The 66309-nt window shown below is 49.7% G+C and overlaps 4 protein-coding genes and 1 non-coding gene across 18 annotated transcripts; 4 read left to right on the top strand and 1 right to left on the bottom strand.

The window, feature by feature from the left end:
- Positions 1 to 6308: 6308 nt before the first annotated feature.
- CHD4 (chromodomain helicase DNA binding protein 4) lies at positions 6309 to 36322 on the top strand. Of its 9 annotated transcripts, none has more exons than XM_074326128.2 (40): positions 6309 to 6539; positions 7431 to 7613; positions 11135 to 11256; positions 11479 to 11673; positions 11890 to 12008; positions 12139 to 12380; positions 12636 to 12763; positions 13008 to 13143; positions 13324 to 13463; positions 13663 to 13902; positions 14537 to 14740; positions 14869 to 15074; positions 15447 to 15578; positions 15659 to 15755; positions 16503 to 16694; positions 17171 to 17371; positions 17561 to 17698; positions 17966 to 18087; positions 18211 to 18384; positions 18731 to 18872; positions 18964 to 19095; positions 19210 to 19327; positions 20439 to 20563; positions 20909 to 21146; positions 21311 to 21486; positions 25414 to 25594; positions 25679 to 25765; positions 25854 to 25942; positions 26042 to 26175; positions 26711 to 26855; positions 26969 to 27134; positions 27394 to 27491; positions 27599 to 27728; positions 30047 to 30118; positions 30424 to 30561; positions 30815 to 30923; positions 31035 to 31167; positions 34702 to 34900; positions 35627 to 35790; positions 35960 to 36322. In XM_074326128.2, the coding sequence occupies exons 2-40, from the start codon at positions 7514 to 7516 to the stop codon at positions 35975 to 35977; spliced, it is 5682 nt and encodes a 1893-aa protein (XP_074182229.1). In that variant the 5' UTR covers positions 6309 to 6539; positions 7431 to 7513; the 3' UTR covers positions 35978 to 36322. The 9 variants fall into 9 exon arrangements, with proteins under 9 accessions (XP_074182229.1, XP_019609965.1, XP_019609964.1 ...); XM_019754406.3 differs by having other exon boundaries at positions 6357 to 6539; positions 13285 to 13463; positions 34702 to 34897; XM_019754405.3 differs by having other exon boundaries at positions 6357 to 6539; positions 13285 to 13463.
- On the top strand, positions 27173 to 27312 carry LOC141570291 (small Cajal body-specific RNA 11). Its single transcript, XR_012494296.1, has one exon.
- Positions 36323 to 37296: 974 nt separating the features above from the next.
- Positions 37297 to 46218, top strand: NOP2 (NOP2 nucleolar protein). 2 transcript variants are annotated; one of them, XM_019754471.3, is made up of 16 exons: positions 37297 to 37592; positions 37863 to 37972; positions 38992 to 39037; positions 39167 to 39255; positions 39442 to 39677; positions 40740 to 40795; positions 40915 to 41075; positions 41173 to 41372; positions 41521 to 41610; positions 42444 to 42531; positions 42608 to 42748; positions 43349 to 43488; positions 43619 to 43708; positions 43866 to 43988; positions 44101 to 44329; positions 45434 to 46218. In XM_019754471.3, exons 2-16 carry the CDS (start codon positions 37867 to 37869, stop codon positions 46093 to 46095), a joined length of 2457 nt encoding a protein of 818 aa, XP_019610030.3. In that variant the 5' UTR covers positions 37297 to 37592; positions 37863 to 37866; the 3' UTR covers positions 46096 to 46218. The 2 variants fall into 2 exon arrangements, with proteins under 2 accessions (XP_019610030.3, XP_019610029.3); XM_019754470.3 differs by having other exon boundaries at positions 37301 to 37592; positions 39430 to 39677.
- Positions 46219 to 46735: 517 nt separating this feature from the next.
- IFFO1 (intermediate filament family orphan 1) lies at positions 46736 to 59799 on the top strand. 5 transcript variants are annotated; one of them, XM_074326142.2, is made up of 9 exons: positions 46736 to 47550; positions 51602 to 51662; positions 51804 to 51899; positions 52700 to 52840; positions 53763 to 53941; positions 54057 to 54177; positions 54480 to 54575; positions 57909 to 58039; positions 58770 to 59799. In XM_074326142.2, exons 1-9 carry the CDS (start codon positions 46778 to 46780, stop codon positions 58864 to 58866), a joined length of 1695 nt encoding a protein of 564 aa, XP_074182243.1. In that variant the 5' UTR covers positions 46736 to 46777; the 3' UTR covers positions 58867 to 59799. The 5 variants fall into 5 exon arrangements, with proteins under 5 accessions (XP_074182243.1, XP_074182242.1, XP_019609947.2 ...); XM_074326141.2 differs by having other exon boundaries at positions 46737 to 47550; positions 54483 to 54575; positions 58766 to 59799; XM_019754388.3 differs by having other exon boundaries at positions 46738 to 47550; positions 53787 to 53941; positions 54483 to 54575; positions 58766 to 59799.
- Positions 59800 to 60383: 584 nt separating this feature from the next.
- Positions 60384 to 64627, bottom strand: GAPDH (glyceraldehyde-3-phosphate dehydrogenase). The gene is made up of 12 exons (XM_019754389.3): positions 64508 to 64627; positions 64217 to 64256; positions 62482 to 62581; positions 62293 to 62399; positions 62085 to 62175; positions 61858 to 61973; positions 61691 to 61772; positions 61309 to 61460; positions 61151 to 61229; positions 60966 to 61049; positions 60780 to 60877; positions 60384 to 60647 (listed from the first exon to the last, which is right to left on the bottom strand). The coding sequence occupies exons 2-12, from the start codon at positions 64237 to 64239 to the stop codon at positions 60578 to 60580; spliced, it is 1002 nt and encodes a 333-aa protein (XP_019609948.1). The 5' UTR covers positions 64240 to 64256; positions 64508 to 64627; the 3' UTR covers positions 60384 to 60577.
- Positions 64628 to 66309: the final 1682 nt, after the last annotated feature.

The following is a 66309-nucleotide window of genomic DNA, read 5'->3' as shown; positions in this document are numbered from 1 at the left end:
GTAACTCTTAGTGTGCGGTCCTTTCCAGAGGAGCACTGAAAGTACTAAGACGTATCTCACATGGGTCTTGGGGGTATCCCAAAGGCTCTCTGAACTTTGGAATCTGACAAGCCTGGGTACTCATTTCATCTGATACTTGAAAATGTGACTTTAGAAAGTTAACCTCTCTGAGCCTCTGTTTTCTCCTCTGTGAAATGGGGATCATAATACCTATTTATTGGATTGTTGTGAGGGTGAATGAGCTCACCTTTGAAAGGCACCTGAGAATCGTCCCTTAAAGGGAGCTTTCTTTCCCATAAGAATGTGGGGAGGATGTGCTATTGGTAAAATCTGTTTGTGATGCCCAAGGGGAGGGTTTCTGGAAGATAGCAAAGTTCTCAGGTGAATCCTCAACCAGACAGAGCTCTGCCAGCAATCAGAACTAGGGCCACGGGATGGGTGAGCAAGGCAGGCTGGGTGAGTTTCCATAATGCTAGGTCAAGTCAACAGTTTTCAGGGGCAGTGACTGGCCTGTTGCCCTCTGGGGGCACTCTCTTCCCACTGGACCTGAAGTCCACCCACAAACAGAGGAGTGGGTGGAAAGCGCATGAAAGGCAGAGGAGAGGGGCCATGGGATGAAGAACCAAGCAAAGGAGAAGGGCAAGAGAAGAGGCTGGAGGGGAAGTCAGGGCCCAAGCAGGCACAGGGTGGGGCCAGGAGAGGGGCCCAGGGCAGGAGGGCGGGAGAGAGCTTGGGAGGGAGAGCGCCATGGAGGGCGGAGGGAGGGGACAGGGAGGGAGACCGGCGGCGCTGACACAGCCTTGATGTGTGGAACGGGCTGGGGTTTGGCCCACAGGTCAGGCGTCTGGCAGTATTATGGGATGGAGAGGCCTTAGGAGACAGGGAGAGTATTATGGGCTGGAACAGCCTTAGGAGACTGGGGAATATTATGGGCTGGTGAGGCCCGGCTCCAACTGGAGGCGGGAGGAAGGGGTGCGGGGCGGGAAGGGGGGGTGGTGGTGGAAGGGAATATTATGGGCTGGAGGCCTCCTGCGACCAGAGGCAAGAGTATTATGGGCTGGCAAGGCCTTCGGTGGCCAGAGGGGGGAGCAGCGGGGGATGGCACCGGCTGCATGTGACTGAGGGGGGGGCCAAGTTGGGGGGGTGGCGTGGGGGTGGGGGAGCATATTATGGGATAGCTCTTTGTACCTACTGCAGGGACTGCTTCTCCAGAAGATATTATGGGATGTCGTGTGTGGGAGGGGGAGTGGGGCTAGGGGGATTATTATGGGATGGTGGTGCAGAATGGGGAGGGCTGGGGAAGCTCTTTTCCAACCCCCCTGATCCCTTACTCTCTTGCCATCCTCTCTAAGGTCTGCCTTCTCCTTCAAACAGCCCAAGGGGAACACCTGACATCCAGCCCAACACCCCCAACGACACACACACTTTGGCCACCTCAACCCATCGTAGGCATATACCCTAACTCTAGCAGCCACCTCCGGAGCGCTGAAGGGAAAAGGCAGGCCCTAGGGATGGGGAGAAAGACCCAAAGCAGGGTTGTGATAGCTGGTGGACCACACCTCCCACCTGCGCACGGTCCCCGTGGCTCCCTATTCCCTTGGGCCACTCTCCTTCCCCTTCTCCCTCCCTTCCCCAAAGTGGGGTCCTGGGTCCTCCTCCCCTCCCCCTCCCCTCTATTTCCTTTCCAGCTCCCTCCACAGCCATAACCAGTAAAACAGGCGGCCAGCTATTATGGGATGGCTGCTCCCGGCAGCTCTGCAGGGAGGGGGCGGTCACCGCGGAATGTCTCTTGTGGGTGGCTATTATGGGATGGCCGCCTCTCTTTTTTTTGGGGGGGTGGGGGATAGCAAGGAGAAGGATTATTATGGGATGTGCCCTGAACAGCTGGGTGGGGCTGTCCTGGGTAGGTGAAGCTCTGGGGAGGGAGGGGGGGGAGAAGGACAGGAAGGAAGAAGGAGGGAAGGAGCTGGAGAGGGTGGGTGAGCCCTGGAGCCAGACCTGAGGCCTGGCAAGAGTAACTGGCTGGAGAGGTTCTTCGGTGATAGCTGTTTGAAGCGGCCCCTGGGGCAGACTAGAGTTAGCCAACTCTGAACCCTGGACACCTGGGTCCTTGTAGCTCATACTGTAGCTTGTGAGCTGCAGACTTGCTGGGTCCAGGACTTGCAGTGCTGGGCTGGCAGTGAGAACGCCTGTGTGGCACACCAAAGGGAGCAGTGCTCCTGGGTGAGCACAGTACCCAAATACTTCCCTCCCTCTTTACCTTCCTGGATTTGACCCTTGGGACCATATCAGGTGTGGGGGTGGGGCCAGGGGAGCTTTGCGGCCTTGCATTCACAACCACGGAATAGAGACTAAGTTGGCTCCTGAAGGACAAACGCCTGGCCCATCACCCCCCAAGCCCTGCACTACCTGCATCCTGTCTAGCCATCAGAGTGCACTGTCACTGTGGCTTTTCTTTCCTATGTTGGCTTCCCCAAACCCCTTATTCTAACAGATCAGGATAACACTGGTCATTTAGACCTCTTACAGAGTTTCTAGGGCTCACACAGAACAGAGATGTAGAGAGAGGAATTACAGAACATGTGCTGAAAACTCCAAGGACAACCACTCTGAGTGTTATTCTAGGTTCTTATGTACCATGGGATGGAAACAGAATTCTAAGGTAACCGGCTAGAGAGGCTGCCCCCCTGGGTGCATTAATCAGGAGATTATCCCACCCTTAGTCTCTGTGGACCAATCATGCTAGTGGTTTATTTATAATTTATCTGGGAGGATAGCATGGGGCCAGGGTAGGGAAAGGGGACATGGATACATAAAGACCACAAAAGCAACACACAAACACACACGTTCTAGCCCTCTCTGGAACTCAAGAAGAGAGGAAGGGACTTTAGCCTTCTCCTTGTGGTATTAGGGAGAGGTGAAGAGTAAGAGAGGCAAGAGGGTAAGTGGGTAGAACCTGCAGGGATGAGGCAGAGGGCTGTGGTGCACAACAGGTATCAGTGTTTGCCATTATAGGCAAGAGGCTGTGACTACCCAGTTATAAAACTCTTCCTGGTTTATATTACGAATCATTGTAGTAATGTGGTAATATATATGAGAAGAAAAGGAGCCGACAGAGATATTACAGAAGGGAATATGAGGCCCAGAGGCAGGCTACATCCCCTAGAGAAATGGGGAGGGAGGACAGAATTGGTGTCTGACGGCTCTATAAAGGGGAAACTTCTTGAAAGGAGGTATGCCCACATTATGGTATCTTAAAAGAGCTGCCTCATCTCCTCCCAGTGAAGAACACAAGGCTCATCCTTGGTATGCAGAAAAATCGTGGGGGAGGGTTTGCATAAATAAATGGGGCCCAATCTTGAAGTCAAGAGAATTTAATGAGGAAGACCGCAGCTTTGCAAAGTAGGAGCTACAGCCTGCACACCACAATGGATGTGGCAAAAGCGTGGACCAGGGAGTTAAGCTGGGCAGGAGCTGTTGGGAAGACTCAAAAGCATCACTCATCTGCTTGAAAGCAAAGGGATACTGATTTCCTGAAGCAAGCTTTGCCTCTCCTGAACTCCTCCTTCCTTGCCAGTTCTCCAGTTCTGTGGCTCCTAGAGGAGGGGAGAATCATCTGGTCAGGCTCTTTCTCTAGAGAAGTGAGATCAGAAGGGCAATGCAGAGATGGTATGAGGTTCGCCCCACTCACTTCTGGTCAGGAAGGGCCCCTCCTAGGAGGAAGTTCCGGTTTCTCTTCAACCTGTCCCACTGCCATAGGTCTTGGACTTGTGTGAAAAAGGCACATGAGAGCAGAGGAAGACATTACCTCTGGCTTGGGGGCCAGGGGGCAGCAAGGCAATGGTGCTGGGACGTTAGTTTTCACTCAGGGAAAGGGAAAAGTGATAGGCCTATGGGCTCAGGTTCTCTGAGGGCCAAAGAGTTTTAAGATTGCATTCTCTGGCTTTCTCAGGCTCAGTCCCCGTGTGGCTGCAGGGTAGGCACAGTTAGGGAAGGAAATGGATATGTTGGGAGGCTACCTTGTGGCATAATTGAATGATGAAGGCATCCTAGAATGTTGACTTGTACACGGGGAGGGGAAGATGGTAAATATTATACAACAAAGGTTTTTTTGGAGGGGAGTGGGGAATAAGGCCTCAATGAGATGAGGATGGGAGCAGTTGAAAGTATTATGAGACTTCAGGACGCAAAATGAGAAACTAGCTGAAACATATGGGACATTGAGGGTAAGCAGAATTTGGTGTTCAAGAATGAGGATAATAATTCTGGCATGCTGATACATCTCTCAAGAAAGAAGCACATGATGATACAGAATTTCAGTATTAGAAATGCTGTATGCATGAACATTGCTTTCCAATCAAAATCCTTTATTATGTAGGGAACAGATAGATTATTTTGACTATCCATCTGTTTTGGAATACCTTCTAGCCTCTGGAAGGACCACCAAGAACCTCTACTGGAGTGCGATCTCTCCTGGGATTTGTTTCATTCTCTGTAACAGGAAATTGGGAACTAGCACTTAGTTCTTCTCACTTGACACCAGACATTCTATCTGGCCTCATAGTTTGATTTATGCTCCTTGTAAGGAGGAACTTATGGTCCTTGCATTCCCCATGGTGCCCAGCTCTGTGCCTTGCTAGGTATTCTGTCAACATCTATTGAATGAATGTGAGTAGCAGTGAGCAGAGGGAGAGCAGCTATTGGCTGTTGGTATGTATATAGCAGGGTCCTCATCTCATCACGATGGGATGTTCGTGCATGGGAGTGCAATAGGGGTGTTGATGAATGCAGCACCTAACTCAGGAGATGGGGTGGGTGGGGAGAGGGCTTCTGGAATTTTGAGAAATAGTCTTTAGATGGGAATTTGTAATTATTATGGGATGCTTGGGGTGAATTAAACTATGTAAATGGCTCAGCCAGCCAGCATGGTATTTGGTTGGTCTTACTCAAAACTTAAGAGCTGGAGGTAAGTGTCCGGAGATATCTGAAGTTTGGTGGACTTTAGTAGGGACGTAGGTTGACTTGCAATTCCTGAGTATCTAGAAAGGTATGGTCTCTCATAGACATCATGAGGCTTTATGCTAGGATACTGCTTTGGTCCAGAAAGGGATGAAGGTGTGTACAAGTTGAGGCAGGGACAGGGCAGTGTAGAGAGCTTGTTTTCACCCTGGCTGCTCTAAGTGTTAGAATACATTGACAGCATCTGGAGATGGGGGAGGTATGAATAGTATGGGATGCCTGGCTGGAAAGGTATAGAGGTGGTGGAGTGGAGATGAAGCATTATGGGATGTGGTGGTGGGTTGTGCTGGGAATATTATGGTATGTTTGGTTGACTATGGACTCCTTGAAGTTATTATGGGATGTCAGGTTATGGGTGGGGAGTAAAAATTATGGGATACCTTTCCAGTATTAGAGAAAGGAGATTAGATGTCTGTAGGGTGACAAAACTGCAGATCATTATGGAATATCTCTTTGATGGAGAGGAGTGCTTACCGTGTTTCCCTGAAAATAAGACTGGTTCTTATATTAATTTTTGCTCCAAAAGACGTATCAGGGCTTATGTTCAGGGGATGTCATCCTGAAAAATCATGGTAGGGCTTATCTTCTGGTTAGGTCTTATTTTCGGGGAAACACGGTACTATGGGCTGTGGAGCTATAATGAGTGTGTAAAGGCTGAGGGTGGTGGTAAGAGGATCTAGACCCTAGCCTGCAGGGGTTGAGGGCAGCTCCAGGGGGTTGATTATTATGGGATGTCAGTATAGAAAGTGGGAGACTGATTATTACGGGATGTGTGTGGGAGGAGGCCCAAGTGTCCGTTGTTGCAGTGTGTGTGTGTGTGTGTGTGTGTGGTGGGGGTGAGTTTCTGACTATTATGGGATATCAAACTGGGGGTGGATGCAGTGGTTATTATGGGATGTCTGTGGGGGATGGGGATGAGTATTATGGGATGTGAGGCTGAAGTGCTGGGTGGGGTGCTTATTATGGGATGGCCACGGGGAGGGAGAGGTGACGAATTATTATGGGATGTTAGCATTAGGGCCAAGAGTGAAGAAGTTGGCAAAGGATGGCTATTATGGGATGTGGGGTGGGAAGGGTTAGTTGCAGAAGGTCTGCAATATTATAAGATGTCAACAGCTCTGGCATATATATGTGTGTGTGTGAGTGTGAGTGTGTGTTGGGGGGGGGGTGTCCATGTGTATTATGGGATGGCCAGGAGGTGGGTGGTTGCCCGGGTGACGCGCGCGCGCGCTCGAAGGGGCGTGGCCAATGGTTGCCAGAGCGACGAGGGGGCGGGGGTTGCCCGGGAGACCTAGGGAGGAGGGTGGCGGTAGTGGAGGGGGGTTGGAGTTGGTTGAGGTTATTATGGGCTGTCCGTGGGGGGCGGGGCCTGTGCGGTGGGATTTCCCGGCCGGTGTTTCGGGCCCTTTAAGAGGCGACGCCGGAGCCGGAGCCATTTTCCCCCCTTCGGCCGCGACGAGGAGGAGCCGAAGCGGGAGTGACACCGGGCCGGACCCTGCGCGACCTGCGGCAGCTCCGGGGTGAGGAGAACGCGGGGTTCCCAAAGAGACGCCCCTCTCAGCCCGGCCAGCCCCGAGGGTCATGCTTCCACCCGCCCCTATCTCAGGCGTCCTCCGACCCGCGGACCGCCCCCTGCCCGGAGGAGCCGACCTTTCCTCTCTCTTCCCTGCTGGGTGTCTAGCCCCCTTCCTCCCACCCCAACCCAGCCAGAGTCTGGCTCCCCGCGACTCCCACCTCGGGCTTGGTCTCCCACAATGCCCGGCGCCCGCCCCCACACCCTCTGCTCACTTGCCCCCCGGGACACGTGGCCCGACCCCCTGCCGGGTGGGAGCCCTGTGGCCCGTAAGTTCCTGCCTGCAGCCCCCCGGAGCGCCCGAACCTCCACGCCCCCTCGTCCCTGCGGCTCCTTGGGAGAACCTGAGTTGTCCCAGAGGACAGCGTTTGGAGAGCTGCCCTGTCTGGGCACTGGCCCCTCCCCAGGCGCAGGGAGGTGCCCCCCCACCCCCAAGTGACCTTGTGTCCCCGAGCGCCTCGCCGCCGGCCGCCTCCCCTGGCCCCCCCCCCCCCGCGCTGCGGCCACTCGGACCCTCCTCCCCCCAGTCACACCCCGCTCGGTCCAGCTGGGCTTCCCCCCCCCCTCGCTCCCCACGCCTGCACCAGCCTGCCCTCGGGGGCGTCGTTGCCTCTCATCTGGGGGGCTCCAGTGGGGTAACCAGCTTCCGGGCTGTCCCCGAGGAGTGTGGAACTAAGTTCAGCCTGAGTGGTTCGGGTGCCCCACTAGGATGGCTGTGGTGGGGGGGCCGGTGGTGGTGGTGGTGGTGGTGGTGGTGGTGGGCGGAAAGAGCGGGTGGGGTGGGGGAGGGGGACTGCGCGTCACTGACTGTTCTCTCTTCCCCCCCTCCCCCGCACAGTGACTCGGGCCAGTGTTGAGGGCCCCAGGCCGCAGGCAGGAGCAGCTGGGCCAATTCCCTGGCCGTGAGCGGAGCGGAAGGGGATGGCGTCGGGCCTGGGCTCCCCGTCCCCCTGCTCGGCTGGCAGCGAGGAGGAGGATATGGATGCACTTTTGAACAACAGCCTGCCCCCACCCCACCCAGGTAACATCTTCCCCCAAGGCTCAGTGCAGGAAGGAGGCTTTTGGGCCCTCACGAGTGACTCTAGTGAGGCAGGGCTGAGTTTCTCTCTCTCTGCAGAGTCTGAAGTGGAGGGCATCCGAAGGGAGTGGTTCCCCTCTGCAGAGCTCTTGTGGGAGGGGGGTGGAAGCCATGTGCCTTCTGTGCTCCGAGGACCCAAATGCAAGCTTGCTGCACTGTCTTAAGGAATGCTATGCAGTTCCCAGTTGAGGGAGCTCTTTGGGCTGGCAGGCCTTACCTTGTGTGGGTCCTTGGAGGAATGCAGGTAGCTGGGACCCCTGGAGGCTGTGTGGTGGTGGAAGGTAGGGGGTTGAGGATTGCTGTTTTAAAGAGACCAGCTCCGCATCTGTGCTAGTTAGGATTCTGTGGTTACTGCTGTGGAAAGGAAAGAGGGAGTGCTGGTTACTCTCTATCTGATTATTTTTAGCTTCTGATCAGTTACCGGTTTTCTTTGCTGTTTCAACTGTGTGAAGTTTGAATTGCGCTCCTTAGCTGGGATCTAGAGAGCTTTTAGCCAGGCAGGTTGCTGCAATGTTTTGAGCGGGGAAGTGATGGGGCTTAGGGGTAGGATGTAATAACCTGAACGAAATACTAGGAGGGGTAAAAGAAGGGAGGTGACACCCTGGGCACCCTCCTCCCTTGGCAAGTGGACAGAATCCTCGCTTTTTTTTCCTAGAGGCTTCTCTTCCGCTGTGCAGGTAGCCTGGGGTTTGGGCTGGTGGTGTAAAGTGTTTGTGTAGGTGTTGTTGGGGGTTGTACTGTCTGTTTTGGGGTGGCTCCTTGAACTGGCCAAACCCGTATGGTTATAACCATTCTGTCTGATTGGAGTAGCCCTTGTTTACCCCCAAATGATAATTGAGGTCATGCTTGTAAGTAGATGTCTCTTTCATTTATCTGTCCTTCAGAGACCCCGGCTAAGTCACCTACTTGTTTCCTTGACCTTTTTTTCCTAGCTTCATTTTGTCTACGTGCCATTTTTTTATTCCCTTTACTTTATATCTTTCTTTTCATTCTGGAGACTGCTGGTCCTGTTTTTGTTTCCCATGGAACATCTTTTACTTCTGCCTTCTCTCTCAGCTCTAGTGGCAAGTTGAGGGGGTCTAGGAGAGAAGTGTTTCCACATTTGGCATTTTCTAGGTTGGAAGTCTTTATTTCAACCTTGAGGCCACTTAGGAGAGGGTTCAGTGTTTTTACTGAGTCTTCAGCTGTTGGGATAAGAAACTTAGGCTTGAGTTTCCTCAGTGTGCAGGGTAGGGTAGCCGGTTTGTGTAATGTTGCCCAGGGTGGTTGTGGGGTGGTGGTGATCCTGTCCTTTCTGAGGGGCATGAGAAGTAGTAGTGCCACCCAGCCAATGTTGGTTGCACATCTTGGCTTCCCACTGGCCCCTTGGTCTGGGGCTGCCCCTGTGTGGATTAGGAGCTGTGTGGGTTCCACAGGTGAACTCTGTCCCAAGTTGTAATATGACCCAGTTTTTCCACTTGCCACACCCCATTCTTATCCCTTTCCCAAATCCTCTATCCTATTTTAGCCAGTTTGCCGCTTACCTGAGAAGTTTGGGGGGTCTTAAGTGGACGGGTGGGTGTCTCCTCTGCCAACAGGGGTTTGTCCTCGTCTCCACTTCCAGCATTTGTGGAGGTGGTGAAGAGGAAGAACCCAGAGATGTAGCTGACTGCGGAGGGGGGCAACATGGGATTGTTGGGGAGAAGCCCTTAAAGAAAATGATTCTTTCTGGTGAGATCCAGGCTGGTGTTCCATTCCCAAGGGAATGGGAGGGGCTTTCTTGTGCCTGGCCTGATCCTGGGCTGAGTGGGGGGAGGCCGATGGTGCTTTGTCTAGCCTAATGTCTCATGTTCCCTAGTATCTGCTTTGCTCAGGAAGGGCGGAGCCAGAGGCATTTTAGAGCTAGTTCTGAGGGTCAGGATCTAAGAGCATGGGTAGGATTCAAGGAAGCATATTGTTCTCCACCATTTCTTTTTTTTTTGGTGTGGACATGACTCCCATATGTCAGGTAGGTGGCAAAAGATGGTTTAGGATATGTGGCCTGGACTCTGGGTAGGGGTGATAAAGAAACTGAGTTTCAGAGACTTCTTGTGGGCTCCCATTTCCCAAGGTAAAACAGTTGAGTATCAGAAATTTCAGGAGAAGGTTGTATGCTCTGACCACGGCTCCACTGAGCCTTTGTTAAATCTTAGCTCTGATGATTGAAAAAATAATTACGATTGAGGGAATAACCTAGTCCCTCTCATAGTATTACCTTCATGTTTGTCTTGGGTTTTCTTGCCTTGGATGTTAGGGTGGCCTCTTGAGAACTGTGTCTTCCCAGAGGAGGTGTTAGGAGAGGTGGCATTTGGACCTGGGGCCAGGTAATAATTTGGGAAGTCTTCTTTGAGGGTAGTCTTTCCCCGGCTACCTCTCTCAGCCTCACCTCCCTCCCCTGCCACTTCCTGTCTGTCCTATGTTGGCAGCTGGGTGCCCTGGGCTGGCTTCTGCGGTCAGGAGCCATTTTCCCTCTCCTCAGTGGGTGAGACACTCCCTCCTTCTCTCCACTCCCTTCTCTACTCCCCCCCTCCTTGGGCGGGGGTGGCTTGGGAAGAAGGAAAGAGAGGAGGGAGGAGGGAGCTGGTGTGCTGGTGTGAATGTCTCTTACAAAGGAAGCTGCCTCCTGGCCTTCTCCTCCCCCTCTGTGCCCCTTCCCACCTATCCCTGCCCAAGAGCTCTCAGTATTACCCCAGGCTTTGTGTGTGCTCCCAGGCAGTGGAGGAGGTGGAGCCAGATGGGAGGAGGATGGGGGGGGTGGAGGAGATGGTGACAGCTGGGCTGATTTGGGCCCCTGGGGAGAAGAGGCTACTGACCCAGGAGAAGCTGGAGAGGAGCAGTAGAGCTGGAGATGGGAAAAGAAATTGTGTTTGGGAGTGGGCGTGAGGTTGGGCTGATAGCTGAACCTGGGGCTTGCAGGTTCTGGTTGTTTTGAGCTGGGATGACCCAAAGGGGTGGGTGAAAGGTGTGGTTTCTGGGTCCCTTCAACTGATCATTGTTCTGGGAATGTGGTGAGGTATATGCTGTGATTTTCACCATCTGAGTAGGACCTTTCATTCTCATTCCCTGATTGATGGACTACTTGGTGGCCAGCTATAGGCGGACTAGACCTGTTTCTATTATTTGGTTAACTCAAGCAGCTTGATTAGCTGCACTGGAGATGAGCATATAGAAGATTCCTGTTAGGGATGAGGGAGAGGAGGCAGGGGTCTGGACAGCTGCCTGCAGTGGGCCTAGTCTGGCCTGGCAGGCCTATTTTGGGTCTATACAGCTCTCTTTTTGTCTGTTTTTGTCCCGAGTCTCAGCTTCCTTCTGTGGAGAGTATAGCAGTCTCTTCAGTGGAATCTGGGACAAGAGGTGGGGGAATACGTCTAAAGCTTCTGGATTAGGCTCTAACCTTTTGCTATTGATCTTTTCCCTGGCTACCTCCCTTTGCCAAATAAATGTAGAAAACGAAGAGGACCCAGAAGAAGATTTGTCAGAGGCGGAGACTCCAAAGCTCAAGAAGAAGAAAAAGCCTAAGAAACCTCGGGACCCTAAAATCCCTAAGAGCAAGCGCCAAAAAAAAGAGGTGAGTGGGTGACTGGATGTTATTGGGAGTAAGAGGAAGAAGGGGAGGAGCTCTGAGAAGGATGGAAGGGGCTGGGGGCGTGTGTTTCTTCCTCTGGAGTGGCAGGCCAGGTCCTGGGGGCGAGCCGCAGGGCTGTCCTGAGGCCAGCATGTGTGTAGCATGTGTGTGTCTGTCTCCCTCTCCCCCCCTTCCCTGCTCCAGCGTATGCTCTTATGCCGGCAGCTGGGGGACAGCTCTGGGGAGGGGCCGGAGTTTGTGGAGGAGGAGGAAGAGGTGGCTCTGCGCTCAGACAGTGAGGGCAGCGACTATACCCCTGGCAAGAAGAAGAAGAAGAAGCTCGGACCTAAGAAAGAAAAGAAGAGCAAATCCAAGCGGAAGGAGGAGGAGGAAGAGGATGACGACGATGATGATTCAAAGGTACCTGGACTTCCCTCCTCTTCTCTGGACTGTTTGTTAACTTCTGTCTTTTGTTTCCCAGACACTACTGCCCCTTAGAACGTTTTATCCCCGTCTATTTCTAATGATTTCCTCTCCATTGTCCTCCTCTGGTCTTACAAGCGTTAGTTTCAACTGAAATTCCTTTAGCAAGTGTGGGCACTGGGAGTCAGGTCTTTGACCTTGGTCTCTCTGCAGGAACCTAAATCATCTGCTCAGCTGCTGGAAGACTGGGGCATGGAAGACATTGACCATGTGTTCTCAGAGGAGGATTATCGCACCCTCACCAATTACAAGGCCTTCAGCCAGTTTGTCCGGTAAACAGGAGGGTCTTGGTGGCAGGGGAAGGAGAGTGCTTCTATAATCTCTTCTCACTTTTCTTTCCCTTTCTTATTCTTAAACTTTTTCTTTTTTTTTTTTTTCTGTTCTCGTCCATTTTTCCACCAGACCCCTCATTGCTGCCAAAAACCCCAAGATTGCTGTCTCCAAGATGATGATGGTTTTGGGTGCGAAGTGGCGGGAGTTCAGCACCAACAATCCCTTCAAAGGCAGTTCTGGAGCTTCAGTGGCAGCAGCGGCAGCAGCAGCAGTGGCCGTGGTGGAGAGCATGGTGACAGCCACTGAAGTTGCACCACCTCCTCCCCCTGTGGAGGTGCCTATCCGCAAGGCCAAGACCAAGGAGGGCAAAGGTGAAGTGGGACTCGATGGGAACAGGGACTGGTGTGGGCTTAGGATGGTGCAGACAGAGAAAGCATGGAAATGCTGTTCTGTCAGCCCAAAGACAGGAGAGAGGCGGGAGGAACGAATCTTTGATTTAGGAGGGAAATTTGAGAAGCTGAACATGGGGAAGCCAGCTTAGGTGGAACAAATTTTATTCTTTTCCCCATCTTCTGCCCTATGTGTATTTGGATTGTGTGATCTTACTTGCTTTCTCCTGATTTTAGGTCCCAATGCTCGGAGGAAGCCCAAGGGTAGTCCTCGTGTACCTGATGCCAAGAAGCCTAAACCCAAGAAAGTGGCTCCCCTGAAAATCAAGCTGGGGGGTTTCGGTTCTAAGCGTAAGAGATCTTCGGTAAGAGCCCAGCCCAGCCCTTTGGTGAGGATGCCATATCTAGTAGTGAGCATGTCACATTATGTCAGGACTTAGCCTTCACAGTAGGTGCATAGGATGTGGGGAGTTGGCCACAGAACAAAGTGACTAAGCTCCATGTACGACAGTCCTTGCGATCCTTGTACCCTTAGAAAGGGATTCCTTATCTACCTCTCTTTGTCCTTGGTTTGAACCTCTAATCTTTTCTGCCTGTTCGTTCTTCCAGAGTGAGGATGACGACTTAGATGTGGAGTCTGACTTCGATGATGCCAGTATCAACAGCTATTCTGTTTCTGATGGTTCCACCAGCCGTAGTAGCCGCAGCCGCAAGAAGCTCCGAACCACTAAAAAGAAGAAGAAAGGTGTGTTTCTTTTCTGTATCTATGTGATTGAATGGGGTGAAACGGGGGCAGAATCTCCCTAAGTAGGTAGGGGGCGGGGGGAGGGGGGAGGGGGGAGGTAGGTTTTTTCTAATAACTGGGCTTTCCCTCTTCCTTGCCCAGGCGAGGAGGAGGTGACTGCTGTGGATGGTTATGAGACAGACCACCAGGACTATTGCGAGGTGTGCCAGCAAGGCGGGGAGATCATCCTGTGTGATACCTGTCCCCGAGCTTACCACATGGTCTGCCTGGATCCGGATATGGAGAAGGCTCCTGAGGGCAAGTGGAGCTGTCCACACTGCGTGAGTATCCGGCCACTGTGGCCCGATGGGGCCCCTCGAGAGGTAGGGTGGCGTAATAAATCTCTTGGGCCTGTGTGGGAGGAGAAGCGATGGTGTTGCTGGTGGGCTTTGGGAAGCATGCAAAGGAGTGATGAGCATGGTTCAGACTTGGGGGGGTGGGGGGGTGGTAGTAATCTGACTCTGTGGTCCTTTACTGCAGGAGAAGGAAGGCATCCAGTGGGAGGCTAAAGAAGACAATTCGGAGGGTGAGGAGATCCTGGAAGAGGTTGGGGGAGACCCTGAAGAGGAGGATGACCACCATATGGAATTTTGTCGGGTCTGCAAGGATGGTGGGGAGCTGCTCTGCTGTGACACCTGTCCTTCTTCCTACCACATTCACTGCCTAAACCCCCCACTTCCAGAGATTCCCAATGGCGAGTGGCTCTGTCCCCGTTGTACGGTGAGTGACTGATCCCAGCCAGGGTGGGCATGTGGGAAGGGTTTACCCCTTTCATATGTAGGCATTGTCAGGCGGAGGTGCAGGAGAGGTCGTTGGAGAACTGGAGACCTTTTAGCCCTGAGACAGGCATTTTCCTTCCTCATGTAGTCGTGGGAACCTTTGTCCTGGAAAAATGTAGGACTAACTTTGAACAGATGAGCTGATGCTTCCCCAGCTCTCTTAAGGGGGCTGGAGCAGTGTTACTCTAGCGCAGATCGTCCATCTCTGTCTTGACACACAACCTCGGGGGCTTGGTAGTTTAGAATGGCTTAGAAGGGCCACTTATGCTTTTAGATTGCTTAAGAGAGGAATTCTGGGCTTCAGGTGCATGGGTTTTCTATGCTTCCTTGTTCTGGGTTATTGTGGAAGTCTAGCTTCTGGCTCTGTTAAGGCGGTAGGAGTGATCGTGTCACCCAAGTCCTGGATGGAGTCCAGAAATGGAGAGGGAATTCTATTATTCCTTCCTAGAAGGGTCCTGGGATTAGATGTTACTTGAAATGGTATTTTAACAATCCTTGGATAAGGTTGATGTTGGGCTGTACCATTTCTTCCCCATGGTAATGATTTGGTGTTGGATCGACTCTTTTTCTCACAGTGTCCAGCTCTTAAGGGCAAAGTCCAGAAGATCCTAATCTGGAAGTGGGGTCAGCCACCATCTCCCACACCAGTGCCTCGGCCTCCAGATGCTGATCCCAATACTCCCTCCCCCAAGCCCTTGGAGGGGCGGCCAGAGCGGCAGTTCTTTGTGAAATGGCAAGGCATGTCTTACTGGCACTGCTCCTGGGTGTCTGAACTGCAGGTAAACCTGGACAGGCTGGAGATATGGGGGCTACAACAAAGAGGGTAATGAGAACACAGTCTCGTGGGTGCAAGGAGTGACTGCAGAGCTGTCACTCCTTGGTGACTTATTTCTCTTTCTGCTTGCAGTTGGAGCTACATTGTCAAGTGATGTTCCGAAATTATCAGCGGAAGAATGATATGGATGAGCCGCCTTCAGGGGACTTCGGTGGTGATGAAGAGAAAAGCCGGAAGAGAAAGAACAAGGACCCGAAATTTGCAGAGATGGAGGAACGTTTCTATCGCTACGGGATAAAACCTGAGTGGATGATGATCCACCGAATTCTCAACCACAGGTACTGGTGGAGCGGGGCCACAGTGTGTTTGTCTTGGACATACTGGCGTAGGCAGCATATCCACTGGGATTCTCCTGCCAGAGGGATTAGGAAAATGGACGTCACCAGTAACTTAACACTTGGAAGAGACACACCTTCAGTATATTGTTATTAACTGACCGAATCATGGTGTTTGAGCCCTAAGAGACTAGATTAAAGATAATTTTTGGTCCGAAGACTGGTATAGTAAGTGGCTCTGAATACATGTGGTGTCTGGCAGACCTAGAGCTCTCATTTGGAAAATACATTATTGGCAGTTTTTGAGAGCAGGGCTGACTCAGGCGGAGAGGAAGGTGGCCTTCTGGCTCAGAGTTTTCTCTCTTGACCTTGCAGCGTGGACAAGAAGGGCCATGTCCACTACTTGATCAAGTGGAGGGACTTGCCCTATGATCAGGCATCCTGGGAGAGTGAGGACGTGGAGATACAGGACTATGACCTTTTCAAGCAGAGCTATTGGAATCACAGGTGAGTGACTTTGGTAAAGAGTGGAATCATTTCTCATTGAAAAGGACCCTAGACAGTAGTGTGATGTCTGTCTTCTTTAGGGAATTAATGAGGGGTGAGGAAGGACGACCAGGCAAGAAGCTCAAGAAGGTGAAGCTGAGGAAGTTGGAGAGGCCTCCTGAAACTCCAACAGTTGATGTGAGTTGGAGCAGTAGAGGGAGGACCCAGGTTGTTGGGTAGGACATTCGAATGATGGTGCAAGTAATAACTTCATAGCTGAGAATACCTCAGGAAGTCTGCTTGCCCACTTGTCCACATCTCTGTACATCAGAGAAAATACTAGGTTTACTTTCTCTTTTCATCATCAGAAAAGTGAAAACATAGGAGGGTGGTATCTTACATGATTGAGGAATTATTATCTAGGGAGGGAGGGTCATACAACCAAGCTTTTATGAAACTTATATTGGAACTTGGGTCTTCCGACCCATAATTCATGGCTCAATTCCTGTGTGTGTGTGTGTGTGTGTGTGTGTGAGAGAGAGAGAGAGAGTGTGTGTGTATGCGCACGCACACACACACATACGCGTGCACAATATGAGGATGGTTAAGGTTAAAAAGATGAATCTCGGGGGTTCGGAACATATGATTTTTTACCTGGTAGACCCTGACCAGCACAGTTAATGTATTGCTAGGGAGGCTATGATGTGTCTTTCCTCAGAGTTCTGTGAGACCAACACCTCAGTCCTGATAGGTTAGTTGCCTTGCTTCCTGAAGGATTCTAAATCAAACATCAAGTTACAAAAACCAGTGAGGATCCTTTCCCCACAATTTTTTGGGGTGCTCTCAAGGAGGATCTGGTGAAGATGTGTGAGGAGGAGGCAGCTGCTGTCTTAGGAAAGGAAGGGAATTCCTTGCCAGCTCTTGACTTCTTTATTTCATTCTTAGCCGACAGTGAAGTATGAGCGACAGCCAGAATACCTGGATGCCACAGGTGGAACCCTGCACCCCTATCAAATGGAGGGCTTGAATTGGTTGCGCTTCTCCTGGGCTCAGGGCACGGACACCATCTTGGCTGATGAGATGGGTCTTGGGAAGACTGTCCAGACAGCAGTCTTCCTCTATTCCCTCTACAAGGAGGTAGGAAAGCTGGGTCTGTTAGTTTCTTGTGTGGGTATTTTGTGTTCATGGTCGTTTACACTGTGGAGAGAGAAAAAGGGAGAAAAAATTGATCACTGACCTTGAATTGAAAGTAAGATAGACACACATAGACAGAGAAAGATTTGAGGGATTGGAGCCATGGGTAGAATTAGTGGTGGGTGCATAGAGCCTTAGTACTGGGGGATGAATGTGTGTTGAGATCAGCAGAACTGTGGGTGGAATTAATTAGTAGGGAAAGATTGGACAGAAGAAGTAAGGTTTTGAGCTCTCTGTAATGGTGGGCATGGCGTTTTGGAAAGGAGTGGGTCAGGCATTTTCATATGTAGAGAAAAGTGAGAGTAGGAGCAGCGGTGCACACACCAGTCAGTTATCTCTTGGGGCAAGGGAGAGTGGGCGCTGGGCTGTAGTGGGACGGGCCTTCACTCCTACTTTGCTTTTGCTCTTTTTCCTCACAGGGTCATTCCAAAGGCCCCTTCCTCGTGAGTGCTCCTCTTTCTACCATCATCAACTGGGAGCGGGAGTTTGAAATGTGGGCTCCAGACATGTATGTGGTGACTTACGTGGGTGACAAAGACAGCCGGGCCATCATCCGAGAGAATGAGTTCTCCTTTGAAGACAACGCCATTCGTGGGGGCAAGAAGGCCTCTCGCATGAAGGTATCTCAGTGAGAGGGAGACCACCTCGAGGGGGAGTTGTTGTTATGGGCTTAGTCTGCCTCCTTGTGACCTGCTCCCTGGGGTAAGCCAAAACGATGACTGCTGGGAGGAGGGAAAAACCCTGAAGTCCCTTGGGTTTGCTGACACTAGGGGAGTTAAAGATTAGTGACCAGGTTGCCATCTGTGTAGAAAGAGGCATCTGTGAAGTTCCACGTGCTGCTGACATCCTATGAGTTGATCACCATTGACATGGCTATCTTGGGTTCTATTGACTGGGCCTGCCTCATCGTGGATGAAGCCCATCGGCTCAAGAACAATCAGTCTAAGGTGAGGGGGAAGGAGGGAGGTTATGGCCTCCAGTGTTAGTGTTTAGTACCAACTACTTAGTAGGAGGACACCTAGGAGTAGAGGAAAGGAGAAAGTAGCCTCTGCTTTTCTTCCTCACTGATACCTCTTGGTGGCCCTGCCTTAAAAGAGGGATAGAGTTGGGGATGGGGGACTTACTATTGGGCAGTGAAACAGCTCAGAGTTCTGCAGAGATGTACTGGAGCCCTCTTTTCATTGAATTTTACCTCTCTCCATGTGCCTCCCTAGTTCTTCCGGGTCTTAAATGGTTACTCACTCCAGCACAAGCTGTTACTGACTGGGACACCATTACAAAACAATCTAGAAGAGCTGTTTCATCTGCTCAACTTTCTCACCCCTGAGAGGTTCCAGTAAGTGTTTATGCACAATCGGCTCATCGTTCTGCTTCTGATCTTCCTGTTGCCCATTTCCTATATTACTTTCCTATCTTTCTTGCTCCCTCTCCAACAACTTTTTCCTTTCTCTTTCTGCAGCAATTTGGAAGGCTTCCTGGAGGAGTTTGCTGACATTGCCAAGGAGGACCAGATTAAAAAGCTGCACGACATGCTGGGGCCTCACATGTTGCGGCGGCTCAAAGCCGATGTGTTCAAGAACATGCCATCCAAGACAGAGCTGATTGTACGCGTGGAGCTGAGCCCTATGCAGAAGTGAGTCGGAGGGACAGGATAATTGACTCCATTTTGCAGATACTGTTAGACATCTGCTAGTCTGCAAAGTATTTTTTATTATTCCCCACACTCTGCTTCAAGGCATCTGGTGATAGGAGCAAGCAAGGCCTAAAGACACCTGATGCCAGGGAGCTGGAGCCAGCCTTTGGTTCTTATGTAGTTAGCCTTATCTTGTTTAAAATGATGGTGGTGGTGCACGTTGGGTTTCCTTAGTCCCAAAGTGCGACACTCATGTGTTGGAAGAAAGATCTCAGATCTTGAGACTGCATTATGAGTCATGTGAAAATTCTTGAGACTGACTTAGCTTTCTCTCTTGCCCATATAGGAAATACTACAAGTATATCCTTACTCGAAATTTTGAAGCACTCAATGCTCGAGGTGGTGGCAACCAGGTTTCTCTGCTGAATGTGGTGATGGATCTTAAGAAGTGCTGCAACCACCCATATCTCTTCCCTGTGGCTGCAATGGTATACTGTGCCACCTGTTGTTCACCTCGGGTTGGAACTGCTCTGTTGGGCTTTCCTTCAACATTTTTTTCTTCTTTGCTTCTTTCCTCAGGAAGCGCCTAAGATGCCTAATGGCATGTATGATGGCAGTGCTCTAATTAGAGCATCTGGGAAATTATTGCTGCTACAGAAGATGCTCAAAAACCTTAAGGAGGGTGGGCACCGTGTACTCATCTTCTCCCAGGTATTTTGTGGACTGGGATGGGAGCTTTAGTGGACAGCAGTAGACAACCCTCAGTGACGTGACGGAAGGGATTGTCATCTGACTTTCCCATAATTAAACTTGCTCCTTTTTCAGATGACCAAGATGCTGGACCTGCTAGAGGATTTCTTGGAACATGAAGGTTATAAATATGAACGTATTGATGGTGGAATCACTGGGAACATGCGTCAAGAGGCCATTGACCGCTTTAATGGTATGAGGGAAGGCGTGGCATCGCTCCAGGCAGTGTGTCTTTCACTGTGTCTTTGGACCAATCACTTTTTCTTGTGCATCTGCTTTTCTGGATAGTTCTTTTGATACGGAAGTTCAGTTGATATGGAAGAGTAAATCTTTTGAATGTCTTGGTTGGAAGAATGTATTGGACTTTGCTAGGAGATTTTTTTCCCTTTGGAGTCTTCTTTTTTTTTTTTTTGCTATAAAGAACAGCATTTTATTTAACCCTCCTCATTGTATCTTGGGGCCTGGGAGGGACCAGGTCTTATCCAAGCTCAAATCGCAAGTTTTCAGTAGCCACTATCTCTTTTTTAGAAAATAATTTTGGACTTAAAAGTTGCAAAAAATAGTAGTGAGAGTTCATGTATACTCTTCGCCCAGCTTCTCTTAATAATAATTTATATAGCCACAATACAATTAGCAAAACAAGGAAATTAACACTGATGTCATACTGTTAACTATAGCTCTTAATTAAATGTCACCAGTTTTTCCTCTAATGTCCTTTCCCTATTTTAGGATCTAGTCCCAGACCCCACATTGCATTAAGTTGTTGAGTCTCTTCCTATCTGTGACAGTTCTTCATTCTTTTCTTTTGTTTATGACTTTGATACTTTTGACGACTACTGGTCAGTTATTTGTAGAATGTCCTTAAGTTTAAGTTTGTCTGTTTTCTCATGATTAGATTGAGGTTAGATATTTTGGGCAAGAATGCAACAGAATCGATGCAGTGTCCTTTTCAGTGCATCACATGTCGGGAGGTGGAGAAGGACACGATGATGTGAATGTCCCATTGTGGGTGATGTTAACATTGATCCCGTGTTCAGGTGGTGTCGGCTGAGTTTCTCCTGTAAAGTTACTCTTTTTCCCATTCATAAATATCTTGAGAGAGAGCTGAGACGGTGGTAACATCCTGTTTCTTCTTAAACTTTCACTCTGATTTCGTGGACCTTGTATCCATTAGTGGACCTTGCTTCCAGTGATTATTACCATGGCGTTTGCCTAGTGAGGATTTATACTTCTGACATTCCTTCTACATTTATTAATTGGAATTCAGAGACACTTCTAATGGTGTTTTTTGGTTCTTTTCTTAGCACCGGGTGCTCAACAGTTCTGCTTCTTGCTTTCCACTCGAGCTGGAGGTCTTGGAATCAATCTGGCCACTGCTGACACAGTTATTATCTATGACTCTGACTGGAACCCCCATAATGACATCCAGGTGAGCAGAAGCAACAACCTTGGTATACAGTAACTTACTGGAATTCAGGGCTCCACCATCTGGTATTAGTTGTTTCAGGGGAAAATTATATATATATATATGTATTTTTAAATGTTTTTTACTGTATTGTAAGCTGGAAAATTTGGGCTAGCTATGGTCCTATTTTGGATAACATGATAGAAGGTAGTGTCTGGGGCCAGAGGTGCAGAGCATGTTTTATACGAAGGCAAGCTGCAGCTCCTGCTTTGTGCTGGATTTAGCTTATTATGTGGAAGTCAAGGCAAGAGTGGAAACAGGAAAGTAAGGTTATTTCAATTTCTGGCTTTGTTTTGTGCCCAACTCTAGGCCTTTAGTAGAGCTCACCGTATTGGGCAAAATAAGAAGGTGATGATTTATCGGTTTGTGACCCGTGCGTCGGTGGAGGAGCGTATCACGCAGGTGGCAAAGAAGAAGATGATGCTGACGCATCTAGTGGTTCGGCCTGGGCTGGGCTCCAAAACTGGGTCTATGTCCAAACAGGAGCTTGATGACATTCTCAAGTTTGGCACTGAGGAACTATTCAAGGATGAAGCCACAGATGGAGGTGAGCTTATCAGGAACTCGTTTTGTTGTGGGGTTTGGCCTTTCTGAAGGGTATCTTTGATACCTAGAGTCCTAGGACTTGGACCTAGGGTCCTGTGGAATTTGCTTTTTCCACTGCAGCTGCTGAAGCTGACTTTGGGGGTATGGACCCCTGATTCTTTATAGGAGGAGACAACAAAGAGGGAGAGGACAGCAGTGTTATCCACTATGATGATAAGGCCATTGAACGACTGCTGGACCGTAACCAGGATGAGACTGAAGACACAGAATTGCAGGGCATGAATGAATATTTGAGCTCATTTAAAGTGGCCCAGTATGTGGTACGGGAAGAAGAAATGGGGGTGAGTATGAATCCAAGGAAATGCTGTGCTGGGTGATTGGTTGAAAAATTGGAAGTGAGACCAAGATGGTATTTGAGACAGGAGAAAGTTAGGCAAGTTAGTAATTGATGAATTAATACCTCTTCCCTTGGAAATAAATACAATAACATATGACCAATCACATTCTCATCTTTGCTGTGGCTATCGGGAAACCCACAGTCAAATTTCACATGAAAAACAGTTATATTAGCTCTTTATCAGAATCTCATTTTTTCTTATGCATTTTATTAACCCTAGAAATAAACTTTTGTTTGCTACCTCAAGTCGCTTTGGAGAAAAGGCAGGAAATAAGATACATATCTATCAGCCTATCTCCCTGTGCTTTTTAAAACCTGAGAATTGTTTTCCCTTTTTTCTTTTCCTTACCTTTTGTTGGTCTTTCTTCGTGAAAGACAAACAAAATACTAAAACAGTGATAAATGTGTGGTTTCTGTAATAATGTTTTCCTCCAAATGATAAAGTTGGGTGTAAAATGAAAAAAAAAATTGCTTTCTCCTCTGATCCTCTTTTAAATTACTAAGCTCAGGGTTCTTTGAATTGATATACCATATTTTGCTGTGTGTAATGCACCCCCATGTATAATGCACACCCACATTTTTGGCCTAAATTTTCAGGGAAAAAATCTTACGTTTTAATTTTTTAATTCAAATTTTTATTTGCTTACATTTAGGTACTTGTTTTTTGTATTATAAAGGAATTTTAGCATTTCTTTTTAAACATACTTTGGTACAAGAAGTTTTATGTAACAAGTAATTATAAAACACAAGCACAGATATAAAGTATAAGAAATTTTATATACCAGTAACAAATTTACGGTATTTACACATCATAGGAAGGCCAAGAACTCTTGTCGCTGCAAGTTCGTCATAAGTTCAACAAACTGATTATTGTATTCTAGGTATTATTTTGTATATGGATATCGTTATTGATTTCTAGAGTTACCACTTTTAACTTATAAGCATAAATAACTTAAATGTTTATGTAGATATGGAATTAGTATTACCCGTGTATAATGCGCATCCTTATTTTTCCCTCACAAAATTGGGCAAAAAAGTGCACATTATACATGGCAAAGTACGGTAGGTTTCTGGTGGTCATTACCATCTTGTCTCATTCTTCCAACTCAGAGCCATCCCTTTTGCTGTGTTTTCCTGATACGTTCCTATTATCTTAATTCTTGAAGGTGATGCTACTAACAACCTCAGTTATGTGTAACTGGCTGAAGTCTGACATAGGTCTATAGGTTTGGTCAAAACTGCCCTCCTGAAGGTTCTTGCCCTTCATGTTCCTGCCAGGGCAGTGACGGCATATAGAAGTGATTGGAAAGGGAGGGGTGGTACTCCCCCCCCCCAACAATGATAACCTCTGCTAAGGATTATACAGGTATACAAATGGCCCTCTAATTAGTGGCTGAAGCTGCTGTTTACTGTATAATACTTTTAGATTTTATTTTTTGAATAGATAGTAATTCACATGATTCAAAATTCAAAAGATACTAAGGGATCTCTTTTCCACCCTTGTCTCGCTAGGGATAACTGATGTTTTCATATCTTACATATATATCCATCCATACACACATGTAAATATACACACAAACATTTTTCTTTTCCTTTTGAACACAAAAGTAGTTTGCTGGTTTTTTTTAAAGATTTTTTTTATTGGGGAAGGGGAACAGGACTTCGTTGGGGAACAGTGTGTACTTCCAGGATTTTTTCCAAGTCAAGTTGTTGTCCTTTCAGTCTTAGTTGTGGAGGGCGCAGTTCAGCTCCAGTCCAGTTGTTGTTAGTTGCAGGGGGCGCAGCCCACCATCCCTTGCAGGAGTCGAACCGGCAACCTTTGTGGTTAAGAGGACGTGCTCCAACCAACTGAGCCATCTGGGAGCTCAGCGGCAGCTCAGCTCAAGGTTCAGAGGGCAGAACCCACCATCCCTTGCGGGAGTCAAGGAATCGAACCGGCAACCTTGTGGTTGCAAACCCACTGGCCCACGTGGGAATCGAACCGGCAACCTTAGGTGTTAGGAGCACGGAGCTCCAACCGCCTGAGCCACTGGGCCAGCCCATAAAAGTAGTTTCTTATACATAATGTTCTCTACCTTGCTTTTGTCTATTTAATCTTGAAGGTACAATCTAAATCAGCCCATGAAGAGCTCCTCCACCTCTTTTTTGGTAGCATTATATATCCTTGTTCTGGAAGTACCGTAATTTATTTGTTTTAAAAAATTGAGGTATGATTGGCATATAATGTAATAGTTTCAGGTATACAACATAATTTGATATTTGTGTATGTATTGTGAAATAGATCACAATAAGTCTAGTTAATCTCTATCACCATATAGTTACAAAATTTTTTTCTTTTGTTGAGAATTTTTACGATCTCTCAACAACTTTCAAATATGCGATACAATATCATTAACTATAGTCACCATACTGTACATTACATGCCCACTACTTACTTAATTTATAATTAGAAGTTTATACCTTTTGACTCCCTTCACCCATTTTGCCTACTCCCAACCCCCAACGTTTACTTAATTAGTTCCGTAATGATGGACATTTAGGTTTCTAATGTTCGGCTATTAGTAATTTAATTCTAATGTAAGGGATTTGGAATCAGTGGTCCTGAAATGTCTGAAAAAAATAAAACAAGACTTTTCAGAGGAACATAAACATGGGGGCATAAAATATATAATTATTGGAGCCGGCCCAGTGGCTCAGGCGGTTGGAGCTCCATGCTCCTAACTCCGAAGGCTGCCGGTTCGATTCCCAAATGGGCCAGTGGGCTCTCAACCACAAGGTTGCTGGTTCAACTCCTCGAGCCCGCAAGGGATGGTGGGCTCCGCCCCCTGCAACTAAGATTGAATACAGCACCTTGAACTGAGCTGCCGCTGAGCTCCCAGATGGCTCAGTTGGTTGGAGCGCGTCCTCTCAATCACAAGGTTGCCGGTTCGACTCTCACAAGGGATGGTGGGCTGTGCCCCCTGCAACTAGCAACGGCAACTGGACCTGGAGCTGAGCTGCGCCCTCCAAAACTAAGACTGAAAGGACAACAACTTGAAGCTGAACAGCACCCTCCACAACTAAGATTGACAGTCAACAACTTGACTTGGAAAAAAGTCCTGGAAGTACACATTGTTCCCCAATAAAGTCCTGTTCCCCTTCCCCAATAAAGTCTTTTGAGGGCGCAGCTCAGCTCCAGGTCCAGTTGCCGTTGCTAGTTGCAGGGGGCAGAGCCCACCATCCCTTGCGGGAGTCGAGGAATTGAACTGGCAACCTTGTGGTTGAGAGCCCACTGGCCCATGTGGGAATCGAACCGGCAGCCTTCGGAGTTAGGAGCATGGAGCTCTAACCGCCGGAGCCACCGGGCTGGCCCCCCCAATAAAATCTTAAAAAAAAAAAATATGTGTGTGTGTGTGTGTGTGTGTGTATGTAATTATTTTTGTACATAATTGGTAAACTTTCATGAAGTTTATAAAGAACAGACGTGCTTATGGCACTTCTATTTTATCTTATGAAAATCTTTTGCAGGTTTTCAGAAGCATCTCCGTTCTGCCTTGCTAAGGCTCTAACCTCTCTTCTATATTTTGCTATCTCCCAGCTGTGTACTTGTCAGTAAAGGGTTAGAAGAAAGCACTCTTCTCTTCATCCTTCTATTGTGATAACAGCTCCATCCTATGTTTTTCTTTATGTTGACTGCTGATCTATACATAATTATGAGGAGCCATGTCCTGTCAATTCAATTTCTTTTAAGTTCTTAGGACCAAGCAGGCATACCAAATTTTTCAGAGTCCAGTCATGAAAAGGAGCTAGCAGAATGGGAACTGTGAGGACCAGGGGTAGCTGGCGGTGCTGACTTCAGCACCCCTGAGTCCTGGCCCTCCCTCTGTCCCAGGAGGAAGAGGAGGTAGAACGGGAAATCATAAAACAGGAAGAAAGTGTGGATCCTGACTACTGGGAGAAATTGCTGCGGCACCATTATGAGCAGCAGCAAGAAGATCTGGCCCGAAATCTGGGCAAAGGAAAAAGAATCCGTAAACAGGTCAACTACAATGATGGCTCCCAGGAGGACCGAGGTGTGTGTGGCCGGCCCCGCCCCCCACCCATGGGCCGTTCCACTAGAGCAGTGGGCCCCGCTCATCTGCCCTCTCTCCCTCCAGATTGGCAGGACGACCAGTCCGACAACCAGTCCGATTATTCAGTGGCCTCAGAGGAAGGTGATGAAGACTTTGATGAACGTTCAGAAGGTGAGGACGGTGCCTTTCTGCTGGTTGTTGACTGCTTTGTCTTAACATCCCTACCAGTGTCACTCATACGTTTTGTTTCTTCTTGCAGCTCCCCGCAGGCCCAGTCGCAAGGGCCTGCGGAATGATAAAGATAAACCATTGCCTCCTCTGTTGGCCCGTGTTGGTGGGAACATTGAAGTAAGTGCCAAATGATTCTAAGGAGGTGTGGGTGAGTGCTGATGTTGGGTCTTTGGTAGTGTAAGACCTGCTCCCTCTCACCAAGGTTCCTTCCCATAGGTACTTGGCTTTAATGCTCGGCAGCGAAAAGCCTTTCTTAATGCAATTATGCGATATGGGATGCCACCTCAGGATGCTTTTACCACCCAGTGGCTTGTGAGAGATCTGCGAGGCAAATCAGAGAAAGAGTTCAAGTAAGTTGAGAGCTGGAATGATTGTAGAGCAAGGGCTTCTAATCTTTGGTCCTTCCATAGCACTGGTCCTAGCACTGGTGGGCTGTTTCCTCTGCTGAAGTTGGCAGGTGAAGCTCTTTTTTTTAATTAAACTTCTTTTTAATTTACTTAAGTGTGTTTTTCCAGGACCCATCAGCTCCAAGTTGAGTAGTGGTTTCAATCTAGTTGTGGAGGGCGCAGCTCACAGTGGCCCATGTGGGGATGGAACTGGCAACCTTGTTGTTAAGGACACCACGCTCTAGCCAACTGAGCTAACCCAACGCCCCTGAAGCTCTTAGTAATAGGACTCTTTGTGTTCCTAGTTTCTCTGGAAGAGAACCTGGGGCACTGCGTGTGGTCTGGAGCCCAGCCTTTAATGCGATAGTGGGCTTTATCTCAGGATGGAGCCATAGTCATTACCTGGGATAATGTCTAACTTGGGGGTGGGAAAGAATCTGATCTAAGATTCTTTCTCATGATCACTGTTTTAACTCGTTTCTCTCCTTGTTCACTACAGGGCTTACGTCTCTCTTTTTATGCGGCATTTATGTGAGCCGGGCGCAGATGGAGCTGAGACCTTTGCTGACGGTGTCCCCCGAGAAGGCTTGTCTCGTCAGCATGTCCTTACTAGGATTGGCGTCATGTCCTTGATTCGCAAGAAGGTGAGCACTCAGTCTCTCCTCATTGTTCAGGGTTTCTAGGGGAGACTGGAGGATGATAGGAAAGATGCCTAGAGCTGGAATTAGGACTTCAAGTTCTTGTCCCATCGCTACAGGTTCAGGAGTTTGAACATGTTAATGGGCGCTGGAGTATGCCTGAACTCGCTGAAGTAGAAGAAAACAAGAAAATGTCCCAGCCAGGGTCACCTTCCCCAAAGACTCCTACACCTTCCACTCCAGGGGACACACAGCCCAATACTCCTGCACCTGCCCCACCTGCTGGTAAGTCTGTCTGTACTGTCATTTCTGTCCCTCTCTTCTTGTCCTGGCCTATGCTCTCTCTGCTCCCCTGTGCTCAGTTCCAACAGGGGAGTCTGGCAGGACACACAGCAATCTCCCTCTCAGTTTAGGAGGGCCGTCCTGAGTATAGGGCTGGCTCTTAAAGGCACGAGAGGACAATTTAAGAGGAGACAGACTGAGAAAGCATGACCTGTCTGATCTAGGGTCTTCTTCCTAATTAATTGTTTTGTATTGGTTGCAGAGGATGGAATAAAAATAGAGGAAAATAGCCTCAAAGATGAAGAGAATGCAGAAGGAGAAAAGGAGGTTAAACCTGCAGCCCCTGAGGCCACTGTTGAGGTAAGAGATTGGGGTGACTGGATGCCATACCAAAGGCAAATGGATAAACCCACTCTTCCTTTTGGGTACTGGACTGTGCTTCAACTTCTGTCTTTTTTCCTTTGAAGTGTACACAACCCCCTGCCCCTGCCTCAGAGGATGAAAAGATCCTTGTTGAACCTCCTGAGGGAGAGGAGAAAGTGGAAAAGGCAGAGGTGAAGGAGAAAACAGAGGAACCTATGGAGACAGAGCCCAAAGGTATCCACATTTTCAAGCACTACATATCCCTGTGTGAACTACAGCCGCTCTTGGACTTCCAGCCAGGCTGTAGTGCTGTCAGAATTAACACACTGAAGAATACTGCACCCTTGATTATAAATTGTGGGTTCCCTCCTAAGACATCTTTGAAGACTTTAATCATAAATATTTCAGTTTAGGATTGTAACAGTTGGATATACCGTATTTCCCCAAAAATAAGACCTAACCATAAAATAAGCCCTACCCCAAAAATAAGCCCCAGTTAAAATCGTCAGCCAGATGGATGCATTTAGTACGTCCGTTGCAACACACGATGGACGTATTGAGTTATAAAATAATATTAATACATAATTAAATATAAACAAATAATATTGACAATACTTAAATGATAATATAAATTATAATGAAATATTTGTAAATACCCAAGTGGGCACCTTTGGATGAGACATAAACGCCTATGCAAGCAGATGAACTCGAGACTTATTGCCGAATGACCAATCGGAGTACAGACACACACAACGCACGAATAACTTGCGCTCTCAATAATGAACGGACGTGGTTGTGTCTGAGATGAATCTTCATAATTCAATATGTCATGTGTTGTAACGGACGAACTTAATGCACTCGTCTGAAATAAAGCAACGTTTTCTGAATTTTAGTGCCTGCAATTTTTCGTGGACAATCATTCTTAATTGTCATCATTTTTGTTGCCACTCCTATCTCATAAGTCTTCAATTAACACTTTTAATTTAATGGTAGATTTAAAGGGAATAATATTTTGACCCCCAGACAAGATGAGTGCAAAAAGAAAGAGCTATTCCGTGGAGTACAAGAAAGGCATCGTGGAGGACTCCCGGGGCAAGAATCTTACGGCTTTCTGCAAAGAGAAGAAGTTGGATCTCCGAATGGTCCGAAAATGGCGAGCAGAGTACGATAACCTCAGTCAACAGGTGGACGAGGGAAATGCTAAGAAGCGCAAGTGTGGATCAGGTCGGCAACCATTATTTCCTGAGCTGGAAGACATCATCTGTGAATGGATTGCTGACAGGAGAGCAAAGGCTTTGGTTGTGCGCAGGGCTGATATTCAAGCATTTGCCCTTGCAGTGGCACCACAGTTAGAAATATCCCCAGAAGAATTCAAAGCGTCACAACACTGGCTGGATGGCTTCCTTCAGCGATTATGAACTGTCTCTAAGATCAACAACACTGTTCAAGCTGGAAAATACTGAAGTTATTAAACGTGCACTTGCATTCAAGTCCTTTGTTGATGGTATCAGCTTTTCTAAATACCAACTGTCCAACATGATTGCTATGGATGAAACTGCAGTGTGTATGGGCTAAGGATCTCAAACGACAGTTGATCAGAGGGGTGCCTCGTCAATCTACATTCCCTGCACTGGTTACGCAAGTGCACGTGTTACCTGTATTTTGGCAATTCGTCTGGATGGAAAGAAAGCCTCACCTCTAATCATCACTAAGAGCAAGAAAGATAAGGTTGAATGTGTTTCAGGCATTTATGTTCTTGAAACCTAAAAAACCTGGTGCACGCAAGCAGTTATAAGGAAGTGGGTTGATTTAATGCTGCCACTTGTTTTGTGAGGTGGCCAAAGAGGTCTGCTAGTCTGGGATTCAGCCAGCACTCACTGCGCTACAGACATGAAGAAGTTCCTTGCAGAGAGAAGAATAGATCAAATAATGATTCCACAGGAATGACCGCCTATCTCCCGACTCTTGATATTGCAATAAACAAGCCATTCAAGGACCATTTGCGCATGGAAATCAATGACTACATTGAAAATAGAATGGTGAGAATTCAGCGTGAAAACTTTGTGAAGCCTAGCCTGCAAGAGGTCGTGAATTGGGTGAAGAATTCATGGGATAAAATCACTGACAGCTGTGTTGCCAATGCACTACGAGCAGGCTACATGGACAAGAAGTGCTCATTTGAGGAGAGCTCTATTGCTGGATATGAGAGATTGGGGCCAGTGGTTCTACAGAAAATGGAGTCGCAAGAAATTCAAGCTGGAATTCGGGGTTTGGAGAGTTATGATGTTCCAGAAGATGATGACTTGACTGTATTTGAATAAATGTAGATTTTTGTACATGAATAAATGAATATACATAGGTTATACGTGAGTAAATGTAGATTGTTGTATATGAAAAAATAAGACATCCCCTGAAAATAAGCCCTAATGTGTTTTCTGGAGCAAAAATTAATATAAGAACCAGTCTTATTTTTGGGGAAATACGGTAGTGTGTGGAACAGAGGAAGACACTGTTCTTTAGATACACTCTCAATGCCATCTGTTTCCCCCCAGTTGTTGCCGACGTGGAGAAGGTGGAAGAGAAGTCAGCAATAGATCTGACCCCCATTGTGGTGGAGGACAAAGGTGGGTGTTTGGAAAAGCTGATTGTGGTTTAGGACTCTAAAACTAGAAGCAAGGACTTTATCTCTGGGACACCTCCCCCTTCCAACCCTCAACCTCCCCATCCACATCCATATAGCCATTTTATCCCAAGTTCAGACTCCATTTGTCCCCACACTTATTTGTCATTGGGCTGGTATCACCTTTTTCTGGGTTTGAGAAACACCTGTGTGGGAAAGGGTGGCGGTGGATGGCATCTTGAAGCATATAGTGGTGTGTGTTAGGGCCACAGTGTCTGGAGCTGAAATTTTCCTTCTCATATCCTGTAGAAGAGAAGAAAGAAGAAGAAGAGAAAAAAGAGGTGATGCTTCAGAATGGAGAGACCCCCAAGGACCTGAATGATGAGAAGCAGAAGAAAAATATTAAACAGCGTTTCATGTTCAACATTGCAGATGGTGGTTTTACTGGTATGAAAATGAGGGGCCCACTGGGGTTAGAAGAATCTGAGGTGAAATTAGAGTTGTTGTCAGAAACCAGAGTACGGAGACTTCGCCTCTACTAGATGACTGGAGGGTAGGCTGATTTGCATGCTCCCTTAGATTCCATGTTAGAAAGCCATAGGCATACTATTAAGATGGCATCTGAGGGGCAGGAATAAATAGCTTTTTGAATTCTCACGGAAGTTTTTTTCTCCCCAACCTTCCCTAAATTCCTCTTCAGAGTTGCACTCCCTTTGGCAGAATGAGGAGCGGGCAGCCACAGTTACCAAGAAGACTTACGAGATCTGGCATCGACGGCATGACTACTGGCTGCTGGCTGGCATCATAAAGTATCCTTTGCCTGAGTCTGGCCTTAGATTTCTGGTGAAGGTTTCTGAAGGTCCCACAGTTTGAGGTTCTTACTTTCCTTGTTTTGTTTTTCCTGAGCAATTTTCCAATAGCCATGGCTATGCCCGGTGGCAGGACATCCAGAATGACCCACGCTATGCCATCCTCAATGAGCCTTTCAAGGGTGAAATGAACCGTGGCAATTTCTTAGAGATCAAGAATAAGTTTCTAGCCCGAAGGTTCAAGGTGAGCAGGATGGGGAGGAATACCGTGTTGAAGTGACAGCCCTTACAGTGCAGAAGGGACTGCAAAGGAGGGAATCTGTTCATTCTCCCATATTGTTTATTGTGTTCTCCTGTGTATTTCACTTTTTGTATTCCATGAAAGGCTTTGCTCCCAAGTATCTTAATTATTAGAGGTCGAGACATACAGACTTGAAAATTAACCAACTGTTCAAGGGCTGAAGATGACTGCGTCTAATGAATGACAGACTAGTGCAGTGGGTGTGTTCGGGGAACACTGTGGGTTGGAGTGTTCAGGAAAGATACAGAGGTGGATTGAATTGGATCTTTGAGGAGGTAGGGCTGTCAGTGGGTGGTACTTTTTCTGGGTCTGAGAGTACCTGTGTGGATAAGGGGTGGAGTGGATGCGAAAAGGAAATGCAAAGGTGTAGAACTCCGTTTTCAGAATCACTAGGGCTAACAAGCCTAGGACTGCAGGGAGTCTTACTCAGGAATTCAGCAAATTAGAGGACACCTAGTGTGCAGACCATCAAAATGGGATACCACGAAGACAAGACATGTGGCTCGTAAGCTGAGTATAATTGGGGGAGTAAGAAATATACACTAATAAACCTTCAAACATTATGTACCAAGCAATGAGTGGCACAGGATACAAAGACCAGGCATGGTGCCTGTTCTCAAGGAGCTTTCAGTTTAAATTAATACCATTCTGGGTATTGGGAGGGAAATTACTGAATCCATAAGAAAGTTCTCCAGAGGAAACTTGGTGAATGGGAAGAGAGAGTTCATAAATGGCTTCATGGAGAAGGTGGCATTGGAATTAAGTTTTGATGAATGTAATAGAAATTGTTGGGTAGAAACTGAAGGTCGTTTGAACCAAAAGGGATTAAGTAGCAGAGCTTCGAGTGTTTATAAACAGCAAATTAGCCCACTTGGGTTGTTGAAAGCACTTGGGTAATGGTGGGAGGTAGGTTGAAGAGAGAGGTAAGAGCTAGAGGTCAATAAGTGGGTTTTTGGCAACAGATAAGAGAGTTTGGACTTTACCCTATAGTTAATGGGTAGCCATTGAAGGTTTGTGAAGAGTTTCGATATGACCCAAGGAAATGGAAATAGAAATAGAACATTCATGAAATTATAGCACTATCATATAGTCATGAGCTAGTAAGGGCTTAGATATAATGCTGGTTGTGGAAAATGAAAAGGATAAGGTAAAAGAAATAAAACATCAAAGAATTTATTGATTTATCGTAGGGGTCAGCAAACCTTTTCTATTAAAGGGCCAGATAGTAACTATTTCAGGCTTTGTGGGACATGGTCTCTGTTGCAAATACACAACTCTGTTGTAGTGTGAAAGCAGCTATAGATGATAAACGAGTAAGTATGAATGTGTGCCAATAAAACTTTATCAACATTCAAATTTGAACTTCATATTTTTATGAAGTGTCACAAACTATTCTTATTTTGACTTTTTCCCAACCATTTAAAAAATGTAAAACACCATTCTTCGCTCTTGGGCCATACAAAATCAGGCAGCAGGCCCGATGTGGCCCCTGCCATAGTTTGCTGACTCCTGACTTACTGGATTTGAGATGCAAAGGAAGGGCGGCCAGTTAGCTCAGTTGGATAGCGTGTGGTGCTCTTAACAACAAGGTTGCCAGTTCGATCCCCACATCTAGGGGGCCACTGTGAGCTGCACCCTCCACAACTAGATTGAAACAACTACTTGACTTGGAGCTGATGGGTCCTGGAAAAACACAGTTAAAAAAAAAAAAAATCTGAGATGCAAAGGAGTGAGACTCCAAAAATAACAAGTTTTGAGCTCGAAGTCACTGAGAAAGTTAAATTATCAATGGCAGATCTTGGAAGTGAGGAAACAGTTTGTAGAAAAGATAAGTTCAATTTTAGACAACTCATTTGGTGTTTCTCGCGAGCACAAGCAGATAACCTTCCCACTACCCCCTTCACAATAAACAAGTGGGATCAAAGAGTGTTCATCCATACATGAGTGGGATCAGAACAGTCACTGCTTGAGCTGCAGGTTTGAGAAGCATCAAATCATTTGTATAAAGTTGCTGGCTGATGCTAGGAGAGGAGAGATTTCTTGGGAGAATGCTTTAATAGAACAGCAGCAAGACGGGCTTATCCTGGAGAAAGCTCATAATTTGGGGCAGAGGAGGGAGTTGGTACAAGAGACAGGGTGTACAGATTGAAAGTAGATGCTTGGTCACCCCAATAAATTAAAAAAAAAAATAGTCACGGGGATGTGAAGTATAGCATAGGGAATACATAGTCAATTATGTTGTAATAACTACCATGGTGTCAGGTAGATACTAGACCTACCAGGATGATCACTCAGTAAGTTATGTAAATGTCTAATCGCTATATTGTACATCTGAAACTAATATAATATTGTATGTCAACTATAATTAAAATGTTTTTTAATTTAAAAAAGTACATACTTGGTCTGGGGATAAATTAGTAGGCCCTGATGGAGCCAGGTCTTGTTGAAATAATAGCCCATTATTCTCATACTGTCCTTTTTCCTGACCCCTAATGGATTCATTCTCTTTAAGAACCAGTGGATACTTGAGCAAATTAAGTCTCATAACTTCTGAATCAACATTCTGTCTCTTGGAATATATTTCAAAGAACCTTTTACAGAGCTCCATCAGGTGACAGGTACAAGAGTTTGTTGCAGTATAATTTTTGGTGGTGGGGCCTGGAGGCAACCATTGTTCAACATTGGGAGTGCAGATAGGTAAAATGTGGATTCATATCATGGAACACTAAGCAACAGCTAGAAGCAACAAAATGCACGTGATATAACAACATAAATGAACCCTTTAAAAAGATACGTATGGAGAAAGGAAGAAAAAGCATTTTATATGTACTGAACATTCTGTAAATTAGAAATGTGCACATGAAACAATACTCAGTCTTCAAGTGTTTCATAGAAAAACAAAGTCAGTATATTAGAAGGGTTATCTATGGTGAAGGAAAGGAATGGGAGATGTAGAAACAAATAATTTTAAAGAGTAAAACAGTTGAAATGATAAGGTAGGTATATCTGGGATGGACTACTGTGCAACCATTAAGAATCTTACAAAGTACAGTCAGTAATAAAGGAAGATGCTTACTATGTAACTGAATGAAAACATATATATATATATATATATATATATATATATATATATATATATATAATTTCAATTATGTAAAACATATACAAAGAAAAACCTCAGAATGTTAACAGTTATCTCTAGGAGGTGGTATTATTTGTGACTTTAATTCTTTATACATTCTGTATTTTTTAAATTGAGTTTTTATCATTTTTGTATAAGAGTGAATCAATTAAGGGTAAAGAGTTTTAAAGATGTGGACCTCCACAAGGGAATAAAAAAAAAAAAAAGAAAAAGGACAATGCAATGCTGAACTGCTTGGATGTGGGGGAGCCGTCATAAGGTTCTTCATAGATTCTGAGGCCCATCAGAAATAAGTGAGTGTCAGTCCAACTCCCATCTCTTTCTCCCTTGTCCAGCTCCTAGAACAAGCCTTGGTGATTGAGGAACAGCTGCGCCGTGCAGCTTATCTGAACATGTCAGAGGACCCCTCTCACCCTTCCATGGCCCTAAACACCCGCTTTGCTGAGGTGGAGTGTTTAGCGGAGAGTCATCAGCACCTGTCCAAGGAGTCAATGGCAGGAAACAAACCTGCCAATGCGGTCCTGCACAAAGGTAGCCAGTGGCTCCCCTGCCTCCTGCTGACTCAGCATCCTTCCTCCTCTGCCCTCCCCAACACACATTTACTTCTTGTTTCCATAACGTTTTTTTCAGAGCCCCTTTGGGAGCTTAGGATGTGCTGAGGATCTGGTGCTTTCCTCCTTGGGAAGCTATTATCTTAGAGGCAATCAAGGACAGTAATTCGTTGCCTCTTTTAACTCTTAACATATTCAACTTGTTGGAGGTGGAAAGCAAAGCAGAATAATATAGTGTCATCTGGGATACTTTAGAGGTGACTTCAGGTGTTTTTAAGATCCCATCAAATTCAACATTTTGTTTCTGATTAAAGTTAAAACATTGTGAGGGGGGTGGAGGGTGAAGTGAGGAAAAGAAGGCTGTTACTAAGGAGAGGGAGACAGCTCCAAAAGGTGAGGAAAGATAGTGAAAAAAGTGAAACAATAAGAATAACCTCTCAAGAAGTTAAAGAAATAGAGACAGTGGGAGCAAAGGACAGGATTAGGTGACTTTAAAAAGCATAGAATCATGGACAGGTGGAACTGGAATAGGAATAGAAATTTGAGCATGGTGGAGGCCAGGTCAGATGACTCCGATAAAGGCAATATTAAAACTCTGCAGCACACCAATCACTTAGTCATTGAGAAGTCATGGGGGGCAGATCCACTATGGTAAAAAGCATCTCTGTCTTGACCACCACAGCTCACCACCTTTTATTTCCCTGTGCAGTTCTGAAACAGCTAGAAGAACTGCTGAGTGACATGAAAGCAGATGTGACTCGACTCCCAGCTACTATTGCCCGAATTCCCCCAGTTGCTGTGCGGCTACAGATGTCAGAGCGTAATATTCTCAGCCGCCTGGCAAACCGAGCACCTGACCCTACTCCACAGCAGGTAGGACCATTTTCTTCTAGCCTGCTGTTCCAGCAGAGCCATTCTGGATCTTGTAACTTTTGCTCTCTGTCCCTAACTGGGCAGATGGGGTTGTCTTACTAGTGAGTCCCCTTGGGATCTGGTGGATTCCTGTGGAATTCTGACTCCTGTGGCTCTCTTTATTCCATAGGTAGCCCAGCAGCAGTGAAGATCCAGACTGATGATAAACACCTCCACCGCTGAGCAGTGACCTTCCTCACTTTCCCTTGCCCAGCTTCTCCCCTGGCGGCCTGAGAGACCCTCTCCTTCCTTCTGCCCATCTTCCATGTTGTAAAGGGACAGCCCCCACTGTACTGGGGGAGGGAAGGGAGTGAGGGGCAGTGGTGCCCTTCCTGCTGGAGAGACAGTGCAGCAGTAGCGCCGGCGCCATCTGCAGGGAGCTGGCGGGCTGGCCGCCTTCTGGGCCCTGGCTTTCCCCACTGTAACGTCTGTTACACACAAACTGTTGTGGGTTTCTGCCAGGCTTGAAGAAAACGATCTGAATTTCTTCTTCCTTTTTGTTTTATTTTGTTGGTTTATTTTGTGTTTTCTTTTCTCCTTTTTTGGGGTATTCAGAGTGGGCCGGGCCCCTGGGCGAGACACAGCTACCTCTGTTGGCATCTTTTTAATACCAGGAACCCAGCGGCTCCAGCCACGGCTAGAATGAAATAAAATGGGGGGAAAAAAGACAAAAAAAAAAAAAAGACAAGAACCAAAATCATAAAGCCACAGCAAATTTCTTGATGAAAATTGAAAATAAAAGTTTCCTTGTATTTTAGTGCTCTGGTTCAGTGTGGGTGTAGGTGCAAGTGGATGAATGTGTATGACCGGGGAGCCCTGGGAAATGTGTAATTGAAAACTAAAGTTTTTCTTGTGTTCTGATAGTCCACAAAAGCCATTTCATTTTCATGTCTGTGTGCATGTGCCCTGTGTGCTCTGGACCAAGGAAAGTGGCATCCTATGGAACATGAGAGGCTTCAAAACTACCTGGTACTACCCTGTACTACCATTTAATGGCTGTATGACCTTGAGGAAGTTAACTTTTCTGGGTTCTGAGTTCTGTATAAAATAAGGATATCTTCTTCATAGAGTTGGGAAGATAAAACCAGTTTTTAAAGCTACTAAGCACTACCGTAGTACTTATTTGAAGGAATGCTTAAGGTTCTTTTTCGTGTGTGAAGTTAGCATGTAAGATGTCCTCACGGCCTCCAGATGTGAACCTAAGCAGAGAGGAATCTTACCTGAAGGGCTGAGCAGGGGTCTCGGGTTAAGGAAGAGGGCTTCCTAATCAAAGGGTTGGGAGAAGGTAAACGACCCGATTCCTTGATCTTGAGGTGGGGCAGAAGGTGCCAGGAGGAGCGCCCCGCTATTATCTCTTGGTTTGGGGCGGGGGTGGGGTGGGGGGCGGCTTTCAGGTACCAGTTTCTCTGACTGAAATCTGCAGTGGGACAAAAAGTCAAGGCCATGAGGGAAGGGCGGGGAAGCCGAAAACGGTTCCGCCCCCAATGCCTTCGTCCTCGGCGAGTAAGAGTGGAGCAGTCCACCGCCGAATTTCCACCCGCCGCACCGCGGACAGCCTCGCGCGCGTTCCCAGGGCGCTCGTACGTTCCGGTTTCTGCGGCCGACAGGCAGCGACCGGAAGAGGCGGGGCCACGAGGCGAGCGCGCTCTGCGCCTGCGTGAAACGTTTCCTAGGAGGGTGGCGTTGGAACGCTAGCTTCGGATTGCACGTGGAGTGCTGTACCTGGTACCGAAAGGGTGTCTCGGGCCTGGACCCGCTTTCGGGTGAGCGGAGGCTTCGGACCGCCCTGGAGAAAGGCGGGGAAGGGGGTACTGACCTGGGCTAGGGCATGATAATGGAGACGGTACAAATGGCGTGGGATTCGGGTCTCATCGTAGAATGGAGGTTTGGTCAGGCCTCCAGTGGCTGCTAGGGGTGCCGAGTCGAGATTCTGGTCGAGACGATGCTCTTTCTTACTCCAATACGCTAAGGCTACGGTCTTCCTTTCCCTTTCCAATACGCGCGACTTCATCTCCAATTTTTCTTTTCCCCAGTACCATGGGGCGCAAGTTGGACCCTACGAAGAAGGAGAAGCGTGGGCCGGGCCGAAAGGCCCGGAAACAGAAGGGTGCCGAGACCGAACTCGCCAGATTCTTGCCTACAGGTAAGGGTCAGGCATGCTTCCGGATTCTCCAGCTTTTACGCGTTCTTTCATCTGTATTTATAACCCCCTCCTTTTTTGTTAGTTTCTGTGTTTACTTTCTGTTCAAGTGGACTTTCTTTGTATGAGTTACTAGGAAGAATGAATGAAACGCACACTGTCATCAGCATTTAGAACTTAAGGAAGATGCGACAGGGACACAAGTACCCATGCAAGGAGGGGTGCATTTTAACATTGAAGAAGTTCAGAGGGGAAGGGAGGTTCCCTGCAGTTAGAGAACTTACAAAGATTTTAAGAATCAGGGTTGAAAAAAGGGTGACACTTGAGCAAGTGGAAATTGGGAAGAGGACAGGCCAGTCACTGAACTGCACTGTGGAGGGGATGGGGATGGGAAAGCACAGGCCTGGTTTCCACATGGTGCATAGTCTGCATGGAAGACTCCCTGGTAGTTTGTGTTGCACATTAGATTAAAGATGCAGTTTATTGAGGTATTAGCAAGTGCTAGGCATTATACTGAACCCTTTGGACACATTGTATCACTTCATTCTCTTAATGCCCTGTGAGGGAGGCCCTGTTAAGGAAATGGATGCTGAGAGATTGATTAAGTAACTTGCATACAGTTAGTAAATGACAGTGCTGAGATTTAAACTTTTTGTTTCTTGGAGCGTGTATAAAAAACAACAGTTGTAAAGGTAAAATCTGCTGTGGTTGGTAACCAATTAAATTGAGGAAAAAGGAAAAAGGGAAGGAAAGAAGAAAAGATAACTTTTGAATCTGTTATCAGGATGATGTATTATTTATTGAAATCAGAAGTAGGGAGGGAGGTCCAGTTTGGATTTGGTTGGTGAGATGGTGAGATCATCTCCTTACTTTTCTTATTCAGCTCCTGGGAGAGCACTGTAGAGTGAGTTACAGTTGACTTAGTGTACTAATTCTCTCCCCACTTTATTTCCTCTACCTTTGTTCTTTTTCATATGCACTATAACCACCTGTTCTGCCTCTTTTTTTTTTTTTTATTACAGCTGATGATGAAAATGCTAAAAGACTGTCTAGTCGTGCTCGAAAGAGGTGAGTGTGGATGTCCAGTCTTATGTAGATTAAATTGGTACTGTACATCTTCAGCCACATGATCTCCTGTGATGGGAAATGGTAGAACCTGGAAGTATGTTGCATTTCTTCACTCCTGTATCTTTTCAGGGCAGCTAAAAGGAGGTTGGGCTCTGCAGAAGCCCCTGAGACGAGTAGGTGTCCTGGTGCCAACCCATTGACTAGAAAGCTACCAAAAGGTCAGTGAAAATAGTTGCTGGGAGCTATATGAGGCGTCCTGTGGGTGCTGTGTAGGGAACGGTTTGCTGAGCATTTCTGGAGAGAAAGGAACAGCTAAAGGACCTCCTTGGGGATAGAAAGTACAGGCTCCAGCAGTGTGGCTATCATCAGTCCAGGATTCTTCCAACCCTTAGGGATCTCTGCAGGAGCTGTCCGGACACCTGGTAAGAAGGGAGCCCAGTCCTTGTTTAACACTACTCAAGGCAAGAAGCGCCCAGCACCAGCTCATAGCAGGGATGAGGAAGAGGAGGAGGACTCTGAAGAAGATGGTGTGGTAAACCAGGGGGACTTTTGGGGCTCAGAGGACAGTGATGCTGATGTGAAGGATGACTATGGAGCTGATTCCAACTCAGAGGATGAAGATGACCATGAAAGTGAAGAGGTGAGATTTCTCTCGGGGTGTTCAGGAAGGGATCCTTGCCTTTAGAGTCTTTCCCGATCCTTATCCCTCAGTGACAAGGATGAAGATAAGCCTGAGTACAGAAAAGGGATTTAGTGTATCATCACTGTTTTCCTGTCACCTTTACGTCCTCTTGGTGCACATGCAAGTTTTAAAAAGTTGTAGAGCATTTTAGATATTAGAATGCTCAGTGCTGGTGAGTATGTGGTAAAGTGGACACTTGTATATCCCACTGATGGGAACAGAAAGGCACACACGTTTTATAAAGCATTTGTATCTGAGAACCTTAAAATGTTTTCCTTTTGACTTAGTAATTCTGTTAGGAAGATGATCCAAAATGTGGGCTGGTTTATTTAGATGTAAGAAGTTACTTATGTATTCCACAATTAGTTTGTGGGTGTGTTATTAGAAAAATTCAAGCAATACAGAGTTGTGAACAAAAAGAAAGTTCCCATTTGCAGTCCTTTCCCACAACGCCCCTTCTCTCTGCAGAGTTCCTATCATGAGATGTTCAGGCACCCTGTGGACTATAATGCCAAAAACTGAAAAATTCTAAAGTACCCAGTGGGCATAAGTAAATTATGGTTCATTCATATGCTAAATTAACATTTTGCTATTGTGTCTGAAAATGCTTGTGATGATCTGTGAATGAGAAAAGGCAAGAAACAAATTTGAAAATGCATCATGATTTTAATGATGTGAAAAATATAGAGTAAATCTGGAAGAAAACATGGCAGAATGGATACCCAAGAGCAATTTTTGTGCCCCCCATGTACATATGTGTGTATGTACTCGTGTTTTAAACTTTTTAATGGAAAGGGAAATACGAAAGTAGAACAGTATAACGAACCCTTTCAATTCATCACTTAGTTTCAACAGTAGTCAATAGTGTGCCAATCTTATATTTGCTTCTTAGGGTCTATGTTTCCTTCTGAGAGCAAGTGTTACATTTGTACTTAGGAAAAACAATACAGAGATAGAAAGTGCTACTGGGATGGTGGGAAGGCAGGCTTTGTATCACCACCCACTTGTCTCTTTTTTCAGTTGCTGCCCATTGAAAGGGCTGCTCGGAAGCAGAAGGCCCAGGAAGCTGTTGCTGGGTGAGTTTTGGAAAATCTTTAGGATGGAGAATAGTTAGTGGCTGGGATGAAGGAAACTGTGAAGAAGGAGGAAGTGTCTGTTTTGATCTGTGAAACACTGTTCCTGGACCTGTTTCTAGGGCCCAGTGGAGTGAGGAGGAGACTGATGAAGAGGAAGAAGAGGAGGAAATGTCCCCTGAGCCCAGTCCCCAAAAGGATGATGAGACAGACGGGGACCTGCAGATCAATGTGGAAGTGGACGAGCCTTTTGTACTGTCCCCTGCAGGGGAGACAGAGCAGGATATCCTTCCAGTGCAGGGTGAGGGCTGAGGGAAGGTGCTGCAGGAGGGGGTCTCCAGGCCCTGGGACATTAGGAAACAGTTCCTTAGCAGCTCCACATGCCCAGGCTCCAGACTTGCAACGAGTTCACAAGCGCATCCAAGATATAGTGGGAGTGCTGCGTGATTTTGGGACTCAGCGGGAGGAAGGTCGGTCTCGAGCTGAATATCTGCACCGGCTTCAGAGGGATCTGGCCACGTATTACTCCTATGGCGACTTCCTGCTTGGCAAGCTCATGGACCTCTTCCCTCTGTCTGAGGTACTGAATTGCCAAAGTAATGCCCATTCTGATTTTCTTTCCTTCTCTCTCCTTAACCTGTGTAAGGACGGCAGTCAGCCCCCTTGCTCTCTTCTCTTCTGGCTGAGCTCCTTGGCCAGGCTGACTTTCTCCCTGCCATCTTTCCCAGCTGGTGGAGTTCCTAGAAGCTAATGAGGTGCCTCGGCCCATCACCCTCAGGACCAATACCTTGAAAACACGGCGCCGAGACCTTGCTCAGGTGAGGGGTAGGTTTTGAGGTTTGCTTATCTCTGGGAGGTACTGACTTCTGCTAACCCTATCCCACCCTGACTGGGTGGGTTCTTAGTACCTAAGTGTTTGTTGGTATAGGCAAGATCCCAGGAGGCAAACCTACACAGGCCGAAGTGTCATGCTGGGTCTGTCTGACCAGCTCAGGGCCCAGAACCTCTGTGAGGTGGGAAACTTATCCCTTTAGTCTCTGCTCCCCGTTACACAGTTGAGACATCTAAATCAGGATAAAAGTGCTGCCTCAAAAATGGTGAAACTGATTTCTGCCCTCAGGAAAAGACACAGCACACATATACAAACAGTGTTTTAAGCTCATAGTTTCCAAGGGTTCAGGCCCCCCAGGTTAAAGGCCCCTGTGTTAACGTCAGTGGTGTGGCCCTGTGTGTAGTGTATCCTGGTGCGAAGATAACCTGATAATGATCTTTAATGTGCTTTAACCAGTAGCACTAACTGTTAGAATGATAAGGGGGCTGAGTCTCTTGGAAAATCAGAGTCCACTTCCAGAAATAACTGAATAGGAGCTGATAGTCTGCTCTGTTGGGATGGAGTTCAGACCTTGAATTAGAGTCTGAGGCTAAGGAAAATGACACCCGGGGATGGGACAGGATGGGACTGGATGGGAGGGAATGGGGGTGGGGGTGGGGGTGGGGGTGGGGATGGGAATTGTGTTTAGGGAGTCTTATGATTGTGTCTGACAAAGAGCTCTAGGAGTTGTGCCATAGACTTTCTGATAGGACCATACTTCTGTTTTCTGGGTATAGTAATCTAAGAGGTTTTAAAAATCTTCATGCTTTTTATCTTTAGGCGCTAATCAATCGTGGGGTTAACCTGGATCCCCTGGGCAAGTGGTCGAAGACTGGACTAGTGGTATATGATTCCTCAGTGCCCATTGGTAAGTATTCCCGGCCCAATAGCCCTCCTACCCCTGCCCTTGTCCCAGCATGTCACAGACGGGTCCTCCTCCACAGGTGCTACTCCTGAGTATCTGGCTGGGCACTATATGCTGCAGGGAGCCTCCAGCATGTTACCTGTCATGGCTTTGGCGCCCCAGGAACATGAGCGGATACTGGACATGTGTTGTGCCCCTGGAGGAAAGACCAGCTACATAGGTATGAGCAGGGTAGGCAGGGTAGGATTCATCTGGCTGCCCGCTTTTGAAAGTACTTGGGGTCTGTGACTCGCTAGTACGCAGAAAACAGGCAGCTAGCAGAGCGGTGAGGAGCACAGGCTCTGCAGTCAGCCTGTATTCCAGCGCGTGGGTGCCATTTACTACCCATTGGCCCTTGGGCAAGCCTCTCATTCTTTTTTATCACCTGTAAAATGGGGTAGCAGTTGTGCTTGGCTTAGCATTATCTTATGCTTGGGTTGTGAGGCTTGAGATAAGCATATAGAGGTCCTTGGCACAGTGTTCACGTAATTGGTTACCACCATTTTATTAACCTGTTATCGCTTAAAAGAAGTAATTTAGTCTGTAGGAGCAGAAAGATGTTCAGTAAAAACGGAAACCCCGCATTGGTGGGCTTGCTCCTCACCTGGGGCCAGTGCAGACTGGGAGACTGATGCGTGGGCAGGGGAGGTGGGGTTTGAGGGGAGGGAAGTTTGCCTTGAGGGGCTGAGACGTCACCTGTGGATGCCTGGGCTGGAGGGCGGCTAGCAAGTGTGGGCGCACAGGCGCTGGCTGCTGAGCACGGTGCCCTCCCTCCCCTCAGCCCAGCTGATGAAGAACACAGGTGTGATCCTTGCCAATGATGCCAATGCTGAGAGGCTCAAGAGTGTTGTGGGCAACCTGCACCGGCTGGGAGTCACCAACACCATTGTCAGCCACTACGATGGGCGCCAGTTCCCCAAGGTGTGACACCCCTCGTGCATCTCTCCTGCGATGTCTTTCAGTTCACCTGCCCCCTTCCTGACATCAGAATGTTTAGACGTGCGCCTAGGAAATAAATTGTACTGTATTTCCTATTACCCTTTGCCCCCAGGTGGTGGGGGGCTTTGACCGAGTACTGCTGGATGCTCCCTGCAGTGGCACTGGGGTCATCTCCAAGGACCCAGCCGTGAAGACTAACAAGGTGAGGAGTCGGGATGGGGTCGGGGCAGCTGAGGCCTTGGCTGGGGCTGGCAGAGCCAGGATGGGAGGGGGAGGGGCACCCTCAACAGTCAGTAGCTCACCTCTCCTGAGGCTGCCTTTAGAAATTCTGACGCTGTTGGGTCTCGTTCCTGGGACAGGATGAGAAGGACATCCTGCGCTGTGCTCACCTTCAGAAGGAGTTGCTCTTGAGTGCTATTGACTCGGTCAATGCCACCTCCAAGACAGGAGGCTATCTTGTCTACTGCACCTGCTCCATTATGGTGAGGCCTCTGCTGTGGCACAACAGGAGGGCAGGGCTGGGAGGCTGTTTGCCCCTTAGGGCTTCCTTCAGCTCTGCCTTTCCTTCCATCTTTGTCTCTCCCACATATCCAGGTGGAAGAGAATGAGTGGGTGGTAGACTATGCCCTGAAAAAGAGGAATGTACGGCTGGTGCCCACAGGTCTGGACTTTGGCCAGGAGGGTTTTACCCGCTTTCGAGAAAGGCGCTTCCACCCCACTCTGCGTTCCACCCGCCGCTTCTACCCTCACACCCACAATATGGATGGTTTCTTTATTGCCAAGTTCAAGAAATTCTCCAATTCTGTTCCCCAGTCCCAAACAGGTAAGTGATCTGCTCCCTACGCATCATCACTACCTTGTTCTTTCTGCCTTTCAAGAGGCTTTACGGTATGACTATTTCCGCTGCCCTCATCGCAGCCTTTGCTTGCTTGGATGAGAGACCCCTTTCATCCCAACTAGATTTGTTCCTGAGCATGGATCCCAGTATGTTAGAGCATTCCTATAGATGGGGGCCTTTACCTTTATTCTATCAAGTGGCTGAGCTTGTTTGGCACTAAATGTGTTTTCAGTGGGGGTTGTGGTTTGTCTTCCTGGCCCAGGGCTGCCTTACTGGTAATGGACCTCTGCTGGTCCAGCTTTGTCAGCACTGGGTTGGCGGAAGACTCCTGAAAACTATCAGCAGTTTTCTGAGCCCATCACACTAATTGCAGATTGTTTTCTCAACCATCTTGAGGAGTCTGGCCTGGATCTCAAGGGGAAGGGTGGGGTTTTCTGAAACAACCTTGAGAGCACGGTGGGATGTAACCCTGGGTTTAGTTGGAAGAAGGAGAGGTGAGCTTCTCTCAATACAAACTGATTTATTGAGTTGATTTCTTTATAAATCATGCTCCTTACAAAAGTCATACCTGAATGTTAACAACAACCTCAGTTAAAATTGGTTGTAACTTTAAAAGTACATATTTAATATGTCAGTCCTTATTTATGTCTTATCAGCTTGTTTCTAGTTGCTCTCTTACTTTCCTGCATCTCATAAAAATCCACAAGAAAAAAAATTCTTTGGCTTAAAGAAAAAAAAAATGCCCAGAGCTTCCTGTTTACTCAGGATTCACCTCTGCTTTAGCGTGTCTTGTTACCTGCTGTCCTCAAGGGGGCATAGCTTCCTCTAAAAACCTTTGATCCAAGGGATGCGTTGTGATTCCTTCTCTTTAATGAAATGTTCAAATATGACCTGAGTGAAGGCAAGGTGATATACAGTAATATGAATCTAGGTAATCTTCTCTAAGGCATTGTCCCAGTTGTGTGAATTACTTGGCCAAGAGACGTTACCCAGACTGTTTTCTTATTTTAATGCCTCTACCATCTCTTCCACTAATGATCAAGACCCAGTGATGAGGCCCACTTTCTCAAACCATCTGTTTAATTTTAGCCCCAGGAAATTCTGCAACATCCACCCCTGCAAGCCTAGGTCAGGTGACCCCTAAGCCTGAGAGCAGCAGCCAGCCTGCCAAGAAGGCCAAAGTGGCTGTGGAAGCAAAGCAGCAGTTGCAGAAACGGCAACATCCCAAGAAAGCCTCTTTCAAGAAGCAGAATGGGAATGGCATCTCCAAAGAGGCGTGCTCTGATTTGTCCACCGTATCTTCTGTCACAAAGGCCCAAGCTTCCTCCATGCTCCAGGATAGCAGTCTGCCAGCTAAAAAGGCCAAAGTGATCAGGGAACCCAAAGTGACTGGGAAACTAAAGCGACAGTCACCTAAACTGCAGTCCTCCAAGAAAGTTGCCTTCCAGAAGCAGAACGCTCCTGTCAAGGGCATGGTCACAGAGACACCTGCTGTACTGTCCTTCTCCAAGACCCAGGCCACTCAGAAGCCTGAGAACTGTGTTCAGTCCTTTGGGAAGACCCAAGGGGCTGAGAAGGTAAAGCAGCAGTTGCCAGAGCAGCTTTCCAAGAAAACTGCCTTCCAGAAACAGAATGGCACCCCCAAGGGACCTAAGACTCCCACCATGTCCTCCGTTGGTTCCAGCTGGTCCCCACCAGCAAAGAGGAGAAAATCTCAGTCCAGAGGCAGCAGCCAGCCACTGCTGTCTTAGATGGATAGTTGACATGAGACGGGGGTGGTTCCTTGCCGTTGTCACTGGGTTGGAACTCTTTAACCTCTGTGAGGGTAGTTTTCCTACTGCATATGAAATTTAATATACATTTTGCAATCTCTAGTCGCTGTGTGTTTTTTGAGGGGACTGGGTACTGGCTTTGCTGCTTAAAAGGTGGGACAGTGATCCTCAAGAAAGTGAACAGTGTGGTATACTGAGAAATAAGGTAAATTTTAGGTTTCTAGGATTCCTCAGGGACTCAGGGAAGGAGAGTTGGGGAGTGACACATAGGCTGTTGGGGAGAGGAGGGCAATAGGAGTGTAGGGAAGATGGGCTCCTGCCACCAGAACCCATGGTGTACTGGAGGACCTGGGTTTCCTACCCCTCTGTCACCCTGGCTGGATTCTGGGCACCCGCTGGGGTCTGGTCCACTCGGAGAAGGGCTGATGGGATCTCTACTCAGTTCGGTTCAGCCTCAGACCCGGAAAAGTCCAAGTGCCAGCCTCAAATTGAGCCTTTCATTGGTTTCCTCTCTGCCCTCCCCCGCCCCCCTGACCTCTGCCCCTTTTGTCGTGCTGTCTGATTGGTTGCCCCGCGTCCGCCGGGCGCCTCATTGGTTCTTCTCCCTCGCCTGCATCCCTGCTCCTGCACTGGTCTCCATCTCCCAGCAGAAGGCGCAGCCATGAATCCGTTATTCGGCCCCAACCTCTTCCTCTTACAGCAGGAGCAGCAGGGCCTGGCAGGGCCGCCTGGGGACCCTCTGGGAAGCGACCACTTCGCCAGGGGAGGGGACGTGCTCCCGTCGCCGCTCGCGTCGCCCTGCCCGGCTTCCTACTCGCCGCCCGGGCCAGGCCCGGCGCCCCCCGCCGCCATGGCCCTCCGAAACGACCTGGGCTCCAACATCAACGTGCTCAAGACCCTGAACCTCCGCTTCCGCTGCTTCCTGGCCAAGGTGCACGAGCTGGAGCGCCGCAACCGGCTGCTGGAGAAGCAGCTGCAGCAGGCGCTGGAGGAGGGTAAGCAGGGCCGGCGGGGCCTGGCTCGACGCGACCAGGCTGTGCAGACCGGCTTTATCAGCCCCATCCGGCCCCTGGGGCTGCCCCTGGGCGCCCGGCCGGCCGCCGTCTGCACTCCGTCGGCGCGGGTGCTGGGTTCGCCTGCGCGCTCGCCAGCCGGCTCCCTCGCGCCCTCCGCCGCCTGCCACTCGTCGCCCTCCACCTGCACGTCCGCCGCCTTCTCCTCGTCGGGCCGCTTCATGCCCGGCACCATCTGGTCCTTCTCGCACGCCCGCCGGCTAGGGCCGGGACTGGAGCCCACGCTGGTGCAGGGGCCTGGCCTGTCGTGGGTGCACCCCGACGGGGTCGGCGTCCAGATAGACACCATCACCCCTGAGATCCGAGCACTCTACAACGTGCTGGCCAAGGTGAAGCGCGAGCGGGACGAGTACAAGCGGAGGTAGGGACCCGTGCCTTTGGGGACAGGGCTCAATGTCCTGCCACACTCAGGGCTAGGACTTGGTGTAGAGAGAAGGGCAGCTGGGGCCCAAGAATCAGAGAGGAGTAAAAGAAGAGTAAAGTTCCTGTTGTGTAAGGAGGAGCTCGGACGTGGATAGACGAAATTGGATTCTGGGAGACTGAATCCACAGAGAATGCAGAAGTCAGACTCGTGACAGGAAGGAGACTAAGCAGAATACTGTAGGGGATTCAGTTTTCTTCTGGCTTGTGTTTCTGTCTCATCTAAATTGCAGTGTTTGGATGTTGGTGTTAACTGGGGGATTTTGTGAGGTGTGAAAGGGTCAAGGGTCTGACAGGTCCTATTTGGGCGGTTATCGCTTATCCCCACCAGTCTCGGTTTTCTGGCAGTTTTGTGATATAAGCTCCACATCCTGATCAGAAGAGGCAAATGATACAGCTTTAATTTGGGTGTCTAAATGAAACTAGAAGGGGGTGGCGAGGAAGGGGCTGTCTGCACACCGTGGATGACCCATCCTGTCACTGTCCAGGGCTTCCCAAAGTGATGTCCATCGAAGCTGGGTACCTGCTCTAGTTTCAAACAAGAGGCTCTGGGAACTTAAGGGCATTGCTTGGAATAGATTTAAAAAAAAAATTGGGAGAAGAAAGAGTAACAGGAATTCCCTAGGGAATGGGGAAGGGATGGTAGTTGTGTAGGGCTAGTAGAAGCTGGGGAGCCTGTGCAAGTGCAGAGCCAAGGGCGGAGGCCGAGTGCACAGAGCCAGCCAGGGGCTGACTAGGAGAAAGTTGGGAACGTGGACACACCCTTCGAGTATGAGGCAGCTAGAGGGCAGGCCCTGTGCATTCTGCAGGGAACCCAGCAGGGTAGCACCAGGGCCCAGGTGAAGGGAAGCCTGTATACCCAGTGGATTCCTCAGAGGGTTGTTAAGCAGCCTGTTCGGACAGGAGCGTGAGCACAACCAGCACTCTAGGCTCTGTGCCCGGATGCCCTGGTTGAGGAGAAAGATGACAGGTCAGAGGGAGGCTTTGGTTTGGGGACCTTCAGGTTTGACCTCTTCATGAACTATTCTGACCCCTTGTTAGGCAGGCCTGGGAATTATCCTTGTAGCTCAGTGTAGCAGAGATCTGTGTCTGGTGGGGACTGGCTGAAAGTTCTGAGAAGTTGCCACTGGGTCTGGGGGTGACCTTCAGGGATCTGTCCGCTGCAGAGCCTAGCAGGTCACAGACCAGCAGGCCTTCTGAGGTCGAGTCTGTCCTCATGCTGGCATCCTTGGTTGTAAGTCCGTAAGCCCCTAAGTGTCTTTGGGAGTCCCAGCTAGCCTAAAAGCATCATTCGGATGCCGCCCAGAACCAGCCTGCCCTTACCGCATCCCCAGCGCCAGCCCCTACAGGAGCTGACTAACACAGTTAGCAGTGCAACATGGCCAGTTCTGGAATACATCCCTAACCACAGGGACAACTGCTGTTCTCAGGGCCATTTTTTTTGTGTGTTTTTAACTGAAAGAGTATTTGTCCTTGGTCCAGCTGTCCAGGGCAGCAAAGAGTTATTCCTTGGGGACTGATGAGCTCATCGCTCTGCAGCAAACTGCTGTGCAGAGGGCCCCACAGCTAGAGTTGTATGGTATGTGACACTGGCAGTTACTCATTCTTCCACCCCACATCCCCTGCCCTCCTTCTGTTCTCTTTATAGCAACAGTGTAGCTCCTTTCTGTAGCCTGGAAGGCCTGGGCATAGCTTATGCACTAAACTGGGAAGGAGCTGAGGCCTCCTGGGTTCGATTTTCAGTTCCCTTGCCTTGTGTGACCTTGGGTGGTTCTCTTTTCTCACTTCAGTTTTTCCGATATAGGAATGGCCCCTGCTTCCTCACTTCACTCAAGGATACCATTTATTTGGAAGCTCTCTTCCAAATAAATGCTTGGTAAATGTAGAAATACATGGAAATTGCTCAAATCCTACCCATGTTAAGGGAACCTTATAAGTGAGCCCAGATGTGAATGGAGATCAAGATGAACCTATTTGTGGGCAAGTATGGCTGGAGTACCAATAGACTTCTAGTGAGCTTCCAGAGGATTTCTTTTCAGATTTTTTTACCCTGTAAGATTTTATTAATCCTTATATAACTTCCTTACTTAAGCTTCTACCTGAATTTGTTGAGTTCACTGTCAAACAGTGTTTCCTACTCTTCCTGATGCATCGTGTCCAGGGTCCTTGTCCCCTGGTCAGTCTTGCTTTCTTCCTCCAGGTACTCACGGACTCCAGGGTCATGAAGGTACCACATCCCATGCCGTCATGTCATAGATGAAGAAAACAAGGCCAGGAAAGATAAAGGTCTTATCTAAGGAAATACAGAGGGTGCCAAAAAAATGTATACACATTTTAAGAAAGGAAAAAAGCTATTAAAATTGTAATACTCAATATATACCGGTAACAAAAGATGAATACAAGTCACGTTTGACGTCTGCAATTACAGGAGGTGCTCAAAGTGGTTGCCGTCAGCGTCAGGACACTTCTGATTACGGCGAGCTACTGCTTGAGCAACGGTGACCAAAGTGTCCATGTGCATACATTTTTTTGGCACCCCTGGTATATAACCTGATGCCACCAGGCCCTTCACTGGCCCGAGTCTGAATGAGAAGGCCAGAGCAACAGGGAGAAGGACATAGAGCAGCAGGGAAAGGTGGGCAGGGAGCCCAGAAGGCCAGGCGCCGGGCTGTGTGGTGAGCCAGCAGGGTGGTGACGGGCTGGCTGCCTTCTCCCTGCCCAGCCGGGAGGGGCAGCTGTGGTGATGGGGAGGAGTTATTATTAGGAATACTGCAGTGCGGATGTGAGTGAGAAACAGGAGGACTAGGGGAGACGACGATACTGGAGGGAGCGATGGGAGAGAAGATGGAGGGAAGGGGAAGACAGGATTGGATCCTGTTCTCTTGGGTTTTCACTTTCTTGCTGTCTTCTTTGCTATTTCCTAACTGCCTTGCTTATATTGAAGTTTCTTGGTACAGTTCCCCTCCTTTCTCAGACTGAGAAGCCTTTCCAGAATGTGGCAAGAAGTGACAGGCTATAAGAGTGGGGTCTGAGAAGTTCTGCTATTCCAGCCCACCTTGCAGGGTCCAGTGTTGCCCCCACCACTAGTCTTCCACCTCTGCTGTAACTGAACATGCACCGGCTTTACCACCGACTACCCTGTGTGACAAGCCCAGCCCTGGGACAGAGACCCTGCCTGTGGCTGAGAGTGTCTGTTAGCCTACTTGTGGTCTGAGTCTGCATTCCGCATCCCAGGAGATGATGCCTCTGGTTCTCACCCACCAGATTCATGAGGCACTTTTTCATACTCCAGTTTCCCTTTCCCCCTGGGTTCGGGTACCTAGGGATCTGCTTTCCACTACATTATGCCTCCGGGCCAGCCCTGTCACTTCTCTCCGGTTCACTTAGTGGGGCTCTGGGTGGGCGGTTTCTGGAGCTTGTGGGGATGGACTTTGAGTGTCTCCTCCTGGCTCTTGAGCAACTCTGTTGATGCGGTGTGTGTCCTGCAGCTGCTTTTACAGGGTTAAATGGTACCACACGAGGCAGGGCCGCAGGCTAGAGGAGCTCTGTTCTGGTGCAGGCAGGAGGCGGGACCGGATCTGTGCCACTGAAGGTGGGAGACTGGGCCGGGTGGGCCTGGTGGTGTGGTGTGGGCAGGACGTGGGGAATGAGGCCAGCCAGACAGCTGGTTGGGCTGGGGCCTGAGCGGGACGGGCACTGTGAAGGACTAGAGCAGCCGCAGTTGCTCTTAAATATAGTTGCTGGTGCGTGGCCCAGAGGTTCCGGGCAGGCCGCCGGGGAGCTTGGCACTGGCCCAGCAGCGTGGAGCCGCCCGACAGCTGCAGCGGGCCGCCGCCTGGCCAGCCGGACATTCCTGCCCACTGCTCCTCCCCATCTAGGGAACCAGACCCAGGGGCTGAGGCCTGAGCCAGACAGGTGGGGAACTGGGAGCTGCAGGGGCAGATAAGGACTCTGCACCCATAGGGCTCTCTTTCCCTTCCCATGGCTGCCAGGTGGGAAGAGGAGTACACAGTGCGGATACAGCTGCAGGAGCGAGTGAATGAGCTCCAGGAGGTGAGGGCGCCCCACTGCCTGTGCTCCCCTCCGTTCCCCCCTGTCGCCCCTCCGCCCTGGCTCCCTGTCCCTCTTTGTCTTGACCCTCCTCCCGCACTGGCAGTACCACTAATGTCAGCCTGGTTTTCTGCCTGGCTGCAGGAAGCCCAGGAGGCGGATGCCTGCCAAGAGGAGCTGGCGATGAAGGTGGAGCAGTTGAAAGCTGAGCTAGTGGTCTTCAAGGGGCTCATGAGCAATGTGAGTGCAGCCACCGCACCCCTCACACGTCCCCTGCGGGCTCATCCCACAGGCTACCTGCAACCAGGCACAGCAGGCCTTTCCAGTTGTGGCCTGTTCATTTCCTGTCCACTGCCCCTCACCGCACTTTGCTGTGCTTCCCGTTTTTTTCACTTGCCACCTTCTAATGCAAGAGAAAAAGGAGGAACACAAGTCCCGGTGTTGTGTTTGAGAGGCAGCATACCTCCATCCTCACCCGTCACTTAAGAACACAGATCCCAGCTCTGCAACTTGCTGGCAGTGTGGCCTTGGGCACATTCCCTTCCTGCCCCGCCTCTATGTCCTCTGGTGGAATGGATGGGATGATAAGGCATGTGCTTTGCAGAATCATTAGGAAGATCATAGTATATTGAGGACTATGCTAGCTAAGTACTAAGTAGGACCTACTTAGTACTAAATAAGTGTTAGCTATTGTTATCCTTATTACACTACCTTCTCCACTCTTGTAACTCCCAGTAGACTCGCCTTCTCTCTGGGAACATCAGTTCTAGGAGAACCCCACCCCCACCCACTGCACCACCACCACATGTCCCAGGCACTGGGCCATGCCCTCCAGGGGCTCCCTGTTGGGCCCAGGAGCCAGTTGCAGGAGCCCAGTGTATGAGCTGAGTGCTGTGGAGAAGGCACCCACCCAGGAGAAGGGACGCATCATGGGGGAGGCGACGGTGACGTGTGACCGGAAGGATGGGGAAGATCTTGCCAGGGCCCTTTTGTGGAGTGTGGGTGCTGCCGCCTCACTGCTCCATGTGTTCCCTGCACAGAATCTGACGGAGCTGGACACGAAGATCCAGGAGAAGGCCATGAAGGTGGACATGGACATCTGCCGCCGTATTGACATCACTGCCAAGCTCTGTGACGTGGCTCAGCAGCGCAACTGTGAGGACATGATCCACATGTTCCAGGTGAGGGCAGGGGGCCGGCCTTGGCCACGTCCCGCCCACTCCTGCCGGTGCCCGAGTGCCTCAGGGGAGGGTCCAGTCCGGGCAGGCCAAGAACCATCTGGTATCCCTGGCCTGGAGCCAGGCCCGGCGTTGTCCTCCTCGGGGGACTCATATTGGCAACTGGGGCCCTCAGTGGGACTAGCTGGGGGGCAAGGAACAGCCTGTGATGAGAAGTTTTGAAGCTGTTTCTAACGCCATCTCTCCCCTCCCTCTCTCCTCTGTCTGCTTCCTCTCCTCTCTCTTCCTCTTATCTTCTCTTGCTTTCTCCACAGAAGAAACTGGTTAGTTTTGCTCTCACGCAAGCTTGTTAATGTCCCAGTCCCAGTTTCTAAACTACCCAGGCCTTCGGCCATCGGTTCTGACCCGCCGGGCTTTTCAGCGCAGATTTCTTCTCTTTCTCGTTCCCCTGCTCTTCCCCCTTTTTTCTTTCTTCTCTGCTCTGCTTCCTCTGTTTCTATCCCTTCTCCTTCTGGCTTTCCAGATCTGGATATGTGACTGAGGTTCTTCTTTGTGGACACTGTATCCTCCTCCTTGCAGCCTAAAACTTTCTTTTTCGTTCCGTCATTTCATGAGAAAGAAGTTCTCTTTTTTTAGAAAAAAAAAAAATCCTTGTTAGCCGTTGTATACATCTTAACGGGGCCACAGGCCGTTTCTCTCCTATCTCGCTGCTCTGTTTTCTGTTTCTTTTTCTTTCCTCTGGGTCTGCAGTCCTGTCCCGTCTGTGTCTGTCTGCCTGTCCCTTGGTAACTCTGGTGTTTCTGTTCCTGTCATTGTAACTGTATCTTCTCTCTCTGTCCACCCCGCCCTTCTGCTGGTTCCCGCTTCTCCTGCCCGCCCTGCCCACCCGCCCTTTTTCCTCATGCACCCGGCCTCGTCTCTGTAGTCTCTGCACTTGTCTCCCATTAAGGTCCCATCCATGGGGGGGCGGAAGCGGGAGCGCAAGGCTGCCATCGAGGACACCTCCCTGTCGGAGAGTGACGGGCCCCGCCAGCCCGATGGGGATGAGGAGGAGAGCACAGCCCTCAGCATCAACGAGGAGATGCAGCGTATGCTCAACCAGCTGTGAGTCCCGCAGGCCCATCCTCAGCAGCCCCCCAGAGGCCGGAGCTCCCCCACCAGTCCCCTCCACCAGGAGGAAGGCCCCACTCTCCTTGACACACGGGCTCCCTGTCTCTAGGAGGGAGTATGATTTTGAGGACGACTGTGACAGCCTGACTTGGGAGGAGACTGAGGAGACCCTACTGCTTTGGGAGGATTTCTCAGGCTATGCCATGGCAGCCGCAGAGGCCCAGGGAGAGGTAACCACCCCTCCCGGCCTCAGGGCCCTCCAGCTCTACCTCTCCAGCTCGCTGCCCGGTCTCCTCCCCTCCCTGCTGTTTTCCCTCTGTGTCCATCATCCCTTACCTGCCTCTCCCTTTCTCCTTTAACCTTTTTCTTGTCTTTCTCCAGTTTCTTTTAACCTGACTTTCTCTCTCTCTCTCTTCCCCCCTCTCTCCCTTCTCTCCCTCTCCCTCCTTGGCCCTGTGGAATGCACCCATCCCACCCCTTCCTGTTGTCACCCCACCCCCCTCCCCCATCCTTGGGTCCTTTCCTATTCCAGCAGCAGGAAGACAGTTTGGAGAAGGTGATTAAAGATACAGAGTCCCTGTTCAAAACCCGGGAGAAGGAATATCAGGAAACCATTGACCAGATAGAGGTAAGGACATGAATGGAAGCCGGAGAGCACAGGTTCCCAGTGGGTTGTGAGTGGTTGTGAGTGGGGTGACACTAGGCCTTCCCCTTTCCTTTGAGGGGGAGGAGTGATCACCCAGCTGTTGTACTTCTGGTGAATTCTTAAGATCTCAGGCTCTGGAGGGAGGCAGACAGATGTAGGTTCAATTCTTAGCTCTGTCACTTAATTGCTACTACTCTAACTTTCCTTTTTTAAAAAATCTTTTATTTATTTTAAGTGTGTTTTTCCAGGACCCATCAGCTCCAAGTCAAGTCGCTATTCCAATCTAGTTGTGGAGGGCGCAGCTCACAGTGGCCCATGTGGGGATCAAACTGGCAACCTTGTTGTTAAGAGCATCGTTCTCTAACCAGCTGAGCTATCCAGCCGCCCCAACTACTACTCTAACTTTAAACTAGCTTTTTATTCTCAGTGAGCCTGTTTCTTTATTTGCAAAGTGGGACTCTTAATAATACGTCCCTCGGGGCGGCTGGTTAGCTCAGTTGGTTAGAGCGCGGTGCTCTTAACTACAAGGATGCTGGTTTCATCCCCACATGGGCCACTGTGAGCTGCGCCCTCCACAACTAGATTGGAACAGCAACTTGACTTGGAACTGATGGGTCCTAGAAAAACACACTTAAATAAATAAAAGTTAAGAGAAAAAAAAAGAAAAACCCAAAAACCTCCCTCATAGGGTTGTTTGAAGACTGAATGAACTAATGCAATGAGAACTTAGGACAGTGTCTCTTACAGTAAGCGTACCATATGGAAATGTATTATTATTATTATTATTATTATTATTCAGTACTATAGCAGAGTTCCTTCAGATGTGGACTTAAACTTTGCTGCTTCTTCCACTCAGCCTTTGAGCTAATGGAGGAATCTCCATTCTTATTCGCTAGCCTTGAGAAACCTAGAGATGGCAAGTGGAACTTGTGCTTTAACTTCAACTCTAGGCCTTTAGGGGCTTCAGGAAGCAGTTGTGGCACCCACCCAGGTCGTAGGGAACTTTGGGGAGAGGGTTGGAGGTGATTCCTGTGAGCCCGTCTCCCTGTGTGAGGGGTCCTTTCCTGAGCACTCTGACCGGAGATGAGGCAGGTGGGCCGCTGTAACTTCTCTTCAAGCCCACGTGGCATATTTATACTCACTCCTACTGCTCGCCCACATCAAATGGTCCTACTCCTCTGCTTTTGTTTTGCCCAGGCAGACAGATGCTAAGTTTTACAGGCACAGCCAGATGTGTGCTGCTAGCTGAGGAGATGAGCAGGGAGAACTGATCTCCACTTTCCCATTTACACTTGGATCTCTGTCTCCTCTCTGTGCTCCCCCCACCCCTTACCTGACTCCTGCCTCCCTCTTCTGGATGGTGGATTTAAGGTCTGATATTTTCACTGTACCTTCAACCAAGTAGGGGCCTGGGAGCCCCAATCTGGGGCTGCACCTCTGCCTCATTCTTCCCCTGGACCAGAAGGGCCTACTTTAAAACACGATGTGAAAAGAGAAGAAAATCTGAAAGGAAACATGCTTTTTAAGATGTTTTTAAGTCATCCAATTCCTCTTCTCTCCCAGGATAATGACATTAGGAGAAATGTTAGGAGAGCTGACATGGTGGCTTTGGGTGCAGTGTTGCTCCTGGTGACCCATCTGGGGACCCCAAGTCCCTTTATCTTCGTGACCTTTGACCTGTCAGGGTCAGTGCGATGCAGGCGAGGACCATAAGCCATAATTGGATGGTCAAGCCAAGGCCCAGCGTACAGACTGGGAGGGAATTCTTGCTCCCTACCTCCTTTCCTGTCTCCATCTATTCCCAGCCTTACCCCACCCCTCTGCTCAACCAGTGTCTGCAGTTTCCGCATAGGTTGTTGTGGGTATCTCCTAATGTGTGCTCATCTCCTTACCTCAGTCCTGCTTGAAATGGGTGAATTAAGGGGGACACACAAATATGCAGAGACAGCTGGTGGCAATCCTAGCCTTATATTTTGATACAATGTATTCAGTTCATTTCCTTCTTCCCTGTCATGCTGAGTGATGGGCTCCAGAACCCAGCCCCCTCCACTTTCCTGAGGTGGAGAAATTGGGGCATAAGTGGCAGCCGGTCTGAAGAAGAGCTGGTGGCATCTTATTTTCTTCCTAGATGGAACAGTCAACACGTCTTGCTCCCTGGCTCACTGCTGTGGGACCCCAGCTGGAATTCTAGCTCTGGAACCAAGGCTGCCATTCGAGACATACCCACCCAGGCCACCCTCATCCCACAGGTCACTCTCATGACCATCTTTTTCGTCTGGTCCTGTGACCCACTTCTTTCTCTGAGTTCCCATCCTTTAATGCCCAGTTCAGATTAGGTATGGGTGTTTCCTCTGCCCGGTTCAGATTATTCATTTCCTGCGCTTTCTCTGCTCTCAGGCACTCAAGCAAATCTCTAAGCGTTTCATTCTGCGTCCCCTTCGGCCCCTGTCCTTTGTACCCAAAACAAAGAGAGGCAGCAGATTGTTTCTGGCCCAGATTTTTTTCTGCACCACCTCTCAGCTCTGCCTCAATGCCTGTGGCACAGAATTGGGCCCTGGGAGGGAGACTGTATTTCCTTGATTCCAAGCCCCACGTTTTTTCACATACAACATTTAAATTGGGATACATCTTAAAACCAGTAGGACATTCAGTATGGCAGGCGGTCTTTCTTTTAGTCTCTGAAATGGCTTACAAATGACAAAGTAATAGAGAGAAAACATGGTAAGAGAATTGAGCCCCTTTCAACGGTGCAGACAGGTGTCCTCCTTTGTGCCGTGAGTCTTGTAGATACTTCATCAAGTTCATTCATTCATTTCTCATCCAGGTGCCTCGCACGCACACACAGAGATGAATCAGGCCTCTGGCCAGCCATTCCAGGAGCTCTCAGTTTAGTGAGGGGCACAGACTGGGTGTGGAATTATAGGGGGAGTGAGGGATGAGCCAGGCCATGTGCGAAGCCCAGGGAGGGAGCAAGGCCATCCGCAGATGGTGCCCCGAGCTCGTCTGTCCTCACCCTCCTGCCCCCACGAACATTCCTTTCCAACATTCCTTTTCCTTGTTGCTCTCACCAGTCTGTTGAAAGAATGCAGGCCTGGGGCAGAAAACCTTTGCATTCCTCTGTAGCTGTCAGGAAAACTAGAAGGAACGATAGTATATTGCGGGCCTTCTGCGTTGATCTGATTTCTTTTTAAATCTGAGCCCTCAGCCGTGGCTGCTGGGGTCCCGTGCCTGGCGGTGCTCTTAGCATGTTCACCTCCTGGGGGTTGGGAGAAGGGGCACTGCTGACCCGACGGCCCTGCCCTGCCCCTGCCACAGCTGGAGCTGGCCACGGCCAAGAACGATATGAACCGGCACCTGCACGAGTACATGGAGATGTGCAGCATGAAGCGGGGCTTGGACGTGCAGATGGAGACCTGCCGCCGGCTCATCACCCAGTCTGGAGACCGGTAAGGGCCTCCCCTAGAATGTGGGCCGCTGCCCACCTTCCTCCACACCTCCCTCCAAAGGGTGCCTGCAGAGGGAGGGGTGGACCGGAGCCCCTTGGCAGGCAAGCATGGAAGCCCCCTGCAGTGACTCAGTCACATCTGGATGTAGGCTGTCATTGGCAGTCACCTGGGATGTGTGGCCCAGCCCGACAGCCTTTTCTCCCTCAGCAGTTGGATGCCCATCCGTGGCTGGGCAGCTGAAACCCCCCAATGCCACCTTCGCCGGTGGTTCCCCTGGTTACAGGGAGCTAAAAACTGGAATAGAAGGTTCATAGGGGCAGATTTTTATGTAAGTCAGGACCATGGTTCATGCATTTGACCATGTGAATTACACGTCCACAAAAAAGTAAATTTTAAAAAAAGTTACAAAAATACTACACAGAGACATGAAGCTAGGGCCATCGGGTCAGTGCAGTTGGGCTCAGGCAGCATCTTTCATACTTCAGAGATTTCAGGTATTTCAGAACTCAGCCTCCCAAAGTTCCCAAGATAAAGAGGGGACGTCTCCCCCATCAGGAGTTGGGGGAGGTTTCCTTCTCTCCCTACTCCCTCGCCCTGTACCCACCCTCCTGCCCTTGCCTGAGATGCCATTCACCTGCCTGCCAGAGAATAAGGTCAAGAGAGGGGGATGCCAGCCTCTTCAGGACTCCTGCCTGCCCCAAGGTGACAACTGGTATTTTTTTCTAGAAAGTCTCCTGCTTTCACTGCGGTCCCGCTTAGCGACCCGCCGCCACCGCCAAGCGAGACTGAGGAGTCCGATCGAGATGTCTCATCTGATAGCTCCATGAGATAGGGACCTGCCTCGGGTTTCCCTGGGTTCCCACCCTGACGGGAATGCACCTCAGCAGAGGGGGGTTCACAGAAAGGGAACTTGATTTGTCCTGCTGTATCAAGCCTGGCCCCTGGGGACAGGGCTGCTCCTCCCTCGGGCTTCTTCCCTTGGTCTTTGGCCTCTCCAGTGTTCTAGGATGTCTGGAGTGAGGCTTGGCCTGCCCTTCCCGGGCAACTCACACCACAGCTGGGGCTTTCCTGCCTTCATGCGTGGGTGTCTGCTATTCCCTGTCTTTAAAATGCTGCCAGCACGATCGTGGCCCCATAACTTCTCCATTGAATATGGAATGTGATTGTCAATGTTCTTCCCACCTCTCTGGCCTGGAGTACCAGTGCTAACTGGGCCACGCACTGGTATGACGTGGGCTAGGCTGGAAGTTGCGTGGCTTGTGCAGCACATGCAGTGGGAGAGGGTTCCCTCTGTGTTGCAGCCAGAGGGAAGTGTGACTGGGAAGGGCCATCTGTTCTCCCTCTTTGTCTGATGCTCCCGTCACTTGCCCGTGGATAGCGGTGATGTGACTGTGACCCCTTGTGGAAGTGCCACGCAGTGAAGGGGCCTCAGTGCCTTTGTCTACGAGGCTTCTGGGTCTGACAGTCCAGTATCGTGGAGGGAGACGGAAGCTCTTGCTTGTCTCGTCACCACTGAGCAACACAGAAAAAGGTGAAACTGCGTGCACACAGGTGTGTGCGTGCGTAAGTACCAGCTGAAGACGTGCCTCTTTTGTGTCTGTCATACACAAGACCAACAGGCTAAGATGTCTCGAACTTGGAAAACCTTGGAGAAATTGGGGAGACATGAATGAGGAGACCTCAGCATAACTGCCTGGGGGAGGCTGTGTTGAGCTGTTTGAATGGAATCTCTAAGAATGAAATTGGCAATGTTTATTGAACTTGTGTCGTTGTTTCAAGCATCTCTGTGGCAGCTACATAATCCTGAGGCACTAGTTTTCATCTCCATCTTACAAATACCAAGTGCAAAGTGAGGCGTGGGGAGTTTTAACTTGCCCAGAGCCTCACATGGCAGAACCAGGGTCTCAATCCAGGTAGTGGGCACCAACGCTGTGCTACCCTGAGCCCATGTGCCTCACCCGGAGGATGGGAAGTCATCCTAACACCGCCCCGAAAGCGTAAGTGGGCGTGACCCTTATGTTCCAGATTTGCTGTATGTAGTGCGTCCTGCTTATTGGGTGAGATTCTCAGTGTGTATACCGCCGACCCAATCTGGGCTGGAATATGGTGAGAAGAAGGCCTGGTCCTCTGAAGTGGCCATGTTGTGCGATAGCCAAAGCGAGAGTCTGGGCACACATTTCTAAGGAATGCTTTCCGTTAGGCCAGCTCTAAACCTACCATGGAGGTTAAGCCTAGTTGGGGTAAGGAAAGCCCTTCTTTGGACTCTTAAGAGCTGTTTTACCCTGGTACCAGCCCAGCTTCCCTCCCCTTCATTCTAGACCCTGGAATAAGACAAAGCAAAAAGTTGGCTGGGTACAGTGAACTTTATTGATGGTGCATGACAAGGTTGGGCTCCCGCAGCCCCTCCCCGTTAGGGGGTCTGGGATGGAGACGCGGTCAGGAGATTCTCAGTGTGTTGGGGGATCAATTTGGGAAAAGGACTCCCCAGTAGTTGAGGGCTTCTCTTCCTCTTGCTGGGGCTGGTGGTCCAGGGGGCTCTTACTCCTTGGAGGCCATGTAGGCCATGAGGTCCACCACTCTGTTGCTGTAGCCAAATTCATTGTCATACCTGGAAAGAGATGAGGAGTTAAGGGCTATTTTTCTGGGCTAGCCACCAGAGGGCGCCAGACCCATAATCAGATTTTTAAACATTGTCCCTCTGTGCTCCTCCCTCCCGGCCCTGCCCCGCCCAGCCCCATACCAGGAAATGAGCTTGACAAAGTGGTCGTTGAGGGCAATGCCAGCCCCAGCATCAAAGGTGGAAGAGTGGGTATCACTATTAAAGTCGCAGGAAACAACCTGGGGAAAGGAAAAGAAGGCCATGCATGGGAACCCAGTCTTGCTGAGTTGAGCTGTGTGGACACCAAGCTCCCTGTCCTGTCAGTACCTGGTCCTCAGTGTAGCCTAGGATGCCCTTGAGGGGGCCGTCCGATGCCTGCTTCACCACTTTCTTGATGTCATCGTATTTGGCCTAACAAGGTAAAAACAACATGGTTATTCAAGTTCCAATCTTGCCACCATTTTACCAGAGACAAGCCCTCAGCCCACCAAGCTGTTCCAACCCATACTTACAGCTTTCTCCAGGCGGCAGGTCAGATCCACAACCGACACATTGGGGGTAGGGACGCGGAAGGCCATGCCAGTGAGCTTTCTATAGACAGGGAAGTGGGGTCAGTACCAGCTCCTGGTTCCCCAGGTCCCCGGGGCAGAAAAGCAGCACAAAGCCTCACCCATTCAGCTCAGGGATGACTTTGCCCACAGCCTTAGCAGCGCCAGTAGAAGCAGGGATAATGTTCTGGGCAGCCCCTCGGCCATCACGCCACAGCTTCCCAGAGGGACCATCCACGGTCTTCTGGGTGGCAGTGATGGCATGGACTGTGGTCTGGAAACATGGAGGAGGGAGTGATGGCCCTGCATATTGTTCATCACCCACCCTTCAACCTCCCTCCTCACCTTGGGGAGAAATTAAGAGATGCAGTGACCTAAGCCAATCCCAAGGAACCCAAATACTCCACAGCCCCCATACCCCAGGGCTATGCTCTAAGGAGGGCAGAGGAGCCAGTCCTGGGTGAGAAATGAACGTGCTCTTGTCACTTTCCCCATCACTCTTACCATGAGTCCCTCCACGATGCCGAAGTTATCATGGATGACCTTGGCCAGGGGGGCCAAGCAGTTGGTGGTACAGGACGCATTGCTGAAAAGTGGGAGGCAAGTCAGGGGCATGTCCCTCCCGTAACACAGTACTATCCGACAGCTTCACCCCCCTCTGCCATGCTCACCTGACAATCTTGAGGGACTTGTCATACTTCTCATGGTTCACACCCATCACAAACATGGGGGCATCCGCAGAAGGGGCAGAGATGATGACCCTCTTGGCTCCACCCTTCAAGTGGGCCTGCAGCAAAGGAGTTACAGATAGACCCAGGCTCTGCCTTTCCTGGTCTAAGGCAGCTTCCCCTGAAGCCCACGGTCAATTCCCGTTAGCTGTAGCCTCCCTGCCACTCACCCCTGCCTTCTCCAAGGTAGTGAAGACCCCAGTGGACTCCACAACATACTCAGCACCAGCATCACCCCATTTGATGTTGGCGGGATCTCGCCTAGAAAGGAAGACAAGACAAAGTTCAGGACACGAGGTACCATGTATCCAAGGTGGCCACCCCATCCTAACACCCATGCCAAAGTAAATTTCTCTCTATTCTGTCTTCCGCACTCACTCCTGGAAGATGGTAATGGACTTTCCATTGATGACAAGCTTCCCATTCTCAGCCTTGACTGTGCCTTTGAACTTGCCATGGGTGGAATCATACTGGAACATGTAGACCTGGAGGGACAAGTGAGGGCATCAGAGGGCTGCACATCAGCCAGCCTCTGCTTCCCACACCAGCAGGACGGGCAACACTCACCATGTAGTTGAGGTCAATGAAGGGATCATTGATGGCAACAATATCTACTTTGCCAGAGTTAAAAGCAGCCCTGGTGACCAGGCGTCCAATACGGCCAAATCTGAGGGAGTGAAGAGGTGAGAGGGCATAAGGAGGGAGTCGAGAATTCTGGGTATGTAAGTAGCCTGTGGCCCACTCATCCTTTCCGAGGGGAGATGGTACTTCCCTGCCATCAGAAAGCCCCCAAAATGGCTAATTTACCTTCCTCCAGCAACTCTGCCAGGTCACCCTGGCTTTACAGCATGGCCACAAAGTGAAGGCTCCTATCCCGCCCAAGAGGTGATTAGGCTCAAAGAGTTGTCCAACCCCCTAGTCATCTGAAATCTTTCAAGAAGTGACAGTGTGGGGCACTGCTACTGCCACCCCCACTCTGTGCCCGGAAAATGCTTGCTCCTGTCCGGCCCAGCTTTAGGCTCCACATCCTAGGCAGCGAAGGCTAGTACAGTCAGCATCACCAAGCTCAAAGGGCAAGAGCAAAGGTCAGCAGTTAACTGGCCAGAGAAAGCCCATTCCAAGTCCCTCCTACAAAAGGGAAGGTGACCGGGGAAATGACTCATTTCTCAACCCTCTAATTCCAAGGTTCTAACTGTTAAGCTACGTGTCCTCCCTAACTCTCTTCCAAAAATCAGGAACAGGAGAAACAGATGTGTGTGGGGGGGAAGGAGGTAGAAGAGCAGAAGCCAGGCCTCCAGCTGCAGAAAGGTCAGGTGCTATATTTAACGCCCGACTAGGGTAGAGTTGGGATCTGGTTTCTGGAAGATGGACTGGGGAGAAGGGCAGGGTTCCCAAGGCTCCTGGACACCTAATCTTCCCAGTGACCTTTACAGTGTGGCCCTTAGGGTGGGGTCAGCTCTAGGCATGGATGGAAGGAAGGAACTTCCTCTGAGGGGAGATGATGTGGAGGGGCTGTTGCTACCGGAGCCATTTTATGGTAGAAAATCTCTAACTACCATGACTCAGCTCCCCCAGCATGGCATTAAGCACCAGCTACCACACCTCCACGGAAAGAAAAAAACACAGAGGACACCCATAATGCCAGGTTTGTGATTCATCAGAGAATCAGCTAGGAAAAGCATCATCCCCAAGGGAAATCTGGCTGACGGGTTAAAGATGGTCTGAGTTCCGAAGTCCAGTTCTTTGAAGAGCAGCCCGGGAAAGCCTTGCCTCACCAGGTTTACGGAATAAAGGCGACTCCACCCCACTGAGGCAGGAGGAGGATTAGTCAAAGGCAAGGAAGGAGGAAGACTGGAGAGCTAAGGTAGGTTTCCTAACGGCGGTTCATTCATTTCCTTCCCAGTTGCAACATGGCGGCTGGGTTACGCAAAGGTGCCCTCCCAGCCGCGTGAGCTCACAGCGGTGCCTCCAGCATCCCCCAGTTGTGCGGCCAGGTGGGGACGAAGGAGGCTGGGGGGAGGGGAGCACTCCTCTTCAGCACGTGACCCCGAAGGGCGCGAAAGGAAAACCCCAGCTAGGGGACTGAGGGGATGGGGTCCAAAGCCAGAACTGGGGACTATGCTGCTTATCTGCGGTGGTTAGAGGACACGAGGTTCTCTGAGCTCCACCAGGTCTGAGCTCTGACCTTGAGTTCTCCTTGGGGGGCGGTACAATCATTCCTCCACGTCCCCCCAGCGCTTGCAGAGGTCCTGGAAGGACAAGACCTGCAGACGCAATTGGGGGGCACCCACCCCTAACTCACCCGTTCACTCCGACCTTCACCATCGTGTCTCAGGGTCGTGCTGCGGAAAAGGAGGGTGAGCATCAGAGGGCCGGGCGCGAGACGGCGGGAGTGCGGCCCTCTCCCTCCCTCCCCTCCCCCCGGCCACCATCCCTTCCCGGCGCCTCCGCACGTCCCGCTCAGTCGCTGCTCTGTGGCGCCAGACGCCCGGCAGACCCCGCTCGGCAGACCCCTGCGGCGTCCCTGGCCCCCGCGCGCCCCTGGCCTCTTCGGAACGTCCCCTAACCCTTCGTGGCGCTTGCCTGCTTTTACCTGGTACTGCGCAGGAAGACGCGGCTGTCTGTCGAACGGGAGGAGCAGAGAGCGCAGGGGGGTGGCTGCAGTCGCAATTTATAAGAACGGGGCGCGGCGGGGCCATGAGTGACGCGGCCGCCTCCCGCCTGTTCGCCCAGTCCCAGCCCAAGGGCGCGGAGGCCTGAGCTACGTGCGCCCGTAAATCGCCGAGTAGCCGGGACCCTCTTTTTTCTTTTGGACCCACCTGGATCTTGGGCGGTTCACGCCCCACGCGTGTGGGCTAGGGACTGAGAAGGGGAGGGGACTGAGCGTGACCTTAGGGAGGAAATGATGGGTGGTGGTGCCGAGGACGTGCCTGTGGGCATGCCGGAGACGATGGACTCGAGGATCGGGGCTGTGGGGAGAACCGAGGACTTCCAGGAGCCAGAGGAGTTAATGTTGCCGCACAGATGAAACGGGAGGACTGCGAGCTGGTGGGATGGGGAATTGGAGCCGGAGCCCCGGGCGGCGGGCGGCTGCACGCCGCCACTTCGTTCCCTTTCTTTCAAAGGATGAGAGGCAGGAAAGCTGAGGGACTTCTCGAGATTTTTCGGTAGTGACACAGGAACAGCAGAGAAAAAGGCCGGGGAGGGGCCATTGCGCCTCTTGCCGGGCCCTTCTCTGCCCCCCTTCTTCCTCCCCATCCCCTGGCTCCTGGCCTCTCTGGGCTGGGGGCCTGGGCCGGGCACGGCAGAGGGGCCTGGAGGGGCCGGAGGTTGAGAAGGAGGTTTCTGCACTGAAGGTCAAGCTGTCCTGCAGCTCGGCCTGGAGACCTGATAATTGGGGCAACAAGCCGCCTTTTGTGCACCGGAGGCTGTCCCCCCAGGCCTGGCTGAGGCCCCAGAGGGAGGATGGGATCACTGCTGGGAGCCTCCCACAAAGTCGCTCCTGGGAAACCTGAGGGCTGCGCCGCTTCGGCTGGGAGACAATGCCCCTTTCATCCCCCTTCAGCTCAGGGCAGAGCGCCGGACGTGAGGGAGGAAGTCCCTCCCCATCCTGGGACGTGCTGGCCGGCCCGGTAGCCAGGGACTCCCCTTCACTGGCTGTGCCCAGGGCATGTTGGGGGCAGGGTGAGGAGTCCAGAAGAAAAGGCTGGGCCCCATGGTGGTGCACACACAGGCCCCCAGCCCCTTCCCACACATGAGGTAGAGGAAGTGATCCATTCCTCTCCCAGGGGGTCAGGAAGCCCGTCTCTGCCAGGTTTTGGATCTTTAGATGGAGGACTGCTAGTTCTGAGCACTTGAAAGGAATGAGGATTTAGAAGGGGGTGGGGCAAAATGGACATTGCCCATCAGCAGGTGCCGGGGGATGGGCAATCTGGGGCCTCTGCTGGCCCAGCGTAACCTGATGCCAACCCCCTTTTCTAGCTGAAAAGTCTGTGGCTAAGTTTAGCTGGTGATAACCTTTGCTTAAAAGGCAGAGAGCACACTGTCCTGCACCCCGACTCCAACCTGTCCCTTCCCTTTCTGGAATTGCCCTCGTTCCTCGGGGCTCCAAGCCAAGGCTGTGCATGTGTTGGGCAGCCATCTGCATGGTTGGTGTCCAGGCTTTTTATAAACAGCAAGAGTAGGCCTAGAGAGCATCAAATGAGAAGAGGCGGGAAGCCCACACTGCAGAGAGGCTGGGGCAGTGTGGGAGACACAGCTGCTGCTGTTCATTCCTGCTCAGGCTCCGCCAGGACCGTTAATCCCGGCCCGACAAGGGCATTAGGAGCCCCTCCATGCTCCTGCACTACCCAAGCGTGTGTCTGAGGCATCCGCTTTGCCTCATGCCTGTCATTT

This window comes from Rhinolophus sinicus, chromosome 1 (assembly GCF_057876585.1).
Source record: "Rhinolophus sinicus isolate RSI-liver-muscle chromosome 1, RSI-T2T, whole genome shotgun sequence".
Taxonomy (NCBI): Eukaryota; Metazoa; Chordata; class Mammalia; order Chiroptera; family Rhinolophidae; genus Rhinolophus; species Rhinolophus sinicus.
Note: the sequence above shows the minus strand (reverse complement) of the source record. Positions and strands in the feature narration are given on the sequence as shown.

Coding starts and splice junctions, on each gene's coding strand:
- GAPDH (XM_019754389.3), bottom strand. CDS start 64,239: ATGGTGAAGGTCGGAGTGAACGG. Junction 60,878..60,965: donor TAGGCTACACTGAGGACCAG/GTACTGACAGGA, acceptor TCCTTTCCCCAG/GTTGTTTCCTGCGACTTTAA. Junction 60,648..60,779: donor TTTGTCAAGCTCATTTCCTG/GTATGGGGCTGG, acceptor ATCTCTTTCCAG/GTATGACAATGAATTTGGCT.
- NOP2 (XM_019754470.3), top strand. CDS start 37,867: ATGGGGCGCAAGTTGGACCCTACGAAGAAGGAGAAGCGTGGGCCGGGC. Junction 42,532..42,607: donor TGATTCCTCAGTGCCCATTG/GTAAGTATTCCC, acceptor CCTCCTCCACAG/GTGCTACTCCTGAGTATCTG. Junction 44,330..45,433: donor TGTTCCCCAGTCCCAAACAG/GTAAGTGATCTG, acceptor GTTTAATTTTAG/CCCCAGGAAATTCTGCAACA.
- IFFO1 (XM_019754380.3), top strand. CDS start 46,778: ATGAATCCGTTATTCGGCCCCAACCTCTTCCTCTTACAGCAGGAGCAG. Junction 47,551..51,601: donor CGGGACGAGTACAAGCGGAG/GTAGGGACCCGT, acceptor CATGGCTGCCAG/GTGGGAAGAGGAGTACACAG. Junction 51,900..52,699: donor TCAAGGGGCTCATGAGCAAT/GTGAGTGCAGCC, acceptor TTCCCTGCACAG/AATCTGACGGAGCTGGACAC.
- CHD4 (XM_019754401.3), top strand. CDS start 7,514: ATGGCGTCGGGCCTGGGCTCCCCGTCCCCCTGCTCGGCTGGCAGCGAG. Junction 15,075..15,446: donor CACCGAATTCTCAACCACAG/GTACTGGTGGAG, acceptor TTGACCTTGCAG/CGTGGACAAGAAGGGCCATG. Junction 26,176..26,710: donor AAATCAGAGAAAGAGTTCAA/GTAAGTTGAGAG, acceptor TGTTCACTACAG/GGCTTACGTCTCTCTTTTTA.